Raw genomic sequence first — 60,516 nt, 5'->3', positions numbered from 1 at the left:
AGGAGTGCCTGTGTGGCTCAGGCAGTTAAGCCTTGGATTCTTGATTTCAAAATAAATAAATAAAGTTTTTAAAAAATGTCACTCAGTAAAATAAATTTCTGAAGCTTGAAAATAATGTATATCTGATATGATATAGCTATTTTCTATCGAAGTGTAAAATAAAACATATCTTATTCTCTTCAGGCAAGTTTTTTTTTTCATTAATATTTATTTGGTTTGTGTTCCTGTTAAAGGTTTGGGTTCATTAATTAGAAAAAATCTGGGGGTAAGCAGGTCTCCTTCTTTTAAATTTATTTATTTACTTTGAAATAAAGAGAGAAAGAGAGAGAGAGAGAACACGAGCAGGAGAGAAAGAGGGAGAGAGAGAGAATCCCACACAGGCTCAATGCTGCCAGTGCGAGCCTGACATGGGGCTCAATCTCACTAGCATGAGATCAGAACCTGAGCCACCATTAAGAGTTGGTTGCTTAACCGACTGAGCCACCCAGGCACCCCAAGCAGGTCTCTTACTTTCACAAGATAGAGATAAAAACTCTCATCTGCACTGACTAGAAACTGAGACATGTCTTTAAAATGACCTTCAAAACCTGTGTAAATATCTTTACATGACTCTCTCCACATCTAGATTTGAACTTTGCCTTGAAAAAGACTGTAAAATTTTTATAGTTGCAAAGTTAGCACATGGTACAATGTCAAGCACCTTCTCAATATATGTTTTTGATTAATATAATAAGCTTTCACTATAAATGTATGTCAACATTACTGTATTACCTAGCCCATTGTTGCCATCAGCTAAAAATTTGAGATGCAAATATTAAATTAACTAAAAAACCCCAAATGTTGCTACCTTATTTTTAAAGTAATATTTAATTGAGGTATAACAAAGACACAGATAAGAACAATTCATGACTACAAAGCTTGGTGAATTAGCATGAAGAGAACACAAGCCAGGTCAAGAAATGTATTTTCTCAGCATCTGAATTGCTCCACTCGTGCCTCTTCCAAGTCAATAACCTGAAAATAACCACTCTTTTGACTTTTATCCACATTGATTAATTTGGGCCTGTTCTTGTGCTTTATGCAAATGCCACCTCATTGTTAACTAAGCAATTTATATATAAATACTTGTTAGTTCTTATACTGCAATGAGAGCTGTTATCCATAATTCCTAAAGTTACCATATGACTCATATACTTCGTGGTTCAACCTTTTCTATAATTTCCTTAGCAGCAACTTAGAGAAAATTAAATGACTGAATCAATATTTCCTTTTTCTCCTTCAGAGCCAGTAGTAGTTTAAGATGAAGATGTATAGTACACCAGTTAAAAACTTTGTCTCTGGTATCAGAACAGATCATCTTCCAAACACTAACTCGGCCCCCTGTTATTTGTATGAAATCTGAATTTCATTCCTAAAGTGTGGATGATAATATGCCCTTTTATTCAACCTGTTAGTATTAGTTCATATTATAAATAAATAAAATAAATGCTGAGTATCTCTCTTTAGGGAAGCGGCTTCTCACATTTATAGTCTGTTTTAGAAGAGACACTATCCCATGGTGAGCTCTCCCAGAAGCAGATGTAAGGTAAAAATTTGACTTAAAGGTTTTATTTGGTAGACGATACTGGGAAACATTGATGACAGGGAACATAAGACAAGAAAGACAACGAAATCTGTACAAGGTGTGTAAATAAGCAGGTTACTGACTATAAGTACATGGGCTCAGAAAATCTGTTTTTTTTTTTTTAAGATAATGTTATGGGACATGTATCAGCATTCTCCCACCATGAGATGAGAACACCTGAGGACTTGTCCTCCAAATTCAACTCCAACTCATGGGTCTTAGGTAACTTAATCCCTGGTCACTTCTGGATTTGACTACTTGCTAGCTAGTGGTAGTTTTCAAGCAGAGTCATCACTTTCAATAAGACACTATAGGTAACTGAGGGCCAGAGGATATGGGAGGGGTGCCGAAGCATCTAGTATATTCTACCACCCACAAGATCCAGACCCAGTGGTGTCTGACATTAACTCTAGCTTTTCATGGTCTTTCAAGTTAGCAGCCAGTCACAATTTCTATAATAATAAAAAAAGACAACTTGCAACAGGAAGGTTAATGAGACAATATACAAACCCACTGCTGTAGGTGATACTGAAGAAATGATAACCATCATCTCCTAGCTACTTCCTATTATAGATTCTCCTCTCCCATGGTTAGAACTTCTGCTAGCTTATGTTTTATGCCAAAGCAAATTTATACATTTTTATCCGTGAAGGGACTAAACCCTTAGGTTTCTATGCCCTTTCCAGTATTATTCTATGCCCTTTCCACTATATTTGCCTATTGATAATCACCAAACATTGGAAGCACCTAGAGTCTGCATTGAACTCAAAACATGCCCATCTGGACCAAGTATTTCTGCCACTAGAGCTACTGCTTTCTCTACTTCCTGGTCGATAGACAGGGCCATCCACAAATATTCATGTAGCAGCCATAGTTTTAGGCACTGTGTGCCAGGTAGAAAAGATCCCCTATCCTTGGAAATTAGAACCTACTACCAATAGAGACTAAATTGAGAGGGGAAAAAAAGACAGGAGTGATAACAATAACGACTTCTATTTCTACCCATTGGCTTCTGAATGTTGTGGTTTAATTACCAAAGACAGAAGACCATGTAATGTACTTCAGACATCTACCATATACGCCTCAACTCCATAGAATGTCATGCTTGAGTTAGTGTCTTAGCTGCATTTTCTAAGACATGTTAAAAGAAAAAAAGTCTATTTTTAAAACCATTCTAGTGAAATGTCTCACAATTTCAAATGGTTTGCAGACTGTTGCTGAAAGTATTAAATCCAACTTAGTTAGACCACATCAACCTTAACCAAATGTCAATGCTAACATCATCAAAGGGAATAAAATGACAACATATGCCCTTGGTGTTTTGATGCACTGACAAGGCCAAAATATGTAAATATATTCCAAGAATGCATAATCTGAATCTAATCATGAGGAATACTCTTATCTAGGATACAAGCTGTTCTATTAAAAAAAATTTTAATGTCAACTTTATAAAATTCAAAGAAATTCAGTAAAAGTATTTCAGTTTTAAAAAGACCAGAGATAATTGTTAAGTACAATTTATAACTTGGATTGGGGAACAAGAAGTTACTACAAGGAACATTATAGGGAAAATTGAATTGCTTTATATATTAACTATACATCAGTTAAAAATGTTATCTCTAAATTTGCAACTGCACTAAACAGATATATAGAGACAGGGAAAAAGAGAGAGAGAGAAAGAGAGAGAAAGAGAGAGAAAGAATTTGCAATGACTACATTTAACAAATACAAACTTTAATAAATTAGAAAACTCAATAGGACAATTGCAAACGATTTAGATACTTCAAAACAAGAACATCTAAATGGGAAATATTCAAATGAAATGTTTGGCAGCAGTCGTGAGTGAAACGCAAATTAAAAAACCACAGTGATTATACAACTCAAAACCAAAAAAAAAAAATCTAACTTAAAAATGGGCAGAAGACATGAACAGACGTTTGTTCAAAGAAGACACAGATGGCCAAGAGGCACATGAAAAGATGATCAAAATCACTAATCATCAAGGAAATGCAAATCAAAACCACAATGAGATATCACCTTACAATGAGATATCAACCATTTAACAATGGCTAAAATAAAAAATACAAGAAACAACAAGTGTTGGCAAGGATGTGGAGAAAAAGGAACTTTCTTACACTGTTGGTGGGAATGCAAACTGGTACAGCCACTCTGGAAAACAGTATGGAGTTTCCTCAGAAAGTTAAAAATAAAACTACTCTACAATCCAGCAATTACAATACTGGGCATTTACCCAAAGGATAAAAAGTACTAATCCAAAGGGATACACTCACCCTGATGTTTATAGCAGCCTTATCTACCATAGCCAAATTATGGAAAGAGCACAAATATCCACTGAATGATAAATGGATAAAGAAGATACGGTATGTATGTATGTGTATATATATATATATATATGTATATGTATATATATATATATATGAATATATTCCATAATATTACTAGAGAGTATTATGCTAAGTGAAATAAGTCAGAGAAAGGCAAATATATGATTTCATTCATATGTGGAATTTAAGAAACATACAAGTAAAATAAGGAGGAAGAAAGAGAGGCAAACTAAGAAACAAACTCTTAAGTATAGAGAACAAACATGATTACTGAAGGAGAGGTGAGCAGGGGAATGGATTAAATTGGTGATGGGTAGTAAGGAGGGTACCCATTATGAGCACTGAGTGTTGTATACAACGGATGAACCATGAAATTCTACACCTGAAAATAATATTGTAATGCATGTAAATAAATAGATAAATAAACAAATAAACAAATAATACAACATTCAATTGGTCAAAAAAAGAGAGTATATCTTATGTTATTAGTATTAAACAAATTTTTAAAAATACAAGGAAGTCTATGATGCTGAAGTCAAAATTGTAGTTATCTTTGGTGACCATATGGAAACCACTAAATACGGAAATGTCCTATAATTGGGTCTGCCAGTAAGATAAGTATACTTAATATTTGTGCACTGTACTCTACATAAGTTGTATTTCAATTTAAAGAAGAGGTAAAATAACAATGACCTCATGAGAATGGTTGACAGAGCTGAATTTACTCATAGGTATTAGATCAGTGATTCTTAAAATCATTGGTCTTACTATCCAATTTACACTATTAAACTTTACTGAAACTCTAAAAAGCTTTTGTTTATGTGGTTCATATCTATAAATATATGTTGAAAATTAAAACAAAAATTTTGAAACTTTATGTATTAATTTTAAAATAGCAAATAATAAATCTATGTACCATAAGATGTTTTTATGAAAAATAAGTATATTTTGGACTACACAAATAGTAAGAAGAGTCATATTATTTTATATTTTTGCAAGTATTTTAATACCTGGCTTAATAGACAACAACTAGATTTTCATATCTGTTTCTGCATGAAACCTGTTGAAATATGTTGTTTTGTTTCATATTTATGAATATGACATCACATAGATATACAGTTGTAAGAGGAAGAAGTTGAGATTTTAATACCTCTTTTAGTTAATTGTGAATATTCTTTGATACTACACACCAAATCAACAACAGATAGTTTTCTAAAGATTAGTGCAATGTAGGGGTGCCTGGGTGGCTCAGTAGGTTAAGTGTCCAACTTCAGCTCAGGTCATGATCTCGTGGTTCATGAGTTCAAGCCCCACATCGGGCTCTGTGCTGACAGCTCAGAGCCTGGAGCCTGCTTCATATTGTGTCTCCCTCTTTCTCTGGCCCTTCCCCTCTCTCTCTCTCTCTCTCTCTCTCTCTCTCTCAAAAATAAATAAACATTAAAAAATTTAAAAAAAAAGATTAGTGCAATGTATAATCTGAAAGTTTATCAATAAATTTTAGTACTCTGTTGCATTAAAACCCATTGGTCTATAAGAGGAAGCCATATTGGAAAAGAAATTAAACTGTCACTTTTTGAAGATGGCATGATATTATACATGGAAAGTCCTAAAGATGCCACCAAAATACTACTAGAAGTAACAAATTAATTCAGTAAAGTTATAGGGTACACAGTTAATACCCAGAAATTGGTAGCATTTCTACATGTTAATAACAAACTAACAGAAAGAGAAATTTAAAAACAAAAACCCACAACACTATTTTCAATGACAGCAAAAAGAATGAAATACCTATAAATACACTAAAGAAAGAGGTGAAAAATCTGTACTCTGAAAACTATGGAGCACTGGTGGAATAAATTGAAGATGACACACAAATACATGGAAAGACATTCATGTTCATGGATTGGAAGAATGAATATTGTTAAAATGTCCATACTATCCAAAGCAATCTACAAATTCATTGCAATTCCTATCAAAATACCAACAATATTTTCCACAAATTGAGAACAAATAATCCTAAAATTTGTATGGAGCCACAAAGACCCTGAAGAGCCAAAGCAATCTTGAGAAAGAAAAACAAAGCTGGAGTTATCACTATTCCAGATTTCCAGATATACTACAAAGCTGAATAATCAAAAAAGTATGGTATTTGCACAAAGAAACATAGATCTATGAAACAGAATAGAGAGCCCAGAAATAAACTCATGTTTCTATAGCCAATTAATGTATGAGAAAGGAGGTGGTAATATACAATGGGGAAATTCAATCTCTTCAATAAATTGTCCCAGGAAAACTTGACACCTACATGCAAAAGAATGAACGTGGACCACTTTCTTACACAATACACAAAAATAAACTAAAAATGGGATCAAAGAGAGGAGGAGCCAAGATGGCGGATCATGATGGAAGCTTTTTGTGTGTCTCGAATCCATGAAATACAGCCAGACCAACACTGAACCATCCTACACACCTAGAAAACAGATTGGAAGATTAACACAACAATCGGCACAACCTGAACCACAGAATTCAGCAGTTACCCGGCGCAGAGAGGTGAACTTGGGGAGCAAGAAGAAGGATGAAGGGAGGTGCTTTTGCAAGCAGAAAGAAGACAGAGACTGGGGGGAGGGGGGGAGAATACGGGAAAAGCAGCCCTCCCCAAAAGCAGCTGGAGAGAAAGTGGAAAATTAGAAACAGCCGCAGGGACTAAACTAAAAAGGGAGAAAGGAGAAAGGAGAAAGGAGAGGGTTTAAATTCCATTAAGACTGTAAACAAAGGGAACGCAAAGGCTGCAACTCCTCAGCTCAATACCTGGCGGTGCACTGGTGGGAAGGGTGAATCCCCAGGAACAGAGTGGGGTCCAGGAATTTCTCGGGCCACACGGGGAAAAGCAGTTCCACTACTGGAAGGACATTTAGTAGAGACTGTTGAAGCCACCTGGTCCCAGCAGACTCCAGAAAATGGCCACAGTCTCTGGTGCTGGAATAAGGTTGTTCAGGGTTAAGCCTGGTGCCAGATGTGTGTTGCAATTTACCATAAACCCTGAAACGCTGCTACTACTCTGTCTCGCGAACTTTTTCTGGGGCAGGCTGGCACCTGGCCGCGGTCTCGGGGCACCAGCAACAACAGGGTCCAGTGGGCATTCCTGGGTGCAGCCAATATTTGGCCATTGACCATTCGGCCATTGCTTGGTGAGACCCTCCTGCAGAGGGGTGGAGAAGATCAAAGCCGCAGTCCTTCAGAAGTAAGGGGCCGGGGGAAACAGCTGCATCTGAGACAAAACTTGGGAGAGAAGTACTGTCTGGGGCCTGGTCACAGAGAATGAAAAAGCGGGGAGTGGACAAGAGCTGAAGACAGAGGACCGGGGCACAATTGCTGATGGGAGAGAACAGACTGGGTAGCTGGGTGGAGCCATTTTCACTGTTCCCACGCATGCGCATATGCACCTACAAGGGTGCAACAATCCACCTGAGTAAGCTAGCAGCGCCATCTAGTGAAGAGCAGAGCTGTTACACAGAGCCCCGCCCAAATGGGCCAACTTTGGTCTTCAAACACAAATCTCACTGACGGCTTGATTTATGGACTATAAAGAGATACATAGACTGACTTCTAGGGGAAAACGAAGCAATTTCAGTCTTACTTCAATCTGTTAGCAGGTTCATCTATTCAATTTTCTTTACTTTTTTCTTTTTTCTTTTTCTCTTTTACAATTCTTTTCTTTTTCTTGAATACAGAAAGAGAAAAATTCATTTTTATTTCCAATTTTTATTAAAAATATCTTTTTTGTTTTATTGCTATATTTTTTACTTTTGTGTAATTTTTTTCAAATTCTACTTTACTTCCATCATTTTATTTTAGTCTACTTCAGTGTATTCATTTTTTCAAGTCTGAAATGATTTCCTTTTATTTTCTCCCCCCCCCTTTTATTTTTCATTTCTCTAATCTGTCAAACTACTTTCAACACCCAGACCAAAACACACCTAGGATCTAGCATCATCTATTCGATTTTGTGTGTGTGTGTGTGTTTTTAATTTTTAATTTTAATATTTTTTTAATTTTTATATTTTTAAATTTCAATTTTTCTACCTCATTAATTCCTTTTCTCCCTTAAAAATGACAAATGAAGGAATTCGCGAAAAAAAAAGAGCACAAAGAAATGACAGCCAGGGAGTTAACAAACACAGATATAAGCAACATGTCTGAACCAGAATTTAGAATCACGATAATAAGAATACTAGCTGGAGTCAAAAATAGATTAGAATCCTTATCTGCGGAGATAAAAGATGTAAAAAATAGCCAGCATGAAATTGAAAATGTTATAACTAAGGTGCAATCACGGATGGATGCAGCGGCAGCAAGGATGGACGAGGCAGAACAGAGAATCAGCGATATACATGACAAACTTATAGAGAATAACAAAACAGAAAAAAAGAGGGAGATGAAGGCAAAAGAGCACAATTTAAGAATTAGAAAAATCAGTGACTCATTAAAAAGGAACAACATCGGAATCATAGGGGTCCCAGAAGAGGAAGAGACAGAAATAGGAGTGGAAGTGTTATGTGAGCAAATCATAGTAGAAAACTTTTCTAACCTGGGGAAAGACACAGACATCAAAATCCAGGAGCACAGAGGACCCCCATTAGATTCAACAAAAACCGACCATCAACAAGGCATATCATAGTCAAATTCACAAAATACTCGGGCAAGGAGAGAATCATGAAAGCAGCAAGGGAAAAAAAGTCCCTAACCTAAAAGGGAAGACAGATCAGGTTTGCAGCAGACCTATCCACAGAAACTTGGCAGGCCAGAAGGGAGTGGCAGGATATATTCAGTGTGCTGAATCAGAAAAATATGCAGCCAAGAATTCTGTATCCAGCAAGGCTGTCATTCAAAATAGAAGGAGAGATAAAAAGTTTCCCAGACAAACAAAAATTAAAGGAGTTTGTGACCACTAAACCAGCCCTGCAAGATTTTAGGGGGAATCTCTGAGGATAGAGAAGATAAAAATATAAACAAATAAATAAATAAATACCAAAAGCAACAAAGATTAGAAAGGACCAGAGAACACCAACAGAAACTCCAACTCTACAGGCATCATAATGCCCATAAATTCATATCTTTCAGTACTCAGTCTAACGTCAATGGACTCAATGCTTCAATCAAAAGACATAGGGTAACAGAATGGATAAGAAAACAAGATCCATCTATATGCTGTTTACAAGAGACCCACTTGAGACCTAAAGACACCTTCAGATTGAAAATAAGGGGATGGAGAACCATCTATCATGCTAATGGTCAACAAAAGAAAGCCAGAGTAGCCATACTTATATCAGACAACCTAGACTTTAAAATAAAGACTGTATCAAAAGTTGCAGAAGGGCATTATATCATAATCAATTATATCATAATCAATATAGACCAAGAAGATCTAACAATTGCAAACATGTATTTGCCAAATGTGGCAGCACCCAAATATATAAATCAATTAATCACAAACAAAGATACTCATCGATAGTAATACCATAATAGTAGGAGACTTCAAGACCCCACTCACAGCAATGGACAGATCATCTCATCAAAAAATCAACAAGGAAACAATGGCTTTGAATGACACATTGGACCAGATGGACTTAACAGATATATTCAGAACATATCATCCTAAAGCAGCACAATATACATTCTTCTCCACTGCACATGGAACATTCTCCAGAATAGACTATATACTTGGATACAAATCATCCCTAAGTAAGTACAAAGAGATCGAGATCACACCATGCATATTTTCAGACCACGATGCTATGAAACACGAAATCAACCACAAGAAAAAATTTGAAAAGGTAACAAATACTTGGAGACTGAAGAACATCCTACTAAAGAATAAATGGGCTAACCGAGAAGTTAAAGAGGAAATTAAAAAGTATATGGCAGCCAATGAAAATGATAACACCACAACCCAAATCCTCTGGGATGTAGCAAAGACGGTCATAAGAGGAATGTATATAGCAATCCAGGCCTTCCTAAAGAAGGAAGAAAGATCTAGGATATGCAACCAAACTATACGCCTTAAGGAGCTGGAAAATGAACAGCAAATAAAACCCAAACCCAGCAGAAGACAGGAAATAATAAAGATTAGAGCTAGAAATTAATGCCAGAAGATGGCTCTTTGAAAGAATTAACAAAATTGATAAACCACTAGCCAGTTTGGTCAAGAAGAAAAAGGAAAGGACCCAAATAATTAAAATCAAGAATGAAAGAGGAATGAGATAACAACCAACACAACAGAAATAAAAACAATACTAATAGAATGTTATGAGCAGTTATACACCAGTAAAATGGGCAATCTGGAAAAAATGGACAAATCCCTAGAAACATACACACTACCAAAACTGAAACAGGAAGAAATAGAAAATTTGAATAGTTCCATAACCAGTAAGGAAATCGAATTCTTAATCCAAAACTCCCAAAAAACAAGAGTCCAGGACCATATGGCTTTCCAGGGGAATTCTACCAAACATTTTAGGAAGAGTTAACACCTATTCTCTTGAAACTTTTCCAAAAACTAGAAATGGAAGGAAAACTTCAAACTCTTTCTATGAAGCCAGCATTACTTTGATTCCAAAACCAGACAGAGACCCCACTAAAAAGGAGAACTATAGACCAATTTCCCTGATGGACATGGATGCAAAAATCCTCAACAAGATATTAGCCAACCAGACCCAACAATACATTAAAAAAATTATTCACCATGACCAAGTGGGATTTATACCTAGGTTGCAGGGCTGGTTCAATATCCGCAAAACAATTAACGTGATTCATCAATCAATAAAAGAAAGGACAAGAACCATATGATCCTCTCAATAGATGCAGAGAAGGCATTTGACAAAACACAGCATCCTTTCTTGATAATAACCTCAAGAGTGTAGGGATAGAAGGATCATACCTTGAGATCATAAAAGCCATGTATGAACGACCCAAAGCTAATAGTATCCTCAATGGGGAAAAACTGAGAGCTTTCCCCCTAAGGTCAGGAACAAGACAGTGATGTCCACTCTCACCACTGCTATTCAACATAGTATTGGAAGTCTTAGCCTCTGCAATCAGACATCACAAAGAAATGAATGGCATCCAAATCAGCTAGGAGGAGGTCAAACTTGCACTCTTCGCAGATGACATGATACTTTATATGGAAAACCCAAAAGATCCCACCAAAAAACTGCTAGAACTTATTCATGAATTCAGTAAAGTTGCAGGATATAAAACCAATGCACAGAAACCTGTTGCATTCCTATTCACCAAAAATGAAATGACAGAAAGAGAAATCAAGGAATCGATCCCATTTCCAGTTGCACAAAAAACCATAAAATACCTAGGAATAAATCTAACCAAAGAGGTGAAAAATCTATACACTGAAAACTATAGAAAGCTTCAAAGACATTGAAGAAGACACAAAGAAATGGAAAAAGATTCCATGATCCAGGATAGGAAGAACAAATATAGTTAAAATGTCGATACTACCCAAAGCAATCTACATATTCAATGCAATCCCTATCAAAATAACACCAGCATTCTTCACAGGGCTAGAACAAATAATCCTAAAATTTGTATGGAACCAGAAAAGACCCTGAATAGCCAAAGCAATCTTGAAAAAGTAAACCAAAGCGGGAGGCATCACAATCCCATATCAAGATATACTACAAAGGTGTAATGTTCAAAACAGTATGGTACTGGTACAAGAACAGACACTCAGATCAACGGAACAGAATAGAGAACCCAGAAATGGACCCACAAATGTATGGCCCACTAATCTTTGACAAAGCAGGAAAGAATATCCAATGGAATAAAGACAGTCTCTTCAGCAAGTGGTGCTGGGAAAACTGGACAGCAACATGCAGAAGAATGAACGTGGACCACTTTCTTACACCATACACAAAAATAAACTCACAATGGATGAAAGACCTAAAGGTAAGACAGGAAGCCATCAAAACCCTCGAGGAGAAAGCAGGCAAAAACCTCTTTGATCTTGGCGCAGCAACTTCTTACTCAACACATCTCCAGAGGCAAGGGAAACAAAATCAAAAATGAACTACTGGGACCTCATCAAAATAAAAAACTTCTGCACAGTGAAGGAAACAATCAGCAAAACTAAAAGGCAACCCACAGAATGGGAGAAAATATTTGCAAATGACACATCAGATAAAGGGTTAGTATCCAAAATCGATAAAGAACTTATCAAACTCAACACCCAAAAAACAAAGAATCTAGTGAAGAAATGGGCAGTAGACATGAATAGACACTTCTCCAAAGAAGACATCCAGATGGCCAACCAACACATGAAAAAATGCTCCACATCAGTCATCCTCAGGGAAACTCAGATCAAAACCACAATGAGATACCACCTTACACCTGTCAGAATGGCTAACATTAACAGCTCAGGCAACAACAGATGTTGGCGAGGATGCAGAGAATAAGAATCTCTTTTGCATTGTTGGTGGGAATGCAAGCTGGTGCAGCCACTCTGGAAAACAGTATGGAAGTTCCTCAAAAAACTAAAAATAGAACTACCCTATGACCCAGCAATTGCACTACTAGGCATTTATCCACGGGGTACAGGTGTTCTGTTTCGAAGGGACACATGCACCCCCATGTTTATAGCAGCACTATCAACAAGAGCCAAAGTATGGAAAGAGCCCAAATGTCCATCGATGGATGAATGGATAAAGAAGATGTGGGGAATATATATATATATATATATATATATATATATATATATATATATATAATACAATGGAGTATTACTCCACAATCAAACAAACATGAAATCTTGCCATTTGCAACTAGTTGTATGGAACTAGAGGGTATTATGCTAAGTGAAATTAGCCATTCAGAGAAAGACAAGTATCATATGACTTCACTCATATGAGGACTTTAAGAGACAAAACAGATGAACATAAGGGAAGGGAAACAAAAATAAAAACAGAGAGGGGGACAAAACATAAGAGACTCATAAATATGTAGAACAAATAGAGGATTACTAGAGGGGTTGTGGGAGGGTGGATGGGCTAAATGAGTCAGGGGCATTAAGGAATCTATTCCTGAAATCATTGCTTCACTATAGGCTAACTAATTTGGATGTAAATTTTAAAAGGTAAAAAATAAAGTTAAAAAAATTTAAAAAATCTCTGGATACATGCATGCAAAACGTTGCAGAAAAGGCTGTGATCACCAAGACTTGGCAACTACTTCAGAGAATATGCTGTATGAGCTGGGAGACCAAGAAATAAACATGAACTGAACTACAGGACTGCAGCGCAATTTAGATCATGAAATCAAGTTTGGGCATGCTGTGTTTTTATAAAATGGTTGTACAAAGAACAGTTGTTTTAAAAGTGCTCTGAAAGAATGGCTAAGATCAAAAACACAGGAAACAACTGTTGGCAAGGATGTGAAGAAAAAAAACCTTCATGCACTGATTGTGGGAATGCAAACTGATGCAGCCGCTGTGGAGAACAGTATGGAGGATCCTCAAAAATCTAAAACTAGAACTACCTTATGATCTAGCAATTGCACTACTGGGTATTTACCCAAAGGATATAAAAACACTAATTCTAAAGGATACATGCACCCCTATGTTTATTGCAGCATTATTTACAATAACCAAATTATGGAAGCATCCCCAAGTGTCCATGGACAGATATCCATGGAATCCATGGAATGGATAAAGAGGATATATATATATATATATATATATATATATATATATATATACACACACACACACACACACACTGGAATGTTATCCAGCCCTAAAACACATGAAATCTTGCCATTTGCAACAACATGGATGAATCTAGAAAGTATAATGCAAAGTGAAGTGTCCGAGAAATACAAATATTATGATTTCACTCATATATGGAATATAAGAAATAAACAATGGAGAAGAAAGAGAGAGAGAGACAGAAACCAAGAAACAGACTCTTAACTACAGAGTACAAACTAATGGTCACCAGAGGGGAGGTGGGGGGGGATGGGGTAAATAGGTGATGAGGATTAAAGAGCACACTTATCATGATGAGCACTGAGCAATGCATAGAATTTTTGAATCACTATATTGTACACCTGAAAGTAATAGAACACTGTATGTTAACTGTACTAGGATTAAAATTTAAAAAAAAACTTTTAAAAAGTAAAAAAAAAGGGATTAAAGATCCAAATGTGAGACCTAATGCCATAAAAATCCCAGAAGTGAATATTAATAGTAATTTCTCTGACATCGGCCTTAGCAACATTTTTCTAGACATGTATTTTCAAGCAAGAGAAACAAAACCAAAAATAAACTATTGGGACTACACCACAGTAAAAAGCTTTTGTATCGTGAGGGAAACAACAAAACAAAAAGGCATCCCACTTAATGGAAGAAGATATTTGCAAATTATATATCCAATAGGGGGTTAATATCTGAAATGTATTAAGAACTTAGATAATTCATCACCATAAAAAATGGGCAGAGAACTCCAATAAACATTTTTTCCAAAGAAGACACATAGATAGCCAACACATGAAAAGATTCTCGACATCATTAATCATCAAAGAAATGCAAATCAAATCCACACACCTGTGGCTATCACCAATGAGATATCACCCCACACTTGTCAGATGGCTAAAATCGAAAAGACAAAAACAACAAGTGTAGTGAAGATGTGGAGAAAAATCAACCCTCATATACTGTAGGTGGGAATGTAAATTGGTACAGCCACCATGGAAAACAGTATGGAGTTTCCTCAAAAATCTAAAAATAGAATTACCATATGATCCACTAATTTCACCACTGAGTATTTGCCCAATGAAAACAAAACAAAACAAAACAAAAACTAACTTGAAAAGATTTATGCACTCCTATGTTTATTGCAGCATTATTTACAATAGCCAAGATATGAAGCAACTTAAGTGTCCATTGATAGACAAATGGGTAAAGAAGATGTGTGTGTGTGTAATAGAATATTACACAGCCATAAAAATGGATGAGATTGTGCCATTTACCATAACATGGATAGATTTAAAGGGTACTACGTTAAGTGAATTAAGTCCAATTGAGAAAGACATTTACCATATTATTTCACTCATATGTAGAATCTAAAAAAACAAAGGAATAAACAGAGATGTAGGTGGGGAAGGTGGGTGAAATATTTGATGGGGATTAAAGAGTAGACTTATCATGATGAACACTGAGTAAGGTATAAAATTGCATAACTTAATTGTATAACTTAATGTATAAAATATTGTATATCTGAAACTAACATAACACTGTATGTTAACTATACTGGAATTAAAATCAAAAACTTAATTAAGAAAACAAGTGAATGAATAAACAGAAAGCAGAATCAGATCTATAAATACAGAGAACAGCTTAAGTAATATAGTCATGACACTGTAATCGTGTTCTATGGTGACAGATGCTAGCTATGATTGTAGTGAGCATGGCATAATGTATAAACTTCATGTGTCAACTATACTAAAAAAAAATGAAATAGGGTCACCTGGGTGGCTCAGTCTGTTGAGCGTCCAACTTCCAATTCTGGCTCAGGTCATGATCCTAGGGTCATGCGTTTGAGCCCTGCATCAGGTTCTGTGCTGGGCATGAAGTGAAATAAATACAAAAAAAGGTGTATCTAGAACTGGAATTAATCTTTACACATTCATCATCTTGAAACGTCAAACATTTGTCATTTGGAAATATTGATTTATTGAGTGATGCAGATCTTCCAAATGTTGACATAGTTTATTTTACAATAATGATCACACACCGTATGTACTCTGGAAAACTCCTTGTATGTTACAGGTAATAGGATGAAACTGAAAAGGGCAAATAATACTTTAACATTACTATGAAAATTGTTGTGACTTCCTAGATTCCCCAAGATGGTCTTGAAGCCCTCAGGGGTCCATGGACAACACCACAATAAGTATTGCATTAGATGTTCCAGAGATGAAGTGGAAGAAACTGATCACTGATCACTGATGATCAATGAGACAGACACTGATCACTGATGATCAATGAGACAGAAAAGAGATATTACTGAATTGAGAGATTATAGTGGAGAGACTACATCCAAAAATTTTCACACCCTTGGTAGTTGTAAGCATTATTAATAGTGTCCATAGTATTCTTAATAAGTAATTTTATTCAATAGAGAAAAAACAAGATATCAACAAATGAGAAAAAATAAATCAATATTGAGAAACAGCATAGGTGTGTTGAGTCATATATTGCATTTATCATGAAGGGCTAACCTATACATTGTAAGCATTCTTTATTCTTTTTTTTCTTTAAAAATTTTATTATGACATTTGCTACATACCAGAAAACACTTGGTGTAGTGTCTGTCATGTCAGTGAGCATCTTCATAGTTTACTGTATCTTTATAGCTTACTGTAAAATAGTGAAATAATGCCACTGGGAAAACATTTGACCAAACATTGATGAACTTATGACATATGACCTGTTTGCCTTTGACCCCAGATTGTCAAATTATTCTGAGGGTAAGAGTATTTATGTGAGAATATTGCTTGATGGTTGGCCTTTTTCAATTTTTTTATTTAATTTTTAAAATTTACATCCAAATTAGTTAGCATATAGTGCAACAATGATTTCAGGAGTAGATTCCTTAATGCCACTTACCCATTTAGCCCACCCCCTCCCACAACCCATCCAGTAATCCTCTGTATGTTCTCCATATTTATGAGTCTCTTACATTTTGTCCCCCTCCCTGTTTTTATGTTATTTTTGTTTCCCTTCCCTTATGTGCACCTGTTTTGTATCTGAAAGTCCTCGTATGAGTGAATTCATATGATACTTATCTTTCTCTGACAGACTAATTTCACTTAGCATAATACCCTCTAGTTCTATCCACGTAGTTGCAAATGGCAAGATTTCATTCTTTTTGATTGCCGAGTAATACTCCGTTGTATATATATACCACATCTTCTTTATCCATTCATCAATCAATGGACATTTGGGCTCTTTCCTACTTTGGCTATTGTTGATAGTGCTGCTATAAACATGGGCGTGCATGTGTCCCATCGAAACAGAACACCTGTACCCCATGGATAAATGCCTAGTAGTGCAATTGCTGGGTCATAGGGTAGTTCTATTTTTAGTTTTTTGAGGAACCTCCATACTGTTTTCCAGAGTGGCTGCACCAGCTTGCATTCCCACCAACAATGCAAAAGAGATCCTTGTTCTCTGCATCCTCACCAACCCTTTATCTGATATGTCATTTGCAAATATCTTCTCCCATTCTGTGGGTTGCCTTTTAGTTTTGCTGATTGTTTCCTTCACTGTGCAGAAGCTTTTTAATTTGATGAGGTCCCAGTAGTTCATTTTTGATTTTGTTTCCCTTGCCTCCGGAGACGTGTTGAGTAAGTTGCTGCAGCCAAGATCAAAGAGGTTTTTGCCTGCTTTCTCCTCGAGGGTTTTGATGGCTTCCTGTCTTACCTTTAGGTCTTTCATCCATTGTGAGTTTATTTTTGTGTATGGTGTAAGAAAGTGGTCCACGTTCATTCTTCTGCATGTTGCTGTCCAGTTTTCCCAGCACCACTTGCTGAAGAGACTGTCTTTATTCCATTGGATATTCTTTCCTGCTTTGTCAAAGATTAGTGGGCCATACATTTGTGGGTCCATTTCTGGGTTCTCTATTCTATTCCGTTGATCTGAGTGTCTGTTTTTGTACCAGTACCATACTGTCTTGATGATTACACCTTTGTAGTATATCTTGATGTGGGATTGTGACACCTCTTGCTTTGGTTTTCTTTTTCAAGATTGCTTTGGCTATTCAGGGTCTTTTCTGGTTCCATACAAATTTTAGGATTATTTGTTCTAGCTCTGTGAAGAATGCTGGTGTTATTTTGATAGGGATTGCATTGAATATGTAGATTGCTTTGGGTAGTATCGACATTTTAACTATATTTGTTCTTCCTATCCTGGATCATGGAATCTTTTTCTATTTCTTTGTGTCTTCTTCAGTGTCTTTCATAAGCTTTCTATAGTTTTCAGTGTATAGATTTTTCACCTCTTTGGTTAGATTTATTCCTAGGTATTTTATGGTTTTTTGTGCAACTGGAAATGGGATCGATTCCTTGATTTCTCTTTCTGTCGCTTCATTGTTGGTGTATAGGAATGCAACCGATTTCTGTGCATTGGTTTTATATCCTGCAACTTTACTGAATTCATGAATAAGTTCTAGCAGTTTTTTGGTGGGATCTTTTGGGTTTTCCATATAAAGTATCATGTCATCTGCGAAGAGTGCAAGTTTGACCTCCTCCTAGCTGATTTGGATGCCATTCATTTCTTTGTGATGTCTGATTGCAGAGGCTAAGACTTCCAATACTATGTTGAATAGCAGTGGTGAGAGTGGACATCACTGTCTTGTTCCTGACCTTAGGGGGAAAGCTCTCAGTTTTTCCCCATTGAGGATACTATTAGCTTTGGGTCGTTCATACATGGCTTTTATGATCTCAAGGTATGATCCTTCTATCCCTACACTCTTGAGGTTATTATCAAGAAAGGATGCTGTGTTTTGTCAAATGCCTTCTCTGCATCTATTGAGAGGATCATATGGTTCTTGTCCTTTCTTTTATTGATGTGATGAATCACGTTAATTGTTTTGCGGATATTGAACCAGCCCTGCAACCCAGGTATAAATCCCACTTGGTCATGGTGAATAATTTTTTTAATGTATTGTTGGGTCTGGTTGGCTAATATCTTGTTGAGGATTTTTGCATCCATGTCCATCAGGGAAATTGGTCTATAGTTCTCCTTTTTAGTGGGGTCTCTGTCTGGTTTTGGAATCAAAGTAATGCTGGCTTCATAGAAAGAGTTTGAAGTTTTCCTTCCATTTCTAGTTTTTGGAAAAGTTTCAAGAGAATAGGTGTTAACTCTTCCTTAAATGTTTGGTAGAATTCCCCTGGAATTCTGGACTCTGTTTTTTTTGGGAGATTTTTGATTACTAATTCGATTTTCTTACTGGTTATGAGTCTATTCAAATTTTCTATTTCTTCCTGTTTCAGTTTTGGTAGTGTATATGTTTCTAGGAATTAGCATTCTTTATTCTTGAGTAAATTGGTCTTCAAAGCTTTTTACAATATCATGTTACTAAATGCCATTCTTTTAAAATCCATGATGGTCAGTTTTATCTGCATATTACCAGCCTAATTAATAAACTGAGTTTTAATTTCAAAGATGGCCCAGGCTGGAAAATGTCCTGAAAAGTCATTTTGTTTCTTATCCAAAGGAGGGTTACAAACATAGAAAAGACAATTAAGAACTCTCTCAAAAGTTTAAGAAAATATCTTACATGGATACGTTAGAGAAAAATTTTAATGAGCCCATATCAGTTACCTGATTAAAATTGGTGGAGAAAAAATAAGGGAAAGGTACTGGGCTATAAATCCAGAATTAGCTATATATTTACCTACTATCATTGCAGAAAAGATACTCTGGGATAGACCTGGAGAATATATGATACCACACATGAGTTAATGTATGATATCACACATGAGTCCCTTCTTTGTCATTTTTCACTCATCTTCAACTAATTTCATTTGTCCTGAATACTTGGATCTTTCTCACCCTGAAAGAGTTTTATGACACTGTCTCTGATCTGTTTTATCTTTATCCCATAAACAATGGGGTTCAGTGTTGGGGGAAGAAGAAGAAGATAAAGATTAGCCACAATTAGGTGAAGAGAAGGGGGAATGGTGTGTACCCCAAAATGGAGGGTAAAGAAAGTGAAGAATGCTGGAACATAGGTGATGATTGTGGCAGATTTACGGACAGTGCAGGTGCTAAAGGCCTTCTGCCAAGCATCTGCTGGTGAAAGACTGACCACTGCCTGAAGGAACATAGTGTAAGACACAGATATACAGCAGATGTCAAACACTCCAATCAGGAGGGCAACTGTCAGACCATTGATGACATTGATCTTGATGCTGGCACAGGACAACTTCACCACTGACATGTGGCCACAATATGTATGGGAGATAATATTTCTTTGGCAGAAGGGCAAATGCTTGACCAAGAATAGGAAAGGAATAATCACCAACACACCCCTCAGGAAAGTGGCAAGCCCAGCTTTGGTAATAATAGGGTTAGTGAGTATGGTAGCATATCGCGATGGGTAGCAAATGGCCACATAGTGGTCCAGAGCCATGAGCATGAGCACACCAAACTCCACATCTGTGAACCCATGGACAAAGAACATTTGGACTAAGTAAGCATTGAAGTTAATATCCTTGAGATTGAACCAGAAGATGCAGAGTGCATTGGGTAGAGTAGTGGTGCAGGTAAAGAGGTCAATGACAGACAGCATGGCCAGAAAGAAATACATTGGGTGATGTAAGGACTCCTCCTGATGAATTAGGTATACAAGGCCAAGGTTTCCCAAAAGAGAGATGGTATACATTATACATAATGGGAGGGAGATCCATACATGTACTCTTTCTAGACCAGGAATTCCATTAAGAATAAAAAATTGCGGGGCAACATATGAATTGTTGAAAACTGGCATAACTATTTCAATAGAGGAGCTCTATGTATCCAGAGGTGTCTATCTTGAGGAGAAGGAATTAAGAAATAGAAATTTAATTCAGAATGTTTTGAGAATGAAAATTAAATTTGGAACATAGTTACATTCATAACAGAACAAATATAAGTAATTGTAACTATGAAAATATACCATTTATTGAATAATACTATATTATGGTAATATTTTAAAAGTTTTATAAGCAATCTAAATGTAATTTTGAAGCCACAATTACCAAGCTGTGATTATTTTTTTGACATCAACTAGAAAAAAACCAAGGCACAGAGATATCAAAATGTAAATGACACAAAACTAGATTCAGGGATAGCAATGATATGCATGCAATCTCTTTACTATGCATCCAGGCTTGACAGAGTACATACCTTATGATAGCAAGTTATCATTATATGAAGGATGGACTGAAGTTTGCTCATTACATTAATCTTGTGTGGCAATACGTAATGGGAAGATTATGATTATATCAAAGAAGATCTTGTTCAAATTTAGCTCTTTCCATACCAGTCTTATAACTTACTGAGGTTTACTTTACTCTTGAAGCTCAGATGCTCATCTAGAATATAAGGCTAATGACACCTACCTCAAAGAGTTATGAAAAATCAGGGTTTTTTTGTTTGTTTTTTTTACTCTTAGGTTAGTATCCTGGTGAATTGGATATCTTAATTTGAAATACAAGTGTAGGTAGGACATGGCTATGAGAGATAAGGATAGTGGCCATGAAAGTCTAACTTAATTGTCCCATGAAAAAGAAAAATAAGAAACCTCCATTTCTCAAATACCCTGTAATTCCCAAAGTCAATGGAGTCACCTATTTCCTTTCCATGTCTCTGTTTTTACATAATTCTTGAGAAGCATTTTCTCTCTCTTAGAATATGTCTACTCTTATTACCTCAAATATAGCCAACATGAAGGTAATTTTTCCAGTAATTAATTTTATAAGAAAGCTATTTAACAATTGTTGAGTCCTCCTTCTAAATGCATGCTAGAAACTTCCACAAGCAGTTTAAATCACCATGTCCAAGACTAAGCTCGTCACTTCAGCCTTTACCCCATGCCAAAATAGGTTCCATTTCTGAGTTTTGTCTTTTGGATAATGGTGTCATTATCTACCATATGATATACCAGCATCTTTGTGATCTTCTCAGGTATTCTTCCACTTCATCTTGGGTAAAATTCCTTTACAGCTCAAAATGCTTCAGTTCCTACTCTGTCCAGGCCACTTCAGCATGTCTACTATCTACCCGCTATTCTCAGACAAAACAAGCCTTCTATTTTTAAATCCAGAAATATTTACAATGTCAGCCTTTTCTATCACCAATCTTACTGTCTTTCAAAGACCACCTAGCTAGGGTGCATCGGTGGCTGTCTGTTAAGCATCTGGCTTTGACTCAGGTATTGATCTCATAGTTAGTGAGTTCAAGTCCTGCATTGAGTGACCTCGAGCCTCACTTTGGGTGAGGCACACTTCTCCCCCTCTCTCTACCCATCGCTTACTTGTGCCCCATCTCTCTCAAATAAATAAATAAATACCATTAACTAAATCCACCTATTTCTTGGCTTTGCCACGAAATTTTTCAAATTTTTTCAAATGAATTTTTTCAAATTTGATTTTCAAATATTTTTCAAATCACATTTGTCCTAGAGCATAATTTTGAAGACAATTTAATGCACTGCTTAATAATCTTCAATGTTTTCCCATCAAGTTGAGGGTAGGACTCAAATTTCGTGGCATGGCATTTAATAAAGTAAAATTTAGGTCTTATCCTCTCTTTCCATTTTATTTCTTTCCAATTCCTAACCACTCAAAGTGGTCCTGGTTTGGACAAGAAATTATATGGTCACTGTATCCTAGCATTTCATGCTTAAACTTTGATAGACTACATGCCAATCCCCAAATTCTACAAATACTTCAAGTTTATGTTGACTTCGCTCAGTTTCTTTCCGTTATTCGAAAATCTCTCTCTGTCATGTACTTACCTTGAGAAGTCTTCTTTGAACATTGAATCCTTCTTCCCTCCCTTCCTTCCTTCCTTCCTTACATTATTTATTTTCTCTTTTTTCAAGTTTTTATTTAAATTCCAGTTATTTAACATACAGTATAATATTAGTTTCAGGTATAGAATTTAGTGATTCATCACTTACATACAACACTCCGTGCTCATCACAAGTGTTATCCTTAATACCCATCACCCATTTAAACCATCCTGCCACTCATCTTCCCTCTAGCAACTCTCAGTTTGTTCTCTATGGTTAAGAGTTTGTTTTATGCTTTGTCTTTTTTCCCCTTATATTCATCTGTTTCGATTCTTCCTTTAAAGAATCCTGTGCATTCCGAAGATCAGGGTAAGCTAATTTCACTAAATTCCGTGACTCAGGTACAGGATGTTTAATTTGCTTCCCAAAGCTACTGGTGATTAATTCAGAGTGAAATCCAAATTTTTCTGGCTCATACATCCTATCTGTTCCACTACAGACAAATCCTTTAAAAGGCTAGCAAGCAGTAGATCAGTGAGCTGTTTCCTCATTTACTTGTTTTGTATTTATTTGCTTGTTTCTCTGGAGGAATATGAGGCTTCATATTTTTAACTTGGGGCCTCTATAGTTCCTTCTTCTTATAATTTCTCCCTTCCTAGCACTCCAGCCATCTTCCATATAAAGAACAGGGTTGTGCAGGATGATTCATACTTTCAAAGGGGGAGGTAATTTGGTTATAAGTACCTTTCAGACTTACCTGGAGTTCCCCCACTTCCTTATTTTGCCCGTGGTTCTGGGGAATTAATGAGACAGAACATAGGAAAGGATTGAAAGTACAATAATCACAAAAGTATAGGAAGATAAATTCACCATTTTCATTCAGTCTTGCATTGAGCCTTTTCCTGTGCAAGAGATAAAGCAACACACTGTGTACTACCAAAAGCATACTACGTCACATATGTTGCACCAAACCACTGCACATCAATCACAATTTCTCTCCCCTCCTTGATGACAATAGGCTCAATTACCCGACCCAGTTGTCTAACCATCCAGGATCTGATGGGAAGTATAGTGATTGATGCCATCACTGCTACTTCTGTGTTTCCTCATCCCACGCTGGGCAGCCATTTGACCCAAAGTGTGTGCAGCACCCTTTGTTGCCTCTGTCTGTTTAAAACAGAAAATGGCCTCCTTTATATTATCACTTGATCTTAGCCCCCAGAAAAATCAGGATGAGTCAGGTATTGCTTAGGACATAGGAAGGCCAAGAAGCCTTGCTTTTTCACTTTCTTCTCCTTTCCATGCTATGCTTATCCAGAGGAGAAAGCCTATGACAACAGTTGTTGTTGTTTGTTTTAGGAATTTAGGGTCTGGAACACAGAATAAATCCTATCAAGCATTTGAAGAACCCTCTGCATGATCTCCTGGAAAAGAATGTCAAGAAAAAGCTAGAACCAGAAAAGGGAGTTCTAGATTCTTTGAGAATACTTCAACATTTTATGTTATTATTTTGAAATATTTTTCCTGATGTCAAATTCAATTTTTTAATGTGTTTTATTTATTTTTTGAGAGAGAGTGTGGGGGGAAGGCAGAGAGATACGGGGACAAAGGATCCAAAGTGGGCTCCACACTGACAGCAGTGAGCCCAATGCAGAGCTTGAACTCACAAACTGTGAGATCATGACCTGAGTTGAAGTCAGATGCTCAACCAACTGAGCCACCCAAGTGCCCCTAAATTCAATCTTTTAGTGACACATAGTGTTGTCACTGTTTCAATGCTGAATATTTCAAGCTATGGACCCTAAGCTAATTTAAATAATTCCATTTGCTAAATTTTTAAAATTTCCATTAAACATCCACCATGTGTGCTCATGGGTTGGAAGAATAAATATTGTTAAAATGTCAATACTACCCAAAGGTATCTACACATTCAATGCAATCCTAATCAAAATTGTACCATCATTCTTCTCGAAGCTAGAACAAGCAATCCTAAAATTCATATGGAACCACAAAAGGCCCCCAATAGCCAAAGTAATTTTGAAGAAGAAGACCAAAGCAGGAAACATCACAATCCCAGACTTTAGCCTCTACTACAAAGCTGTCATCATCAAGACAGCATGGTATTGGCACAAAAACAGACACGTAGACCAATGGAATAGAATAGAAACACCAGAACAAGACCCACAAACGTATGGCCAACTAATCTTTGACAAAGCAGGAAAGACTATCCAATGGAAAAAAGACAGTCTCTTTAATAAATGGTGCTGGGAGAACTGGACAGCAACATGCAGAAGAATGAAAGTAGACCACTTTCTTACACCATTCACAAAAATAAACTCAAAATGGATGAAGGACCTGAATGTGAGCCAGGAAACCATCAAAATCCTAGAGGAGAAAGCAGGAAAAGACCTCTCTGACCTCAGCTGCAGCAATTTCTTACTTGACACATCCCCAAAGGCAAGGGAATTAAAAGCAAAAATGAACTATTGGGACCTCATGAAGATAAAAAGCTTCTGCACTGCAAAGGAAACAACCAACAAAACTAAAAGACAACCAACGGAATTGGAAAAGATATTTGCAAATGACACATCGGACAAAGGGCTAGTATCCAAAATCTATAAAGAGCTCACCAAACTCCACACCTGAAAAACAAATAATCCAGTGAAGAAATGAGCAGAAAACATGAATAGACACTTCTCTAAAGAAGACATCCGGATGGCCAACAGGCATATGAAAAGATGCTCAACATCACTCCTCATCAGGGAAATACGAATCAAAACCACACTCAGATATCACCTCACGCCAGGCAGAGAGGCCAGAATGAACAAATCAGGAGACTATAGATGCTGGAGAGGATGTGGAGAAACGGGAACCCTCTTGCACTGTTGGTGGGAATGCAAACTGGTGCAGCCACTCTGGAAAACAGTGTGGAGGTTCCTCAAAAAATTAAAAATAGACCTACCTATGACCCAGCAGTAGCACTGCTAGGAATTTACCCAAGGGATAGAGGAGTGCTGATGCATAGGGGCACTTGTACCCCAATGTTTATAGCAGCACTCTCAACAATAGCCAAATTGTGGAAAAAGCCTAAATGTCCATCAACTGATGAATGGATAAAGAAATTGTGGTTTATATACACTATGGAGTACTACGTGCAATGAGAAAGAATGAAATATGGCCCTGTGTAGCAACATGGATGGAACTGGAGAGTGTGATGCTAAGTGAAATAAGCCATACAGAGAAAGACAGATACCATATGTTTTCACTCTTATGTGGATCCTGAGAAACTTAACAGAAACCCATGGGGGAGGGGAAGGAAAAAAAAAAGAGGTTAGAGTGGGAGAGAGCCAAAGCATAAGAGACTCTTAAAAACTGAGAACAGGGGCGCCGGGGTGGCTCAGTTGGTTAAGCATCCAACTTCAGCTCAGGTCATGATCTCGTGGTCTGTGAGTTCGAGCCCCGCATCGGGCTCTGGGCTGATGGCTCAGAGCCTGGAGCCTGCTTCCGATTCTGTGTCTCCCTCTCTCTCTGCCCCTCCCCCGTTCATGCTCTGTCTCTCTCTGTCTCAAAAATAAATAAACGTTAAAAAAAATAAAAAAAACTGAGAACAAACTGAGGGTTGATGGGTGGGAGGGAGAGGAGGGTAGGTGATGGGCATTGAAGAGGGCATCTTTTGGGATGAGCACTGGGAGTTGTATGGAAACCAATTTGACAATAAATTTCATATATTAAAAAAAACATCCACCGTGTGTCAGGCAATGAATACTTTGGCAATTAGCATAAGGCCTTTCTGTGCTTCTATTCTGGTTCTTTCAGGTTAACTTGTATATAAACAGCCAGCTTGCATACGAACTCAAATCTTTACTCACTTGCCTTCAGAAAAAGCAGCAGCAATACCATCTGGTTGTCTATATTTATATTTAAATATATTTATCTACTTATTTAAACTCTTTTATGAATTTAATTACATTCCTGTAACGAGTCTACCAATTCAATATTATCATAGTCATTTTATCTAACCAGGATTCTGTAGGTTTAATAGCATGCTGCATGATTCAGAATTTTCTGCTCCCTACACTAAATACAGATACTCTACTGGAAAGTCAAATTTCTTCCTCTCTGCTGCCCCATATTTTCTCCATTTTTTATAATTTTGATGACCTCAGGACCTGTACTAGAACTTTTTGTATATTCATCATATCCCTTTACTGATCTGTGAGCTTGTTTTAGCACATGGGCCAAATCTGCTACCTATTTCACCCCATTAATAAGGACAATACCATGATTAAAAAGTGTAAATTGGAGTTAAATCAGCTGACTGCAAGTTGTGTGATGAATTTAAGAAATAAAGGACTACGGGGAAAAGTGGGTTAGTGACTTGGAGGGAAAAGGGTGTGCCTATTTATCTTTCCTTGAACTAAGGCATCTTAGGGTTATTATTGTCTAATCCTCTGCCTCTGTCATTATACCATCTATTTGTAGAAATGAATAAACATAAAAAGAATTCCCTATACTGTAAAGGAGATTTTGAGAGCACCTAGATTCTCCTTCCCATGCAAGAGCACACAAACATCCCATGCTAATACTATCTCTGTTTTGAATGTGGAATGATCATGTTCTTCTTAATTTTCCCTAGCCAAAGAAATCACCAACAATACCCTTTTACATGGCAGTGTCCTTGTCCCTGTGATCACACAGGCAGGCTGGAACAAGTCTAGGCTTTGTCACACAGTAAGCCTAGAATCAAAATATATGGAAGGCATTACCTTACCTACAATGTAGCTCCAGACAAGGAGTATGAAATGTGCTTATGCCAGAGCGAGGACCCAGGAATGTATTTGAAGGTAGCACCCTGGTGTCACCTTATAAAACCTTAGTGCTTAGTCTGACTGGCTTCCCATGGGGAACAAGCATAATCTCACATCCTCAAAACTCCCAAGTCTCAATGTGAAACAGGGCTTAAGAGACCTGAGAGACAACGGGTCTCTTTCCCTAAGGGAAAATGTGATATAAGCCTTCATATATTTGAACAAAAATAAAATCCCAAACCGTATCTCATCCCCAAACTAGGGCAGTCCAAAAAGTAAGTCCCATGGTACAGGTATCCCACCATTATGATTAAAAGTTGAAAATTCTTATCTAAAGTAATTAAAAATAAAGCAAATTGAATGTGTATGTGACTTTATAAGTGTTTAGTTATTTGTTATTCAAATTTGTAAAATATTACACTCCTCAATTTCAAAAGAGAAAAATGTAATAATTAAAACCTTTTTAAATAACATATATCTGGTGTTAAGAAATACCTGTGATCAAGATTTTGTGTTATTTCCACGTAAACGTAATTTCCACATTTCCACGTAAATGTAATTTTTTAAAAAACTCAGGATCATAATTCACAGGTTATTTCATCACTGAATGCTTCTATTATACACACACACACACACACACACACACACACACTAGAATATCATTGCACTATGAGAAAAAAAGGAAATCCTATCTGTGACAACATGGATGGGCCTTGAGGGCATTATGCTAAGTGAGACAAATCCAAGAAAGACAAAAACTGTATGATCTCATTAAAAGTGGAATCTAAAAAGGCCAAGCTCATAAAAGCGGAGTAGAATGATTACCAGAGGTTAGGGGATGGGGAATTTGGTATATTGTTGTTTAACTAATAACTAAATCCAGGAGATTTAATGTGTAGCATAGTGATTATAGGTAACATTATGGTATTATAAACTTCAGAGTTCCTGAGAGAATAGATCTTAAGTGTTCTCACTACAAAAAGAAATGATAATTATGTGAGGTGATAGAGGTGTTAGCTAACACTATGCAGGTAATCATACTGTAACATATAAATATTAAATCAACACATGTTGTACACCTAAAACTTATACAATTTTATATGTCAATTATATCTCATGAAAATAATTTTTAATGTTTTATTTTATCTTTTTTGAGAGACAGAGAGAGACAGAGTATGAGCAGGGGAGGGGCAGAGAAAGAGGGACACAGTATCCAGAGTAGGCTCCAGGCCTGGAGCTGTCGGCACAGAGTCCAATGCAGGGCTTGAACCCACAAACGCGACATCATGACCTAAGCCAAAATCAGATGCTCAATCAATTGAGCCACCCAGGCACCCCGAATGAAAATAATTTTTAAAACAAAAAACAAATCAAGTCTCATTGCATGTTAAAGTAGTTTCTTCTAATCATTTTTAAACATTTGTACAAGATAATCCCTCTCAAGAAAATGGAAATAAAGATGTGGTTACGTGTCATAATAGAAGAGAGTGTTGTGTTCCTCCTGATAACTCCTATCAGATTGCAAAGAGATAATAATAGAAAAATAAATTTAAGAAAAGTAGGAAAGGGAAATTATTAGCAATGGAAAAAATATTTCAACAAATTCTTGGAGGAAATAAGATGGAACAGTGTTAATGAACGAAATGATGCAATCAGCAGAATGAAAAGGCAAACTGCTCAATGGGAGAAGATACTTGAAAACCATAGATTAATATCCAAAATACAAAAGAACTCCTACAACTAAATTTGAGCAAAAAAAAATGAATTACCCAATTAGAAAATGGGCTACGGTCCTTAATAGACATTTCTTCAAAGCAGTCATACAAATGGTCAACAGGTATATGAAAAGATGATCAGCATCACTAATATTCAGGGAAGTGCAAATCAAAACTACAATGAGATGTTACCTGATATCTATCAGGATGGCTATTATTGAATAAACAGAAGACAAAAAGTATTGGCAAGAATGTAGAGATATTGGAACATTTGTGCATCGTTGCTAGAAATGCAAAATATTTCAGCAACTATGGAAAAAAATATGGAGGTTCCTCAAAAATTTTTAAATAGGACTACCATGTGATTAAGCAATCCTGCTTCTGATGTTTATCCAAAAGAACTGAAATAAGGGTCTCAAAGAGATATTGGCACTTTTGTGTTCACTACATTATTCATAATAACCAAAATGTGGAAATGTATATAAATAACCAAATGTATAAATAAATAAATAAATGTATAAATGTATAAATGAATAAACCAAAATGTATATAAATGTTCATTGACAGATGACTTGATGAAGAAAATATGGTATATACATGTGCAATGGAATACAATTCAGCCTTAAAAAAGAACATTTTGCAATATTCAACAACACGGATGACCATGAATATATTATGCTGAATGAATAAAGTCAGTCACAGAACAACAAATACTGCATGATTCTATTTCTATGAGGTAAATAAAATAGTCAAATTCACAGAATTAAAGGGTGGAATGGTGGTTTCCAGAGGTAGCAGATAGTGGGAAATAACTAAATAACCTTTACAAATTTCAGTTAAGCAAGATGAATATGTTCTACAGATCTGCTTAATGTAGTATATATAGTCAACAAAATATATTGTACACTTAAAAATGTGTTAAGGGGATCAATTTCATGTTAAATATTTTTACCTCAACACAATAAAATTAAAAAACAACAACAACATGAATTTTCTAGGTTTAAATCCCAGATTTCTACCTAAAATCTTTGTAGACTATGGCAAATTAATGAATCCATCCAAGTTTCAGTTTCCTTAAAAATAAAATGCAGTGAATAATAACTATCTGCAGAATTGATTCAAAATCAGAGATAATGCATGTATATCTCTAGAATAAATTAGCTCTTACTGTGTCTAAAAAAACTGATGGTTAATCTTGTTATGGAGAGAGAGAGAGAGAGAGAGAAATAATGTGTAAGAAATCGCAAAAGGAGCTATAAGGATCTTTAGAACTGACCTACTTAAACCATCCTTGAGGCAGGTCGTGGCAACAAGTGCAAGTTTCTAGTGATGTAATAAGAAAGTGACCAAACACAAGAATAATCGTTGAAACTTGATTACAAGAAATTATTCTCATCTTCAATCTTCTTCATTCAGAGTTGTGGGAATTCTTATTTTCCTTTCTTAGACTGAAACCACTAACCCCTAAATTCCATGGTGTATTAGCATATTTTAGGTTATTCTCTCATATTGTTGGAGTACATCCTCAAATAACTTTATTTTTAAAAAACATTTATTTATTTATTTTGAAAGAGAGCAAGTAGGGGAGGGGCAGAGGGAGAGAGAGAGAGAAACCCAAGCAGCCTCTGCACTGCCAGTGCAGAGCCCAACATGGGGCTCCATCCCACTAACTGCAAGATCATGATCCGAGCCGAAATCAAGAGTCAGATGCTCAACCAACTGAGCCACCCATGTGCCCCATCCTCAAATAACTTTCTAAGAAAAGTTGTTATGCAGATCTTCTTTCTTCATTTTTTCATATCTAAAATAACTTTACCATTCACTATTAGAGTGATTATTAAATTGAAAGCAGAAGTCTAGTCTAATGATTATTTATTTTTATAAGTAAGAAAACTGCTCTATGACCTTGCAACATCAATATTTGTTGGTAGGTATCCTTTCCATTTATGTAAACATGCATTGGTTTTTTAAATTATTTTAATGTTTGTTTTCCACCTCAAATTTTTAAGCATCTTTTCATTATATTTATAGTCTTTAATTTCACAGTAGTATGTCCAGGTTTGAATCTTTTATAAAGGATATTCTAGGTATTTTGGTATTTCTTGATATTTCTTAAAATACAAATTTTTAATTTTGTTATAGGAAATATTATTTCATAGTTGTTTGGATAAATTCTCCATTTGCCTGAACAGTTTTCTCTCCTAATGTAAATCCTAAAAGTCAGACTTTTGTCCTCTTGGACAGAACTTCTATATGTCTTTATTTTTCTTTCATATTTTATATCCCTGCCTTTTTTCTTTCTGTGAGATTTCTGTAACTCTCTTTTCCTTTCCTTAAATATTTTTGCCATCATTCATTCTTTTCTGTTATAAAAGTTATTTTCTAATTGTCTGCTTGCCCCTTTTCCATAGAAATCCTTTCATTTTTTAATGGGTGAAATATATTATCAGATATCTCTGAAAAATATTGATGCTGGAAATATTCTCCTAAAAAATAATAAGGATGGTTACATTGGACAAAATATAGAAAGAAATGTAATCCTGACTTCGTTGTAAAGTAATACATATTCATACTCAATATTTTTATCAATATTCATATAATCATAGGAATTCAAGTACTGTTTATTAGCTTTCAACTATTATAATCAAATTATAAACAAATCTAGGAAGATTTCTGGAATCATAGCAGTAGTAATAATCTTAAGACTAGGAAATCAAAAATATATCTGATTTGGGGCACCTGGGTGGCTGTCGGTTGAGTGTCTGACTTGAGCCTAGGTCATGATCTCACGGTTTATAGGTTTAAGCTCCATGTCAGGCTTTGTGCTGCCAGCACAGTCTTCATATTCTCTGTTTCCTCTCTCTCTGTCCTTCCCCCACTCGTGCTCTCTCTCTCTCTAATGTTTATTTATTTTTGAAGGAGAGAGAGAGTGTGAGCAGGTGAGGGGCAGAGAGAGGGAGATACAGATTCTGAAGCAGGCTCCAGGCTCTGAACTGTCAGCACAGAGCCTGATGTGGGGCTTGAAGTCATGGACTGTGAAATCATGACCTGAGTCCAAGTCGGATGCCCAACCGACTAAGCCACCCAGGCACCCCTCTCCCTCTCTCTCTAAATAAATAAACATTAAAATTTTTTTAATTAAAAATAAAATAAAATAAATATATCTTATAAACATTGAGGTTAGAAATATAGAAAGAAGGAAATTATAAAAACACATTTAATAAATGTATAAATACATGTACATGTATATACATATATACACTATATGCACACACATACATAAATCACACACACAGATATTATCACACAAAGGTGATAAACATTGTAATTGAGTTACAGTCCTCATTGTCTGTAACAGGGTAGTTTGTAGTCAAATTCAAGTTTAAACATAGCTTGGAGTAAAAGAAGAAATCACCAAAAAGAAAAAAAATACACATATGATGCTATCTCTGGAAAGAAACTAAATGGAAGAGATTTTCAAGATGGAGTTTTTTTACTTTTTTATGATTCTCTTGTGTGTGTTGTCTGATCATAATTTGTACAAATATACGTATTATTTACACTAAATTTAGCATCCTATAAAAACAAAATATATATACTTTGTTAGTCATGGACAGAGAGTACAGGAAGAAAATGTTTCAGTATAGAGAGATCAGAGAGTGTACCCAAGACATATTATTTTAAATAAATATTTTATTGAACTATAATATTCATGCAAAAAAGAGCACACATCATAAGTATCACCAAGCGGATACACCCTGTAATTGCCATTCAGATCAAGAACTAAATCAGTGGCAGCACCTCAGAAGCACCCCTCATACTCTGTTCCATCATTATCTGAGCCTTTATTCTCAAAGTTAAACATCATCCTGATTTCTACGACTACAAATTAGTTTTACATGCGTGTGACCTTTATCTAAATGAAATCATAGAATACATATTATTTGGTCTCTCTCACTCCACATTATACTTGAATAGATCACAATTACTTATTTATTCAGTTTGGATATTGATGGACATACATTCTGTGTGTTATGAATATGCTGCAACTTACATCTTTTAAAAGTTCTCTGGTGAACATATGTATGCACTGCTGAATATACAGTTGATAAACTCAGGAATGAAAGCAGGAGAAAAGAACTTGGGGAAGAGGAATGAACTCCAAATGGTTTTGGCAGGAGAATGTTGAGATACTAAGACTTTGATGAGCACAGCTCATGTTTTAGCAGGGATTTAAAATCTTAAAAAAGTTCAACTCCCATCCTGGTGACCCAACCACTCTCCCCTAAGTATATGAAGAACATGGAATTTCAGAAGAGAGAGTCTTTGTCTACATGAACATAGTGTCTACCTCTTTAAAAAGAGGTGGAAGAGGGAGGCTGGGTGGCTCAGTCAGTTAAGGATCCGACTTCAGCTCCGGTCATGATCTTGCCGTCTGTGAGTTCAAGCCCTGCATTGGGCTCTGTGCTGACAGCTCAGAGCCTGGAGCCTGTTTAGGATTCTGTGTCTCCCTCTCTCTCTGCCCCTCCCCTGCTCACACTCTGTCTCTCTCTCTCTCTCTTTCTCTCTCTCTCTTAAAAGTAAATAAACATTAAAAAAATAAAAATAAAAATAAATAAAAAGAGGTAGGAGAATTAAAGTTCCATGAAAATATTTCCTGTGGCCAGATAACTGCTTTCATTTGTAGAGTTCCCTACAGACTTGGTTATCTCAACCTGGATAAGAGAATTCTAACTTCTAAGAAGACTCTACTTAAATGTTGTGAGAATTGTCCTTTCCCTTAAACAAGAATCTAATAACAATTTCTCGTATCTGCTTGGTTTTCACCCCATACACAATAGGGTTCATTGTGGGAGGCATGAGCAGGTAGAGATTAGCCATAATAATGTGTATATGTGGAGGAATGGTGTGTCCCCCAAACCGGTGAGTAAAGAAGGTGAAGAAGGCTGGGACATAGGTGATGACAATGGCACAGATGTGAGCAGTGCATGTGCTAAAGGCCTTCTGCCGGGCATCTGCTGATGATAGACTCACAACTGCCCGGAGGATCATAGTGTAGGAGATTGTGATGCACAGGATGTCAAAGCCCCCAATCAGGAGGGCAACCATTAAACCATATATGGCATTGATCCTAACATTGCCACAGGATATCTTGGCCACAGACATGTGGTCACAGTAGGTGTGAGGTATGACATTGCCCCTGCAGTATGGCAGGTGCCTGGTGAGGAAAGTGAAAGGGATAACAAGTATTACACCTCTAAGAAAAGTGAGGAGTCCAGCCTTGGAAATGACTGAATTTGTGAGGATAGTAGCATAGCGCAGGGGATAGCAGATGGCCACATAGCGGTCCAGGGCCATGAGCATGAGCACCCCAGACTCCATTCCTGTGAAAGTGTGCACAAAGAACATCTGGGCCAGGCAGGCCTTGAAATCAATCTCCTTGAGGTTGAACCACAATATGCAGAGGGTGTTGGGAAGAGTGCTGGTGCACATGAGCACATCTGTGAAGGATAGAAGGGCTAGGAAAATGTACATAGGTCTGTGGAGGGTTTCTTCAGAGTAAATGAGGTATATAAGACCAAAGTTTCCTGTGATGGCAATGCTGTACATGGTACACAGGGGGAAGGAGATCCACAAATGTACTTCTTCCAGCCCAGGGATGCCATTTAGGATGAATGAAACTGGAGTTAGGCTGGTGTCATTTAGGAATGACATAACACCTGTTGCAAGTTCATGGTACAGAAGTTACAGAATTACTCTGTAAGCAGGAAAAAAGAAAGGTCCAGAGAGTAACTCACCAGCAGGATTTTCTTCTTCATAAATGCTAATTTGTCTTTCTTGTAGGTCAATCACTAAATATGATCTTTTATGTTGACTTTGTGACATATACACTGTTTGGGTCCATTACTTACACATTAGATATTGGGAAGATGAACTGACTGAATTTAGTGGATGTGCTGAATCTGGATGTATCCAGGGTTTTTGGTTATCATAATTTACAGTTCATTCTCCAGGCTGAGTTGGCCACTAAGTGACTAACTGGATGATCAAGGATTGATGAAATATTTGACATGTTCTAAGGGCTCATTATCTTAGTCAGATATACCTATTTCATTCTGAAATGTTAATAATTTTCAAAGGTTCTTGTGGACTCACCTTTAAGGTAATCAGTCTTAACTGGTGAACACCCTGACAATGATTTTAGTGGGCTAATTTTAGTCCAACACCCACCCCCTTTTGGTTTGAAGGAAACTTAAATTGAGAAAACTATGAATCATAATATTAAAGGTAAAAAACATAGTAATCCCATTCCTAATATCATCAAATGGCCACCTATTTCTGCTTTTGGATCACTAGCATCATAAATAGTGGGTGAAGTATCACTGGGAATGCAGTAACTTATGAGACATTAATGTGCTAAGGCTACAGTCTCTTCCAGTGGACCCTAGGGTGAATGGAGATACTCATCATCTGAAACTAAAACAATTGACATTTCCTTTAGAACAGCACTTTATTTTCTTTCTAAACCACAATTTCAGGGAGCCATAGAATCAAATATTTCTCAGCCTACATCGTCTCCAAAACTAATTTATTCTAGTATAAAGGAGATGTTCCACACATTTTTTAAAGGCCATAGAAAAGGAAGCCGTGGGAGAATAAGGAATGACAAAACGTTTATGAATAGTAAAAAGGAGAATATTTGGTGTGATAGTAGACTGTGAGGAGATAAGAACAAAGTTATGAGCATATGATGGATGCAAATAAGATGTGGAAGTCTGAAAAAGAGGGCTATGTTGGGCTGGAATGTGCTAATTTAGGGGAGAAACTACAAGTAGTAACATACAGGAGATGGTCCTATAGAGGGACTGTTGAAGGGAAAACCATCTCTTTGGATAAAAAATATCAATGTTAAAATTTATAGTACTTTCTGGACAAATGAGAGGTGACCTCCCTGCCACCTCAGAGATGTGTCTGTTGGAAATCTAAGATTGTATAAACTTGACTCTTCTCTCCTCATATGTCTTTTATAAAATCTTTTATCTTTATTTTTTAAAAGATTAAGGCTGAGTATATGAAATATAGGAGCTCTTTGAACTGTGAAATAATTCAACGATTATAACTATGAGATGAACTGTAAGCAATTTCCTAAAAGGAACAGTAGACGAGAAACAGAAAACTACGGAATAAGGCTGTCATCACTCTTTTGTTTTCTCCCATGGCAGTGTAAATCATTTTCTTTTGGAAATGCTAATTGTATCTTGAACAGCCAGTGGGACTGATTACTTCTCTTTAGAATACTCCCCATATGGATTGTATTTCAGGCGCTGAAACATTAGTGTTTTTATCCAAAGTGAAAATGGAGCAAATAAGCCAGTATGTAAAATCTGCCTTATAGTGGGGTACACTGTGGCTTTTCAAAGGTCAGGAGAATAACCCTATATGGCAACTCTCTTATGCCTCCTCCTGGGTCAGCTATCATAATTAGCACCCACCCCTTTAATAAGAATGCAGCCCAAATTCAGAAATCTGCTCACCCTGAAAGCTACTGGAGTTCTTCGAGAAACTGAAGACATATCCACAGATCAAGTCATATTCATTTCTATGTGATGATTTTGGTCCTGCAAGACAAATCTAATACCTATATTGACACCATAAAGTGGCAGGTGGAGGTGGGAACTTTTCTATTCTGTGTCTGTGTTTGGGCGCATGTGCGTATGCTCGTGCATTCATGTGTGTGTGTGTGTGTGTGTGTGTGTGTGTGTGTGTGTGTGATATTCTAAATTTTGGAGCTGGAAAAACTTAATTGCCCCATTTATTTCTACTACAGTCTCAGAGGAGAATTTATTTCCCATGTGTGTTTTTATAATAAGAAAAAAAATATAATTAGGAATCGGATATATCTGGGTCCCAAGGAACCTAGCTTAGCCATTGGGAATTGTCTTAGGAATTATTTTGTCCCAAATCATAGCTTAGGACTCTTGAAGGCATATTTTTTATAGGTACAACATAGCATAGTAGATCTGAAATGGAGTAGACTTTCAGAATTAATTCCTTTTGTAAGACAGACCTATCTTATATCTTTTCCAAAACTTAGCACAATGTCATGTACAAAATTGGTGGTGAAAAACTTGGGAATAAAAATTACATAAGCTTTGTAAAAAAATGAGCTTTATGTGTAATCTTGTATTTAGTGTTCTTCATAAATTTACCCATTATTTTTAACATTTTATATGGATTATTTTGGACTATATAGCATCTCTTTTCAGTTATTATTATTTTTTAAATTCACATCCAAGTTAGTTAGCAAATAGTGCAATAATGATTTCAGGAGTAGAATACAATGATTCACCGCCTACATATAACAACCAGTGCTCATCTCAACAAGTGCCCTCCTTAATGCTTCTTGCCCATATAGCCCAACCCCCCCACCCAGCAACCCTGTTTGTTCTCTATATTTAAGAGTCTCTTATGTTTTGTGCCCCTCCTTGTTTTTATATTATTTTGCTTCCCTTAACTTATGTTCATGTTTTATATCTTAAATTCCATATATGAATGAAGTCATATGATATTTGTCTTTCTCTGACTAATTTTAATAATACACTTTAGTTCCATCCAGGTTGTTGCAAATGGCAAGGTTTCATTCTTTTTGATTGCTGAGTAATACTTCATAATATATATATATATATATATTTACATCTTCTTTATCCATTCATCTGTTAATGGACATTTAGGCTCTTTCCATACTTTGGCTATTGTCAATAGCTCTGCTATAAACATTGGGGTGCATATGCCTGTCTGAAACAGCACACCCGTGTCCTTTGAACAAATACTTAATAGTACAATTACTGGATCATAGGGTAGTTCTATTTTTAATTTTTTGAGGAACCACCATACCGTTTTCCAGAGTGGCTGCACAACTTTGCATTCCCACCATCAGCGACAAAGATTTCCTCTTTCTCCACATCATCACCAACATCTGTCATTGCCTGAGTTGTTAATTTTAGCCGTTCTGGGTGTGAGGTAATATCTCATTCTGGTTTTGATCTGAATTTCCCTGATGATGAGTGAAGTTGAGCACTCTTTTGTGTGTCAGTTGGCCATCTGGATGTCTTCTTTGGAGAAGTATCTATTCCTGTCTTTTGCCCATTTCTTCACTGGATTATTTGTTTTTTGGGTGTTGAGTTTAATATGTTCTTTACAGATTTTGGACTCTAACCCTTTATCTGATATGTCATTTGCAAATATCTTCTCCCATTACATTGGTTGCTTTTTAGTTTTTCTGATTGTTTCCTTTGTTGTGCAGAAGCTTTTTATCTTGATGAGTGTCATAGACTCTGGGTCTGAAATTCTCTCTTGTCCAGCAGGAGAGCAGGATGCAGGATTGAAAATATGAGAGAGGCTAATGTCTGGGAGGAGACAAGAGCCCCGGATAGGGGTCGTTGCTCTGTTTTTATTAAAATCAGAAGGCTTACAAGTGTGATGCATGTGCACAAAGAGACGCAAACCGTGAACATTAACTCATGGGCGTGGGGAAAAGGGGATTTTGAAGATATGTGGTGTTAGGGGTTTGGGTCAATACAAAACAAAATCCTGGCTCCTGACAGATGGTTGTTTACAACAGACATGAGACCCCAACTCTGTTTACCTAAACTGTCTTAGGGGACAAGAAAGACAGAGCATGTAAACAAGGCATCTTTCTTTTGCTAATTAGCTCTGCTCTGTGCAACTTTGCCTACCTGCAGTCTATAGCCATATTTGCCTATTTACTTAATTTGGCCCTTCCTTCCTGTGAAAGGAGCTTTCTGCTAGTGTCCTATACCTTTGTCCTATACTGGGGGCCTTTGGCCCATTTACCTAATCTTATTTACCCAATCTTGGATGTTTCCACCCAGAGATTTCCTATTCCTATACCTTTATCCTATACTGGGGTCTTTGCCCCGTTTGTTCTATACTGGGGTCTTTGCCCCATTTGTTCTATACTGGGAGCCTTTGCCCCGTTTGTCTTATACTGGGGCCTTTGGCCAGTTTACATGGGCATGTACATCCTATGGCTTTCTAATTCTTTTTTTTTTTTAATTTACATCCAAACTAGCTAGCATATAGTGCAACAATGATTTCAGGAGTAGATTCCTTAGTGCCCCTTACGCATTTAGCACATCCCCCCTCCCACACCCCCTCCAGTAACCCTCTGTTTTTTCTCCATATTTATGAGTCCCTCACGTTTTGTCCCCCTCCCTGTTTTTATACTATTTTTGTTTCCCTTCCCTTATGTGCATCTGTTTTGTATCTGAAAGTCCTCATATGAGTGAAGTCATATGATACTTGTCTTTCTCTGACAGACTAATTTCGCTTACCATAATATCCTCTAGTTCCATCCACGTAGTTGCAAATGGCAAGATTTCATTCTTTTTGATTGCTGAGTAATACTCCACTGGGTTTTATATATATATATATATATATATATATATATATATATCACATCTTCTTTATCCATTCATCCATCAATGGACATTTGGGCTCTTTCCATACTTTGGCTATTGATAGTGCTGCTATAAACATGGGGGTGCATGTGTCCCTTCGAAAAAGAACACCTGTATCCCTTGGATAAATACCCAGCAGTGCAATTTCTGGGTCGTAGGGTAGTTCTATTTTTAGTTTTTTGAGGAACCTCCATACTGATTTCCAGAGTGGCTGCACCAGCTTGCATTCCCACCAACAATGCAAAAGAGACCCTCGTTTTCTGCATCTTCACCAACATCTGTTGCTGCCTAAGTTGTTAATGTTAGCCATTCTGACACGTGTAAGGTGGTATCTCATTGTGGTTTTGATTTGTTATTTCCCTGAGGATGAGTGATGTTGAGAATTTTGCCATGTGTTGGTTGGCCATCTGGATGTCTTCTTTGGAGAAGTGTCTATTCATGTCTACTGCCCATTTCTTCACTAGATTCTTTGTTTTTTGGGTGTTGAGTTTGATAAGTTCTTTATAGATTTTGGACACTAACCCTTTATCTGATGTGTCGTTTGCAAATATCTTCTCCCATTCTGTCGGTTGCCTTTTAGTTTTGGTGATTGTTTCCTTCGCTGTGCAGACGCTTTTTATTTTCATGAGATCCCAGTAGTTCATTTTTGCTTTTGTTTCCCTTGCCTCTGGAGATGTGTTGAGTAAGAAGTTGCTGTGGCCAAGATCAAAGAGGTTTTTGCCTGCTTTCTCCTTGAGGGTTTGGATGGCTTCCTGTCTCACATTTAGGTCTTTCATCCATTTTGAGTTTATTTTTGTGTATGGTGTAAGAAAGTGGTCCACGTTCATTCTTCTGCATGTCGCTGTCCAGTTTTCCCAGCACCACTTGCTGAAGACACTGTCTTTATTCCATTGGATATTCTTTCTTGCTTTGTCAAAGATTAGTTGGCCATACATTTGTGGGCCCATTTCTGGGTTCTCTATTCTGTTCCATTGATCTGAGTGTCTGTTCTTTTGCCAGTACCATGCTGTCTCTATGATTATACCTTTGTAGTATGGCTTGAAGTCTGGGATTGTGATGCCTCCTGCTTTGGTTTTCTTTTTCAAGATCGCTTTGGCTATTCAGGGTCTTTTCTGGTTCCCTATACAAATTTTAGGATTATTTGTTTTAGCTCTGTGAAGAATGCTGGTGTTATTTTGATAGGGATTGCATTGAATATGTAGATTGCTTTGGGTACTATCGACATTTTAACAACATTTTTTCTTCCTATCCAGGAGCATGGAATCTTTTTCCATTCTTTTGTGTCTTCTTCAATTTCTTTCACAAGCTTTTTATAATTTTCAGTGTATAGATTTTTCACCTCTTTGGTTAGTTTTATTATTACATATTTTATGGGTTTTGGTGCAGTTGTAAATGGGATTGATTCCTTGATTTCTCTTTCTGCTGCTTCATTATTGGAGTATAGAAATGCAACAGGTTTCTGTGCATTGATTTTATATCCTGTGACTTTGTTGAATTCATTAATCAGTTCTAGCAGTTTTCTTGTGGAATATTATGGGTTTTCCATATAGAGTAACATGATGTCTGCAAATAGCCAAAGTTTGATATCCTCCTGCCAATTTGGATGCCTATCATTTCTTTGTGTTGTCTGATTGCTGAGACTAGGACTTCTAATACTATGTTGAATAACAGTGGCAAGAGTGGACATCCCTATCGTGTTCCTGACCTTAGGGGGGAAGCTCTCAGTTTTTTCCCATTGAGGATTATATTAGTGGTGGGTCTTTTGCATATGGCTTTTATGATCTTGAGGTATGATCCTTCTATCCCTACTTTCTTGAGGGTTATTGTCAAGAAAGGATGCTGTATTTTGTCAAATGCTTTTTCTTTTTTTTTTTTTTTTTTTTTTTTTTTAATTTTTTCAACGTTTTTTATTTATTTTTGGGACAGAGAGACAGAGCATGAACGGGGGAGGGGCAGAGAGAGAGGGAGACACAGAATCGGAAACAGGCTCCAGGCTCCGAGCCATCAGCCCAGAGCCTGACGCGGGGCTCAAACTCACGGACCGCGAGATCGTGACCTGGCTGAAGTCGGACGCTTAACCGACTGCGCCACCCAGGCGCCCCGTCAAATGCTTTTTCTACATCTCTTGAGAGTAGATTCTCATGAGAACCACATCTCTACATCTCTTGAGAGTAGGTTCTCATGAGAACCACATCTCATGTGGTTCTTGTCCTTTCTTTTATTAATGTGATGTACCACATTGATTGATTTGTGGATATTGAACCAAGCCTGCATCCCAGGTATAAATCCCACTTGATTGTGGTGAATAATTCTCTTAATGTATTGTTGGATCCAGTTGGTTAGTATCTTGTTGAGGATTTTTGCACCCACGTTCATCAGGGACATTGGTGTATTGTTCTCCTTTTTAGTGGGAACTTTGGTTTGGATTCAAGTTAACACTGACCTCACAAAATGAGTTTGGAAGTTTTCCTTTCATTTCTATTTTTTTAACAGCTTCAAAAGAATAGGTGTTAAGTCTTCTTTAAATGTTCAGTAGAATTCCCCTAGAAAGACTTCCAGCTATGGACTCTGGTTTTTGGGAGATTTTAGATTACTTATTCAATTTCTTTACTGGTTATGGTTTTGCTCAAATTTGCTATTTCTTCCGGTTTTAGTTTTGATAGTGTATGTTTCTAGGAATTTGTCCATTTCTTCCAGATTGCCCAATTTATTGGCATATAATTGCTCATAATATTATCTTATTATTCTTTGTATTTCTGCAGTGTTGGTTGTGATCTCTCCTCTTTCATTCTTTTTATTTATTTGGGTCCTTTTCATTTTCTTTTTGATCAAAATGCACAGGAGTTTATCAATCTTGGTAATTCTTTCAAAGACCCAGCTACTGGTTTCATTGATCTGTTCTACTGGTTTTTTTGCTTGTTTTGTTTTTTTTGTTTTTGATATCATTGATTTTTGCTCTAATCTTTATTATCTCCAATTTTCTGTGTTTTTAGATTTTATTTGCTGGTCTTTTTCTAGCTGTTTAAGGTGCAAGATTAGGTTGTCTATCTGAGACCTTTCTCCCTTCTTTAGGAAGACCTGGATTGCTATATACTTCCCTCTTAAGACTGCCTTTGCTACATTCCAGATGTTTTGGGCCATGGTGTTATCATTTTCATTGGCTTCAATGTACTTTTTAATTTCCTCTTTAACTTTTTGGTTAACTCATTCATTTTTTAGTAGGATGTTCTTTAATCTCAGAGTATACATTGTCTTTCCAAATTTTTTTTTGTGGTTGATTTTGAGGTTCATAACGTTGTGGTCTGAAAATATCCACAATATGATCTCAATCTTTTTGTACGTGTTGATGGCGATTTGTGTCCCAGTAGGTGATCTATTCTGAAGAATGTTCCAAGTGCACTCAAGAAGAATGTGTATTCCACTGCTTTAGGATGAAATGTTCTGAATGTATCTGTTAAGACCATCCAATCCAGTGTGTCATTCAAAGCCATTGTTTCCTTATTGATTTTCTGCTTAGATGATCTGTCCATTGTTGTAAGTGGGGTGCTTAGGTCCCTTATTATTACAGTATTATTATCAATGCGTTTCTGTATGTTTGTCATTAGTTCGTTTATATATTTGGTTCTCTAATGTTGGAGGCATACATGTTTACAATTGTTAAATCTACTTGGTGGATAAACTACTTAATTATGTATGACTTAATGCACTTCTTCATCTCATGTTAAAGTCTTTATTCTGCAATCTAGCTTGTCTGATATAAATATGGCTACTCTGGCTTTCTTTTGGTGAATGCTAATTAATTAGCATTATATATGGTTTTCCATCCCCTTACTTTCAATCCAAGGGTGTCTTTAGGTCTAAAATGGGTCTCTTGTAAACCGCACATAGATGGATCTTGTTTTCTTATCAATTGTGTTACCCTATGTCTTTTGATTGGACCATTTAGTCCATTGACATTTAGAGTGAGTACTGAAAGATATGGATTTCTTGCATTGTGCTGCCTGTAGAGTTGGAGATTCTGGTGGTGTTCTCTATTCCTTTCTAGTCTTTGATGCTTTTGGTCTTTTTTGTTTTGCTTCATTTTTTATCCCCTCAGGAAATTCCCCTTAAAATTTCTTGCAGGGCTGATTTAGTGGTCATGATCTCGTTTAGTTTTTGTTAGTCTGGGAATTTTTTTTTTATCTCTCCTTCTATTTGAATTACAGCTTTGCTGGATAAAGAATTATTGGCTGAATATTTTTTTGATTCACCATGTCGAATATATTCTGCCACTCCTTTCCAGCCTGAAAAATTTCTTTGTATACATCTTGTACAAGCTTGCTTATTGACACTGACATTTAGAGTGAGTATTGCTTATATATTTTGGGTATTAACCCCTGACCAGATATATAGTTTGCAAATATCTTCTTCCAGTCTGCAGGTTGACTTTTCATTTTGTTGATTGTTTCTTTCACTGTGCAGAGGGTTTTTTTTTAATTTTTTTACTTATATTCAAGTTAATTAACATACTGTGTCGTACTGGTTTCAGAAATAGACTCCAGTGATTCATCCCTTACATATACATCCAGTGTTCATCTCAACAAGTGCCCTCTTTAATGTTCATCACCCATTTGCTGCACAGAAGTTTTTAGTTTGATGCAATCCCACTTGATTTTTGCTTTTTTGTTCCACTGTTTTTAGTGTTATATTAAAAAAAATCATTGCCAAGACTGAAGTCAAGGAGATTGTTCCCTGCATTTTCTTCTAGAAGTTTTATGGTTTCACATCTTCCATGTAAGTTTTTAATCCATTTCGAGTTAATTTTTGTGAGTGGTGTAAGATAGGGGTCTATGGCTCTTGACTCTGTTCCACTTGTCTATTCTGTTTGTATGTCAATACCATATGGTTTTGATTACTATGCTTTGCGACATAATTTGAAATCAGGGAGCATGATACTTCATCAGTATTGGTGATATATTCTCTTTTATTTTTTGTATATCTATGTATGGATTTACTACAATTCATTTATTCACTCACTTCCATTATTGGATATTCCTTTGTTTCCTAATTGGGGCTATTATGAATAAACTTGCTCTAAACATTCATGGGCAAGTCTTTGTATAGACATATATTTTCAGATTTCTTATGTAAATACCCAAGGGTGGAATTTTTGAGTTATAGAGAAGGTGCATGTTCCAGTTTTGATGCTAGAATTGAGGAATTCACGGAAGGCAGCTATAGTTTGATGTTTATATTGCAATGGATACCAGACAGTTCACATGTTCCTTCAGGAAAAAAGTGTTAAAATTTGAGGGTAGCTGTTGATGCTTTTCCTCCTGGCTCAAATATATTCTAAATACAGGTATTCCCCACTTTTTGAAAGTTTGTGTTATGCCACCTCACTTTTACAAAAGACCCACATTGGTACTGTTTTTGATAAGCAAAAGAAATCAAAGATTTTCACTTGTATAAACAAGGCTCAAAGCAATACTAGCAGTCAGTGTTTCTTTTTACAGTGACCTGTTGCAGAGGCAATGAACACCTGAGCAGACAGAGTGGCCCTGCCAAGCTCCTTCCCTGGGAACCACACTCAGCATGTCAGCATCAAGCTCTCACAGCTTTGAAGTGTGTCTGTGAGCATCTGTGCTTTATCTCCATTTATTTTGTGCATCCATTAACAAGATGTGCCCTAACGTATCAGAAAAGCCCAAGACAGGTCCAGAAATGCTCACAAAATTTTCCACTTAAATACGTCGTAATTGATTCTTTGCTTCATACCATTTCATAGGAACACTCTATATTCAGATAACGGGAGATGTCTGTGTAGATCTAGTTTCAACAAAGCTAAATTTACCTCCTCCCCCATCAGAGATGACCTATGGGACATCTATCTGTGTAGCATCAGAAACATTTTCCCCCTTTTCTTGGAAAAGCCCCCAGAGAAACCACTAAGAGTTGTTATATAGCATTCCTAAACAATGCTGTACAATTTCCTGAGCAATACCAGTTACAAATGGAGATTTTAAAACATCAGGGTGGGTGTGGGTGATCCAGGGGAAAGAATATATATAAAGATGTACAGAAAATCTGCAACTAGATAGCAGGGATTGGATTTAGAGGGTGGCTGAATGTGGAGGACTAGTTACTTCATTCTTTAGACTTCTGAAACCAAAGGGATTCACAAACTGCCTTTATGAGGGAGGAGAAGTGGGGGAAAAATTAAGTGTGGTTTAGGCACAGTAGTGCTCATGTGATAAGGACCAAAGAGGTAATATTATAGGCAAGCAAATGTCTGCACAATAATAGAAAAGCAATCAAAATCAGAACCTTGGAAAAGACTGCACAATAATGTCTTCTCCCTGTGGATGGAACAGTCTTCCTTGGGAAGTGGTAAAATCTCTACCAGTGAAAATGAATTAGTGCAAGAGTTGGAAGGAATTCCAGTGATAGTGGACCCCAACTTCCCCATGACAACATTCGTGACATATGTCATTCTCCCTTTGCTTCAGTACATCTGATGACAGGAATCTTTTTGTCTTACTAGGGATTTCTATCTGCATGAATGAATAACAATCCGACAACCCTAATCTACTTTCCTATAACTTTTCTTGTTCATCATATGTATGACCTTCAAGTGTGCAAAATAACACAAAGGGCAGTTACTTGCCTTTACTGCAAGTACTCAAACCAGTTTTAATTATCTCCAATTTCACAACAAAAGGAAAGAAAAAAGAAACAAAACAAACAAACAAACCAACAAACAAAATCTTTAGGATTCCAAGCATCTTGCAACCATGTTTCCCATACTCCAGATACTCTGATATTTCCATACACACACTAATTTGTTAAGGTATTTATATACAAGCAAGAGGATCAACCAAAAAGGACATTTTGAAATCCATCCATCCATCCATCCATTTATTCTACAACTCTTTTCTTGTGCCAGTTACTATGTTAAGTGCAAGAGACACAGCAGTGAACAAAATAGACAGCAATTCCTGTGCATATAGATTTTTAAAATTCTGGTGAGCGACCAAGGAACATGGTAATTGCTGTGGAGTACAGAAAATGTGGCGAGGAAGAGATTATGCCAAGTTTGGCAGAGGTCTAGGGTTTGCGGTTTTGGATTAGGGTAAGGAAAAGCCTTACATTGGGTCTGACACTGAGATCAGACCTGGAACTGGTGAAGGTATTTAGCATGGTATTTTCTGGCAAATAACAAAGCAGGCAGTGAAAGTGGCAAGTGGAAATGCCATGGATTGTACAAATGCTTGCTGAATTTGAGAAGAATCCAGTAGGCACGGAGAGGCTGAGGGGATCAGGGTTAGAGCAGTGGGAGGCAATCCTAGAGATGTCAGAGAGTTCTAATTGTACAGGATGTTGTAAATAAATACAGGGATGTCACTTTTGCTCTGAGTGAGATGTAAGGAGCCTAAAGGTTTATGGAATGCCTAGATTTGTCTCATTTATTTTGTAAAGCAAAATAATGTAATAATACTAACAATAATTATGAATGCATTATATATTTTGCTTATTATGTTCCAAGTTGTGGTGAAAATTTCCATGGTATACTTAATGTTTCTATGGTTTGCTCATTTTACAGTTGGGCAATTTGCTTTAACAAGCCATCGGTTCTAATCTTTTCGTACTTTCTAGAAGGAAAATTGCTTTTATCATTTTTATATGTTGACATATGTTTGTATGGCATCACTTGAAAGTTTTCACTTGTTAAAAGTAATGGGTAAAATCACACAAACAACTACCTGAGGCTAAATTGCTCTTTCTCTTTCTTTCTCTCTTTCTCTTTCTTTCTTCTCTTTCTCTTTCTCTGTCTCTCTCTCTCTCTCTTTCACACACACACACACACACACACAATGGAGAGATAAAATTGAAACAATCAAAATTAGAACTTTTGAAAAGACTGTTTAATGGGGTAGACTGAAATATAACAAAGGAATATATAAATTAATTTTTATAAATGCAATAAAATATAAAATATGTTGCTGTGCGAAAATGAATAAGTCAAGTTGCAAACAATAGCTAAGGAAAGACTTTTCAAACATAAGAGGATTTTTCTCAGAAACAAAACAGAAAAGAAAGAGATCCTGAAGTCATAATTTCAAGCAAAAATCTTTCAGGTTAAATCCACATACCAGGACATAGAAGAAAGGTAGATGGAACTGTTTTCAAAAAACAAACAAATTAAGAATGCTTTTCCCTATCCAATATAATTTTCATAGTTATTTGGTACTAAACATAATATACCAAAAGTAACTAAAATAATTATGATTGTTGTTCATCTTTTATTTAGGAATAAAACTGATGTCCTACCATCTTCTTGTATAGGACATTTTTATTGGTATAGAAAGTAACATGCTTTGCAATTGACTATCGTGTATGGAGTCAACAGCTCCAGCCTGACAACAAGATACATCATTCTCAATGGGATTCCTAAACTGGAAGCTGCACACAGGCTGACAGCTCAGAACCTGGAGCCCACTTCCGATTCTGTGTCCTCCTCTGTCTGCACCTCTGCTGCTTGCATTCTGTCTCTCCCAGGGTCTCAAAAATAAACAAACATTAAAAAAAAACTATTTTCAAAGAAGTTTTATAGAAAATCTGAAAAATGAACAGGATTGCACAAGATTGACTCAATTATTAAAAAAAAAAAAAAAAAAAAAAAAAAAAAAAAAAAGATTGACTCAATTATTTTGTGAGATTATTATATGTGAGAATTTTGAATTTAACATTTCTACATTTTAGATAAGGAGTCAAAGGCATAAAGTCAATAGAAAAAAGGTTTGATATTAGTCTTGGATTTCCCCCTGGTTCCTTTGAAGCAATAAATACGTGTAGAAACTAAAAACTTACCTTGCCAAACTATACTTGCCTAAGTATAGTTTGCAAAGGTAAAGTACTGCAACCTGTTGTAGTGATAAGAACTCTGGTTGCAGTGAAAGCCAGGAGTTTGGGGGTCATAAAAGAGGACAGTCCAGAGGAACAAAGGAGAGAGAGAGAAGGGGTGGAATAGAAGGGAAAGGAGGAGAGCTGATCACACCCTGAATATTGTACAGGAAGACATGGTACAATGCAAAAGAACAAGCAGCGATGATTTTAAGGAAAGGAAAAGGACAGATTTGGAGGAGGGGTGCAATATTCTCCACGTCTTATTACTACAAATATAGGCACTTCATTTAGACTAACATCTATATTAATTGTTATATTACAAGTATATAGTTATTGAATATTACACATAATAACTATAAAATGAGTAAATGAAGTTCACAAAACTTTTTATTTTTTTAAGATTTTATTTTTGAGTAATCTCTATACCCAAGGTGGGGTTCAAACTCACAACCCCAAGATCCAGAGTAGCATGATCTACCAATCAAGCCAGCCAGGCTCTCCTGAGGTATAGAAAACTTTTTAGGGTGGTTATTCCTCTGTATTGGATTTACAAGTGATTTTCTAACTTTTTAATACTTTTCTGTGTTTTCCAGAGTTTCTACATAAAGGACGTATTTCTTTAGTAATAAAAGAAAAACAGGTTTTAAGTTTATTTATGTCTTTTGAGAGAGAGAGAGAGAGAGAGAGAGAGCAAGCAAACTTGAGCAGGGGAGAGGTAGAAAGAGAGGGGGAGGGGCGCCTGGGTGGCTTGGTCGGTTAAGCGTCCGACTTCGGCTCAGGTCATGATCTCACGGTCCGTGGGTTTGAACCCCGCATCGAGCTCTGTGCTGACAGCTCAGAGCCTGGAGCCTGTTTCAGATTCTGTGTCTCCCTCTCTCTGTGACCTCCCCCGTTCATGCTCTGTCTCTGTCTCAAAAATAAATAAACGTTAAAAAAAAAAATTTAGAAAGACAGGGGGAGAATCCCAAGCAGGCTCCACTTTGTCAGCGTGGCCCGATGTGGGGCTCCAACTCATGAACCAGGAGATCATGACCTCAGCAGAAATCAAGAGGCTGACATTTAACCCACTGCACCGCACAAGTGCTCTGAGGGGAAAAAAAAAGTTATTGATGTTCATCACCACATTTGGTGGTCACATTTCTCACTTGGGAAAAGGCATTAACTTTAATGTGTTTTGTTTTTGTTGTTCCCTTTTCTACTCAGAAGCTTCTAAATATAGATCTGTTACCACCAGGCCAGAAGTTTATTCTCTTTCAATGAGAATCCCTCTGAGACATCTAATTCTGGAGCCTCAGTCTACGTGGGACATCTCACTGGAGATTCTCCAGGGAAACAAAAATCCTATGTAAGAAGATGTCATCACAGATTTTGAAGAACTCCTAAGTATTCTCAGCCATGAACAGAATTGTGCCTAACACTGAGGTGAGTTTGGGAAATTTTCACAAATGGTTATTTTAGGAAAGGTAACAACATTGATGGCTAAGAACACAATGGCCTAGAATATGCAGACAGTTTTAAAAATAGACATTAGCAAGGGGCAATGAATTCCTCTTTCCCTTTCACTTCTGCAGGGGTAATGAGTCTCTTTCTTCCTGTGTGGCTTCTGCTGGACTCTTACTTTCCAGTCACCCACTCATTTTATTGTGGTGTTCACATAAAAGACAGTGGACACGGGAGATTGTAATCTTTACATTTCTCTGGTCTAGGGCAATGAAATGCTGGTTCCTCCATGGGGGGGACATTTCTGGAGAGGTCTGGGAGAACTCTCTCACAAGAAGAGTTTATTTACATGAGAGGCAATCACCTTAGGAGCCAAAGACCATGAGCCAGTGAAACTTGTATTCTTTTATATACTCTTTCCGTGGTGACTTCTATGTACCCTGGCCAATAGGAGTGGACACAAGAGTGATTTCCAGATGATTTAGGTAACAGGAATCTATGTCTTGTGTCTTTAGAGCCATGTGTTACATGTCATCGTATTGCAAGTTTCTACACAGTCCTGCTGGATGGGGGATTGTTCGGCATTGATTTGCTGCATGGAAAGGTGCCCACCCGGAGCTTAAGGACCATTTTATTTTTTTCAATGGAGAGAAATAGTTGACCATTTGGTAACTACAACTTTCCTCAAACATCCCTGAATCTGTAAATTCCTTGAACCATCACTCAGTTCTCTTTTCTTTACAAGTATTAGCAATCCAAAAATATGATATTATCTTTTTTCCTGATAAACTGTCCAGTTATAATAAAAGAAATATTATTTACATTAAGCATTATAGACAATTAGTAATCCTTAGACCTTCAAGGGCTTCCTAAATATAAAGCTTGTATTAAAAATTGCTTGGAAACTAATTTAAGAAAATGCAGAAAAGCAGAGAAGCCATTTATGAAGTTGGGGGTATCTGATTGAATTCATCTCTTCAGTAAAATTTTTACAAAAATTCCATAAAACTTGCTAATGATTTAGAAGCAGAAGTGCTTTGTTTCTTCTCAAGAACTTCCTTTGAAATTTCATTGTGTAAGAAAGCATGATATTGATATCAGATACTAAGTTCTTACTAATTCAAACAATCATTTGCTCATATATATTTTTATTGAGTATCTAAAATGTGTTACCTTAAGCACGTTATAGGGAACATTATGGGAAGACTTTACCTGGATTATTAGCTTTCTTCATAATCTTCAAGGCAGGACAGAAGTCCTGTTGATAAGAACTAGTCGGATTAGGGTGATCCTCGAAACATACTCACATGATCATAGTGACAAGACTCAGAAAGAATCTGAGAGGAGAGAATAAAAGTGGCATATTGGGAGACAATTATGGCCCAGTTCACAGAATGTGGAGGAATATAAGAGGTGTGCTGGAACTTTAGAAAGTGAGGTAGATACTTAGACAAAATATTCAATGAGACTGCAAGTAGTACTGTTTAGTTATTTTTAGACACCACAGTTCAAAGACTGTCTTGCTAGAGTAGAGGAAAAAAATAACAAGCTGCTACCATGACAAGGTTCATGGCATTTGTGAGTATTATTACCTGAACTACTCCCTCTTATGTGGTTTCTAAGCCCACCTCTCTCTCTCCTATGCAGAAAGCAAACGCCGATAAAGAGCATAAAATGCTCTCCTCTTCTCCACAGTCATGTGCGGGGAAAACAGCTCCAGCCTGACCCCGGGATTCTTTATCTTGAATGGGATTCCTGGGCTGGAAGCTGCACACACCTGGATCTCCCTGCCATTCTGCTTCATGTACGTCATCGCTGTCGTGGGGAACTGCGGGCTCATCTACCTAATCAGCCATGAGGATGCCCTGCACCGGCCCATGTACTACTTCCTGGCCCTGCTCTCCTTCACAGATGTCACCCTGTGCACCACCACTGTACCCAATATGCTGTGCATATTCTGGTTCAACCTCAAGGAGATTGACTTTGATGCCTGCCTGACTCAGATGTTTTTTGTCCACATGCTGACTGGGATGGAGTCTGGGGTGCTCATGCTCATGGCCCTGGACCGCTATGTGGCCATCTGCTACCCCTTACGTTATTCCATCATCCTCACCAACCCTGTCATCGCCAAGACCGGTCTTGCCACCTTCCTGAGGGGTGTGCTGCTCATTATCCCATTCACTTTCCTCACCAAGCGTCTGCCCTATTGCCGGGGCAACTTCATTCCCCATACCTACTGTGATCATATGTCTGTGGCCAAGGTGTCCTGTGGCAATTTCAAGGTCAATGCCATCTATGGTCTCTTGGCAGCCCTCCTAATTGGGGGCTTTGATATGTTCTGTATTTCTGTGTCTTACACTATGATCTTGCGGGCAGTGGTGAGTCTGTCATCTGCAGATGCCCGGAAGAAAGCCTTCGGTACCTGTACATCCCACATATGTGCCATTGTGATCACATATGTTCCAGCCCTGTTCACCATTTTTACTCATCGTTTTGGGGGACAAAACATTCCCCACCACGTTCATATCCTTATTGCTAATCTTTATTTGATGTTGCCTCCTACTCTGAACCCCATTGTTTATGGAGCCAAGACCAAGCAGATCCAGGAAGGAGTGATCAAGTTATTTTTTAAAGAGAAAGCTATCTTAGTTATGAAATAGATTCATGAGTTAATATGTGAAATCAAAGAAAAACAAATGTTTCAGAGGAGATTCTTGAGCGTCAGTTTAAAACCAATTGGTTCACTGCAGAAAGCAATGTTCATTAAATATCCACTATAACGATAACTGAATTTTTCCTTTTTTTGGGTAAAGCTCATCAATGATAAAAATTAATTACATAATTAAGGAAATGTTTCTTGAACTTTAGGACATATTTTTTAAAAGGAATTCACATGAATGTAATATCAAGCCTTTTTGGAAATCAATGGACTTGCTTAGATTCCTAATGTGCTTTGCATGTAGAGCAAAGTGCAAATGGGATGCACACTGGAAAAAAAAAATTCCTGATCTTATGTTGGGGATTTATCTGTTCTTGGTAGAAACCCATTAAAAAAGAAATCTCAATGTCTGTTTCTTAAAGCCCTTCAAACATGGTTTAGTGACTGCATTAACCCTTTATTCCTTTCATTGTGTAATTTTGTCTAACTTGGTTCAGTTGTATAAATGATCTCATGTCTGTCTAAGCTGTATTGAATTTCCACTACCAAGGAGAATAATATTCATGTATTTCTATCAATATAATGTGATTAAAAGATGGGAAAATAAGCAAGGGAATAAAACCATAAAATCTTAAATCAATGTTTTGAAGATAATTCTGGGAGATTTTTGAAGCAGATATAGAATAAGTCTTATAAATGGCGGTGAAGTGGTAGCAGAAAACAGAGGTGATTCACCAGCAAAACTGATAACCATTTGGGTTTGGCTGACTATAGAATTTTTTCCAGCCTTAGTCACCAGAGCTGAAAATCTTCTATAATTTGATTCTAAAGTGAAGTTGATAGTTTAAAGAAAGTATACATAGCAATCAAGTCATTCGCAAACATCGGCCCTGTGTCTAGTAACCAGGCCCTGTTCCCACACAGCAAAATATGGAGAACTAAGAACCTGCATTCACATCACTGTGGGGACTTAACAGGCCTGAATATACCTTGCATACTGATTTCCATTCCCTATACCCAACTATATACTAAGGAAATCTAGTTCTGGATGAAAACTTTCTGAGTTGTGTAATTTCATTGCCAATCCAAACCTATACCACCACTGGTAGATGTAAAATGCACGTTTATTAACATTTAAGTGCATCATTGAAAGTTGGCAGAAAATTATGCTATTCTTCCCCTGGAATTTTGAAGACTGCAATACATAACATGGAGTTTTCTGAAATTATATTGCAATAAAAATGCTAGTTTGTTATTAGATGATACTATGTCGGTATTTTGAGGGTTTCTAGCCAGGGTGACAGTTTGAGTATAAACAGGAGCATACAATTCCCCCAAAGCTCCAAACAAATGGAAAAACTGAATTAATTACACTTAGAATAATTAGAGTAAAACGAAAATCAAATAAATAAACTAATAAAGATTTTAACAATGAAGGAAATCACAGAAGCAATGAGGAAATGAGAACTCATAACCAATACAAAGACTTACTCAAATGACTTCAGTGTTGAGACTCTTGCTTATGTGTGAAGTCTGTACAATGTGAGAAGTCTAGAATAAGGAATCACTATGCAATCTTTTTTCTTTTTTTTCTTTTTTTCTTTTTTGACAGAGAGAGAGAGAGAGCGCGCATATGTGAGCATGTGTGCAAGTGCACTCATCAACGGAAGGGCAGTGGGAGAGGGAGAGGGAGAATCCTAAGCAGGCCCCATGCTCAGCAGAGAGCCTGCAGGGGGCAATCCCACCAGCATGAGGCCTTGATCTGAGCTGATCAAGAGTTGGACACTCAACCAACTGAGCCAACCAGGCACCCCAACTACAGTCTTTGAATGGGAACTAAAATATCTATGACTGCCAGCCCAAGATAACAGAAAAAAAATGTATTACTATGATAATCTGAGGAAATACCAATGCAACACATATCACTACAGATGGATCCAAAAAAGATAGATGCATACAAAGACATTTTCTGGCAATAGTCTTTTACTATACATTCAATGCATCTTTGTGCTTAACCCCACACAAAGATACACACCTACCTTCAGCATAATGAGAAAAATTGCGAGTATAGAAAACATTCAGACAAGAAGTAGATATTGAAAGGGAGGGATAAATATATAAGGGTATCTATTAGTACATTTAGTCCACAAATCTTTACTAATAATTATCATAGGTGGGTTCTAAGTATGGTGGACCCTGATTGCAGTAACCTCTGGTAATTGTATATTGTGCACTAGCAGCATGGTAATAGAAGAATGCTCCCTTAGGAGGAGAGAAACACTGATTAAACTTGGCTTGAAAGTGACATTTGATGTAGGAATCTGAATATTATTCTCCTCTCCATGTGTACATATGACAAAAATGAGAAAGAAAAGAAACAAAGATATTGATACATGCTTGTTGAAAAACACTGAGAATATACAAATGTAATTCTGGTTGAAGATGAATAAAGAGGGGATAGCAACACCATCACAGAATAATTTTATTGTGCCTATTATAATGTTCTGGTAAACAAGGGAGAAGAAATAGCATGCAGAAAAATGAAATGGTCTCACAATTTCAGAATTGTTGATGAATGAATTGAAACTGTAACAGTAAATGAAGTGTTTATGGTTAGATTAAAAAGACTAAAGAACGTATCAAAAATGCAGAAGAGGAGGGGCCAGGATGGCGGGGAAGTATAGGAAGTTTTTTTGCCTCTCTCAGCCCTGAAACTCAGCTAGATCAACATCAAAACATCTTTCACACATAGAAAACTGATGTGAGGATTAACACAACAATCTGCACAACTTGAACCACAGAATTCAGCAGGTACATGGCACAGAGTGGTGAACTGGAGGAGAGAGAATCTGTGGAGTGTAGGGAGCTGTTTTTGCTTGGGGAGATAGGATGGACACAGAGGGAAGAGTAAGGAAAAGTACTCCCCCCAAAAGCAGCTGGAGAGAAAGAGAAACAGTGGAAACACCCATAAGGGACTTAACAAAAAAGGAAGAAAGGAGATAGGAGAGGCTTTAAATACCATTAAATCTCTATAAACAGGGGAGTGCAGAATCTGAAACTGCAACTCAATACCTGGTGGAGCTTTGGTGGGAAGGGTGAATCCCCAGGAGCATAATTAATTAGATCTAAAAGGTTCTTGGCCCACATGGGGAGAAGTGGTTTCCTTGCTGAGAGGACATTTGGTAGAGGCTGTGTGGCCTCTCCACAGGCAAAGTTCCCAGCGGACCCTGGAGAACAGCCACATTTGCTGATTTGGGAACAAGGACGTGAAGGGTGAAGACTGGTGCCAGATGTGTGATGTGATTTACCAGTATCCCTGAAACGCTGCTGCTACAGGATCCCATGAAAATTTTCTGGGGTTGGCTGGCACTGGGCTGCAGTCTCTGGGCATCTGCAGCAGCATAGCTACAGAAATGTTCCTGGTGGTGGCTAGCACCTGGCCATTGCTCAGTGAGATCCTCCCTAAGAGGGTCTGAGTAGGTCAAAGCCACAGGGCTTTCAGAAGTGAGGGGTTTGGAAACACAGCCCATCTAAGATAAAACTCAGGAGGAAGGTGCCACCTGGAAGGCTGATGGCTTGGTTGCATACAGTGTATTAGTGGGGAATAGATGGAAGCCAGAGACTAAGGAAGGGTGCTAGACTTCCAGTATGCGAGAGCACAGAGTTCTGATACCAGAGACTGGGTAGCTGGGAGATACCATTTTCACCACTCCTGTGCATGTGTACATGTGTACACACTCCACAACTATCCACCCCTATAAACTAAGCAGCATCATCTAGTGGAGAATGGAGCAGTTACACCAAGCCCCATCCAACTGCAAAACCACACTCTAGAGGAACACCACAAGTCTCTGCCTGCTTAGTTTACAGACTTCATATTCCAGGAGATGCTGCATGTAACTTCAATCATATTTCATTCTGTTCACTAGTCCATCTATTCATTTTTTTCTTTTTCTTTTCTTATTCTCAAATACAGAGAGAGAAAAAAATTTTATTTTATGTTTTTATAGAAAACTTTTTTCCTTAATTTTTCTCTAGTTAATTTTTTACTTCTTTGTAAATATTTTAAATTATATTTTACTTCCATCATTTCATTTTATTCTATTTTATTGTATTCATTTTTAAAAATTTTCAAATGTTTTCCTTTTTTTCTTTTCTTTTCCTTCCCTTTTTCCTCTATTCTATTAAGCTTCTTTCAACAACTAGACCAAAACACACCTAGGATGTAGCATCTTTTATGTCATTTTTTTCTGTGTTGTTTTTCATTTTTAAATTTTTATTTATTTACTATTATATTAATTCTATATCTTCTTGCAAAATGACAAAACAAAGGAATTCACCCCAAAATAAAGAACAGGAAGAAATGCCAGACAGGGACTTAACACAGATACAAGCAAGATGTCTGAACTAGAATTTAGAATCACAATGATAAAAATACTAGCTGGGGTTGAAAAAAAGCATAGGATCCCTTTCTGTGGAGATAGAAGAAGTAACATCTAGTCAGGATGAAAGTAAAAATGTAAATGAGTTGCACACTCAAATGAGTTCCACGGTGGCAAAGATGGATGAAACAGAGCAGCAAATCAGAAATATCGAGAACAAACTTACAGAGAATAATGAAGCAGAAAAAAAAGAGGGAAACTAAGGCAAAAGACCATGATATAAGGAATAGAGAACTCAGTGACTCATTAAAAAGGAACGTAGGAATCCCAGAAGATGAAGAGAGAGAAAAAGTGATAGAAGGTTTATGTGAGCAAATCATAGCAGAACACTATCCTAACCTGGGGAAAGACACAGACATCAAAATCCAGGAAGCATAGAGAACTCAACAGAACTGACCATCAACAAGGCATATCATAGTCAAATTCATGAAATATACAGACAAAGAAAGAATCATGAAGCAGCAAGGGAAAAAAAGACGTTAACCTACAAGGAAAGACAGACCACATGTGCAGGAAAAGTATCCATAGAAACTTTTCAGGCCGGAAAGAAGTGGCAAAATATATTCAATGTGCTGAATCAGAAAAATTTGTAGCCAAGAATTTTTTATCCAGCAAGGCTGTCATTCAAAATAGAAGGAGAGATAAAAAGTTTCCCAGACAAACAAAAACTAAGGAGTTTGTGACTACTCAACCAGCCCTGCAAGAAATGTTAAGAGGGAGTCTCTGAAGGGAGAAAAGAAGAAACAAACAAACAAAAAAGACCAAAAGCAGCAAAGACTAGAAAGGACCAGAGAACAACACCAGAAATTCCAACTCTACAGGCAACACAATGGCATTAAATTCGTATTTTTCAATATTCACTCTAAATGTCAATGGACTAAATGCTCCAATCAAAAGACACAGGGTAACAGAATGGATAAGAAAACAAGATCCATCTATATGCAGTTTACAAGAAACCCATTTTAGACCTAAAGACACCTTTGGATTGAAAGTAAGGGGATGGAAAACCATCTATCATACTAATGGTCACCAAAAGAAAACTGTAGTAGCAATACTTATATCAGACAAGGTATATTTTAAAACAAAGAGATGAAAAAGGGTACTGTATCATAATTAAGGGGTCTATCCACCAAGAAGATCTAACAATTGTAAACATTTATGCCCCCAACATCAGAGCACCCAAATATATAAATCAATTAATCACAAACATACAGAAACCCATTGATAATAACACCATAATAGTAGGGGACTTCAATACTCCATTACAACAATGGAGAGATCACCTAAACAGAAAATCAACAAGAAAATAATGGCTTTGAATGACACACTGGACCCGATGGACTTAACAGATATATTCAGAACAGTTCATCCTAAAGCAGCAGAATACACATTCTTCTTGAGTGCACATGGAACATTCTCCAGAATACATCACATACTGGAACAAAATCAGCCCTCAACAAGTACAAAAAGATCGAGATCATACTGTGCATATTTTCAGACCACAACACTATGAAACTTGAAATCAACCACAAGAAAAAATTTGGAAAGACAACAAATACTTGGAGATCAAAGAACATCCTACTAAATAACGAATGGCTTAACCAAGAAGTTAAAGAGGAAATTAAAAAGTACATCGAAGCCAATGAAAATGATAACACTATGGACCAAAACCTCTAGAACACAGCAAAGGCAGTCATAAGAGTGAAGTATATAGAAATCCAGGCCTTCCTAAAGAAGTCAGAAAGGTCTCAGATACACAACCTGACCTTACACCTGAAAGAGCTGGAAAAAGACCATAAAACCTAAAATGAGCAGAAGATAGGAAATAATAAAGATTAGAGTAGAATTGAATGCTATCAAAACCAAAACCAAAACCAAAACCAAAACAGTAAAACAGATCAATAAAACCAGGCTCTTGTTCTTTGAAAGAATTAACAAAATTGATAAACCGCTATCCAGTTTGATCAAAAAGAAAAAGGAAAGGACCCAAAATTGAATCACAAATGAAAAAGGAGAGATCACAACCAACACTGCAGAGATACAAAGAATAATAAGAGAATAATATGAGCAATTATACGTCCATATATTGGTCAATCTGGATGAAATGGACAAATTCCTAGAAACATATAAACTACCAAAACTGAAACAGGAAGAAGTAAAAAATTTGAACAGATCCATAACTGGTAAAGAAATCAAGTTAGTAATAAAAAACCTCCCAAAAAACAAGAGTCTAGGGCCAGATGGCTTTTCAGGGGAATTCTACCAAACATATAAAGAAGAATTAACACTTATTTTGAAGCTGTTCCAAAAAATAGAAATGGAAGGAAAACTCCCAAAATCATTCTATGAGGCCAGCATTACCTTTATTCCAAAACCAAACAGAGACCCTACTAAAAAGGAGAACTATAGGCCAATTTCCCTGAAGAACATGGATGCAAGAATCCTCAACAAGATAATAACCAACTGGATCCAACAATACATTAAAAGAATTATTCACCTCGACCAAGTGAGATTTATACCTGGGATGCAGGACTGGTTCAATATCTGCAAAACAATTAACGTGATTCATCACATCAATAAAAGAAAGGATGAGAAACACATGATCCTCTCAAGAGATGTAGAAAAAGTATTTGACAAAATACAGCATCCTTTCTTGATAAAAACTGTCAAGAAAGTGGGGATAGAAGGATCATATCATACCTCAAGATTTTAAAAGCAAAGCCAGGGGCACCTGGGTGGCTCAGTTGGTTAAGTGTCTGACTTCAGCTCAGGTCGTGACCTTGCAGTTAGTGGCTTCAAGCCCCACATTGGGCTCTGAACTGACACCTCACAGCCTGGAGCCTGCTTCAGATCATCTCACTCTCTCTCTCTCTCTCTCTCTCTCTCTGCCCCTCCCCTACTCGCACTGTCTCTGTCTCTCAAAAATGAACAAACATTAAAAAAACTTAGAAAGAAAGATCTTAAAGCCATATATGAAAGACCTACCACTAATATCATCCTCAATGAGAAAAAAAACAGAGCTTTTCCCCTAAGGTCAGTAATGTGACAAGGATGTCCACTCTCATCACTGTTATTCAACAAACTATTGGAAGTCCTGGCCTCAGCAATCAGATAACACAAAGAAATAAAAAGCATCCAAATCAGCAAGAAGGAAGTCAAGCCTTCACTCTTTGCAGATGACATGATACTCTAAATGGAAAACTCAAAATATTCCACCAAGAAACTGGTAGAACTGCTCTAGGAATTCAGCAAAATCACAGAATATAAACTCAATGCATAGAAATCGGTTGCATTTCTATACACCAGTAATGAAGCAATAGAAAGAGAAATTAAGGAATCGATTCTATTTACAATTGCACCAAAACCCATAAAATATCTAATAAAACTAACCAAAGAGGTGAAAAATCATACACTGAAAACTATAAAAAGCTTATGAAAGAAATTGAAGAAGACACAAAAGAATGGAAAAACATTCCATGCTCAATGATTGGAAAAACAAATATTGTTAAAATGTTGATACTACCCAAAGTAATCTGCATATTCAATTCAA

At 36.8% G+C, this 60,516-nt stretch overlaps 3 protein-coding genes across 3 annotated transcripts; 1 reads left to right on the top strand and 2 right to left on the bottom strand.

The window, feature by feature from the left end:
* Window positions 1-19,559: 19,559 nt before the first annotated feature.
* On the bottom strand, window positions 19,560-20,528 carry LOC132677144 (olfactory receptor 52N5-like). Its single transcript, XM_060629035.3, has one exon. The coding sequence runs from the start codon at window positions 20,526-20,528 to the stop codon at window positions 19,560-19,562; it is 969 nt and encodes a 322-aa protein (XP_060485018.3).
* Window positions 20,529-33,810: 13,282 nt separating this feature from the next.
* On the bottom strand, window positions 33,811-34,773 carry LOC132662435 (olfactory receptor 52N1). Its single transcript, XM_060607905.2, has one exon. It carries the CDS (start codon window positions 34,771-34,773, stop codon window positions 33,811-33,813), a length of 963 nt encoding a protein of 320 aa, XP_060463888.1.
* Window positions 34,774-51,562: 16,789 nt separating this feature from the next.
* Window positions 51,563-52,525, top strand: LOC145712448 (olfactory receptor 52N2-like). The gene has a single exon (XM_081790184.1). The coding sequence runs from the start codon at window positions 51,563-51,565 to the stop codon at window positions 52,523-52,525; it is 963 nt and encodes a 320-aa protein (XP_081646310.1).
* The last annotated feature ends 7,991 nt before the right edge of the window (window positions 52,526-60,516 follow it).

This window comes from Panthera onca, chromosome D1 (genome assembly GCF_046562875.1).
Source record: "Panthera onca isolate mPanOnc1 chromosome D1, mPanOnc1 haplotype 2, whole genome shotgun sequence".
NCBI classification, from domain to species: Eukaryota; Metazoa; Chordata; class Mammalia; order Carnivora; family Felidae; genus Panthera; species Panthera onca.
This window is presented reverse-complemented; position numbering and strand designations above follow the sequence as displayed.

Bases quoted from the DNA above. Each gene is read 5' to 3' on its own strand.
- LOC132677144 (XM_060629035.3), bottom strand. From the start codon at position 20,528: ATGCCAGTTTTCAACAATTCATATGTTGCCCCGCAATTTTTTATTCTT.
- LOC132662435 (XM_060607905.2), bottom strand. From the start codon at position 34,773: ATGTCATTCCTAAATGACACCAGCCTAACTCCAGTTTCATTCATCCTA.
- LOC145712448 (XM_081790184.1), top strand. From the start codon at position 51,563: ATGTGCGGGGAAAACAGCTCCAGCCTGACCCCGGGATTCTTTATCTTG.